Consider the following 70,645-nt stretch of genomic DNA (forward strand, 5'->3'; position numbering starts at 1 on the left):
AAGTCTTGGATGAGTAATCTACCAATTACAACAGATTGAATTGTCTTGACCCTCGTGATGGTCAGCTACTGATCACAGCCTTGTTTCCTGTGATGAACAGCTTTATCAAGATGAGTGACAGCAACAGGGTAGTGCCACAGGTCAGGAGATTGTCAGGCAACAAAAAACCTTGCGGTCTGGGAATTTTCCTCCTATGATCTGACTGTTAATTTTCCCCTCCAGCTGCAACACATTTCTTTATAAATTAGTTTAACTTAAATTTAACTCTTTAACTCCCAAGATCTCATTAATAATTCTCTGTACTGTCTGCCATATAGTTGTCATGATGTTAGTTTGGAGAATTTGATATTGGATCAACTACTAATCCCCGAGCTAATATTTTTCTTTATTCTTGTCACTTGTCTGCTTGATATTGTGTTGATATTGTAAGGAGAAATTCTGTCTTGGTCACTTGTGGGAGTTAAAGGGTAGAGTGATTGTTCAATGCAGATGGAAGACATTACAAACAGGCTGCTGGGACTTAGGCTAACTTGTTAATAGAGGTGAAAATCACAGTAACTCTGGAAAAAAAAAATTTGGACTTTACACGACTGACCCTTGATACAGAGTTACCACCTTCTATGGTGCCACTTAGAACAAGTTTGACTGTCCTTTTCAAGAAAAAGCTGGGGAATTTTGTAAAAACTGGAGGTAGTATTCTTTGCATGCTATTTATGAATTCATCAAGGTCCATGTTTTCCCTACAGTTCCATTTGCAGAAAAAGTCCAGTTATAGTCACTAATAAAGCACATCAAGAGCTGAGGCAAAATGTAACCAAAAAAAAGAAAAAAAACTTTTTAAACTCTTCCCCATTTTTAATACAATTTATCACTTATTGGAGTTAAGCATTCCTGCCTCTGTACTATCTAATAAAATAAACTCCTGAGCAAAGCTTTTCACAAAAGAATTGACAAAAATCTATTACTTGAAACAAATACTATCTTTTAAATACTAATAATGCTGAAAAATTGAGATCATGGCTCAATAATATTGATGATGTTTGATATTTTTTCAGTATCTTTCTCTCTTTTCTTAAACAATGTCTACATTGCCTTGTCTTCATTAATGATAATCTGTAGTATTACGGTATATGATGCAAAGTACTATATAATTATACTTACTGATATCTGCTAAGTTTCTTACAAAATTAATTTTCATTTGAGTTAACAATCAACTTAAACATGACCTAGATAATAACTTCATTTTGACCATACAAATCAATACTTAATTTCACAAATGTATGTACTATGCTCTAACAACTAACTGTACCTTCATGTACAAGATCAAATCAATGTAAAGGTAACTTGTAATTTTTTTCTTCAATAACTCTTGTAAATTGATATAAGGTCATTTTTTAAATATTAAATTATATAATTTATCTATCTGATTGGATAGTTTCTATCAAATCTTACAATAAATATTCCACTCACTAACTTTTAAGGTTACTATGAAAAAGATCTCTCAGTACAGTTTGTTTCTAACTTGATTCGCAAGTTTGGATGTGAATTTTCAACAAAAATCATTGTGAGAAACCTAAACACTCTTTTTGGAGTAACAATTCTTAGTTAGAGTGCACAAAATTCTAGTGATTTCCTCCTCGTTCTTACTTAAAAAAGGGAAATTAAATGGATCAACACTTGCTCTACAACAAAACCACCACTTGAGTTACAAACACTTATTCCCCTTACAGGCTTTGGCCAAATTCAAAATTTGCATGCAAATCTCACACACACAAACTTGTGTGCATGCTTAGGATGGCATTAGAGAACAAAATTGACTATAAGAGTATTATTGACCCTCTAAGCTCTGAGAGTGACCAGCATCTAATTTTTCATACACTTAATTATTCTACTGAATCATCTATTAACCCCTTAGCTCCCGTGAGTGACCAAAACTGAATTTCTCCATACAATAGAATACAATATCAACCAGATAAGTGATGAGAATAAAGAAAAATGTCAATTTGGGGATAGTTAGTCAATTCAATAATAAATTCTCTGAATAACATTATAAGAATTGTATGGTTGACTGTAAGGAGAATTGCAAATTTGATCTGGGAGTTAAAGGGTTAAGGCATGAGAATAAAAAGACATGATTGATAACGCAGGCTTTGACTGTTAAATGAATTTTCTTTTTCAGCACCAAAGGGAATATACAGAGTTAAGTATGGGGAATATGGATATATTAAACTTAGGGTTCATACCAATAGGATATCACATTCTGCAAATACATAAATTTGTATGATTTTTTGTCAAAAAAATTGTATCAAGTTGAAAAATAACTTTTTTTCTAAACAAAATTTTGTCTCTGGGATGAAACCTTTAACGCATATTAAGTATTTTTTCACAAATATGAAGCAAATGGCTCATTCATTTAAAATTGATTACTGCTTTGAATTTTCAAAGATGCACCTATCAACAATTTAGTTGTATGCCTTCTTTACCACATTATGGTCAGCATTCCAAGCACCTGGACAAGGTCAAGTTTTAGTTCAAGTTGTTTTTCTTTCATTATAGTTTTAGGACCTTGTTAGTACTAAATAATATTACAATCTTACTTGCTTTCATGCACGAGTGTCCTCTTCCAAACAAAGTTCAACAAAAGTTGGTACAAAGTTACTCAAGTCCTATCACTTGTGAGAATACTTGAAGCTGATCAACAGGTCAAGTCTAGCGAATCACATTTCCGTTGACCACGTCATCATGAAGAACACTTTGGGTCATCTCCTTTAGAGCATTTCCAAACTCTTCTGTAATGATCTGTGGATCTGGTAGCACACTGACATCACTTTGCACTCCAATAATAACTCGGCCAGCATAGGTATAGATGGACAGCCCAATTCCAATGTTGTCTCTCTGAGGAGGCCAGAATGTTGTGTACTTGATAGGTCGACCAGCCACTGAGAGGGCATGCTGGGGACCAGGTACATTTGATAAAACACAACTTGACTTCTCAGTGATTACAGTGTTTATTCTCTTAATCATAAATTCAGGGAAAAATTCATTAGACAGCATCATCACACAGGCTGTGGCTAATGGTTCACCAGAGTATTTGCATTCATCCATACGTGCTTTGGTCTCTTGTAATTGATTCAGAACACCTTCAGTCCCAACTGCAAGCCTAAGGAAGACCAGAGAAAACATGTTTTCGAAGCTGGGTTCTTTCTTGGGGGCTGAAAGACGGACATCTACTGGAATTGATGCCTTGAAGTCTGGAGGGTTTTCCACACCCTTTCTCTGGAAGCACCTTCTGATTGCACGTGAGAGGCAAGACATCAAGACATCATTGACAGTTGTGCCTGTGGCTGCTTTGATTTGCTTGATCAATTTGAAATCAAATTCTTCATTCCAGGTAACTTTTTTGATGCCACTCAGCTTTGGCCCATGTAGAATGGATTGGTCAGGAAAGCCAAAAACTAGCCTAAGCATTGAATATGCCATTCTTAATATTGCTTTGGCCATGAGAGGTACTTGAGAAGTTGATGACGTAAACTTCTTAGTCTCCTTCTCATTTTTTGATTGATCCGGTAGCTGATTCATAAGGAACCTTGTCAAGGACACACCATCTGCAACACTGTGAGACATCCTGAAGACTGCCGCGAAATCCTTGTCACCATAATTTGTAGGAACACAGCAGAAATACCAAGGGGAAACTCCTTCTTTAAAGGGTTCATTACTCAGCTTAGAAACGATCCCTTCTAACTCCTCTCTGGAAGAGGGCACTTCACCATCCCACTTAAACACATGGTTTTCAATGCGAAAAGATCTGTCTTCCTGAAAAAAGTACTGAAAGTAGCCTGGGCGAATGCAACAACGGGCCCTCGGATAAAGTAAGGTTCCGTCCGACTTCTTAGCGTTCACCATGCGATCTAAAACAGCTTGTCGGAAATCTCGAAGAGCTTTCTCGAAGTCCGTTTTGTTCTCCGCGCAGTAAAATCCGGTAATCGCTAGACGATTCACGTCACTTTTCTGTTGCCAAAGCGCATCCAGGCCGCTCAGGTGAAGGTCGCCAGATGTCCAGTAGACGAGATATCGTTCGATCACCTTTAGACTGTAGTATACCACAATTAGTGGAACCAAGGGCAGAACGGACGTGAAGAGAAGCACGTAGGACAAGAAACAAACTATGACGAACCATAGGAATTTCAGCAAGGACAGGATTCTAGAGCCCTCCTCTCTTCGAGCTCCTAACTTGGGCGAGACGTTCTGTGCGGCAGAACTGTTTGCCACCATTTTGGTTGGGTTACCGTTCATTTTACTGCTACAGTAGCCATTCTTCACAGTTGTTGATGCATCCATTGCCGTGAGTGAACTATTCAGTAACACCACTGCGCGAAAACTCAACATTTTCTTAGCCACCTGAGGTAGATCAAAGGTTCCTGATGAAAACATAACCTGTGATTGGTCAGTTAGAATTCACGTGGTAATAATTTCGTCACGCACAAGTCACAGACATTCACGTGTGTGAGGGATGTATCCTGTTTTGGCTCTATATTTGACTCATCAAATGCTTGTATGGAGCCTATGCCAAGTCAGATTTGCATTTGATTCCAGCCTTATTTTTTTTCAATAATTTTGGCGGACCAAAACGTTTAACCGAGTCCTCTTTCGACTAAACAGGAAGTGAACTATGTTCGAAAGCCACCTTCACTGACCTTGCTTGACAAAGGACTGGGTATAAGGTTTCTATTTTGAACAAAATGGCGGACGGACTTTGCTGTCTATCTGTCGGCTAAGAAAATTAAGCATGGCTGGAGTTGAATAGAGATTAGCTCAATGAGCTTACGTGGTATTTGGGTTTTTTCAGCCCTTTTTGAGTCCGACGGTGTCCTGTTTTCTCGGTAAGTGGAATGTTTCACGTGCTACCCTCAGAAAATGTTTCACGATACATTCTCACCGTTTGTGACCGTCCGAGATACGTATGTAATGAGTTATGCTATTCGTTTTTTGTAAACCTTGCTCTTGCTTTTCAAACTTTGGTTGCTAAAAAAATGAATTAATTTCCTGGTGGGCGTGGGTCAAAGGGTACACAGAGGCATGAAACGAGAACTTTGAACTGAGGAATTGGAAGGAAGCGTGAACGGACTGTGGACTATGCAGACCGAGTGAAATATGAACTAGGGTGTTAAAAAATGTGTCTGTTGAAGAGAAATTTTCAGTTCCATACAATCCAAAGTAGTCCCGTGAGCAGTGCTAAAGAACATTTAAATACATTCACAACCTCCAAGAGTAACTAGACCAGTGTCTCGTATTTCCTTACAATGTCGCTCCTGAAACAAACATTATTGTTATATACTTAAGGACTCTCAGGAAAACAAAACTGTTTCCCTTGGGACCATACATTAAGTGTATACTGGCATGAGAAGAGATGAAATGATCCCAAACTTGAGAAGTATTGATTGTTGAACAAATTACCCCAGTCATTACCATATGTAATTTGTGGCGACCAGTATGGAGAATGTACATGCTGATGTTAGAATTTTAGGATTAAGTGGCTATCTCCCCATTTAATTGTCACTTCAGGGTGGGGCTGTTGATCTGGAATTGGGTATAGGCACTTTTTTCAAATTTCACCCTTAATGTGGGATCTTTTGCTGAGGAGGTAGAAGGGCAGGTTTATTAGAATCACCATAACAGAAATTTTTGCATTTTGTATAATCTTAAGGTGTTTTCCAACTGTTGAACGACGAGCAGTTCTACATCAGGGAGCACTTAGTTTAACACCAATCCCTGGCGATAAAGAATTATGTGAAGCTGTGCTTAAAGAGCTGGGATGTAGGAAAAAGCAGGGAACTTCCCTTGATGAGGTTGTGTCTTCTTAGTTCTGGTTATTATCACACTACACCTCATTTGATAGCTTATGTAGAGCAACAACTCAATTAGTTTGCATGAAGGTAAATTTGTGTGGCAGGCACAACCTGGAGTGTCAGACTTAGGCAGAACATAGGTGAAAATCGGTGACAGTCAGCATCAGCAGGTTATTGTTCCCCTTAATCATATTGATAGCTCTGATAAAGCAAAGTACTGTTTTCAGCCTCACTGTAGTTCTGTGCAAAAATAAAAGCTGGGATTTTGCTAAAACTCTATATAAAGTATACTATAAATTGTGCATGCATTTCTTTGGATGGAAAACCTAATTGCAAAATGAAAAAATATCTACTAATTAAACAAAGTTTTCAAATGAAGTTAAGTATTTTGAATTTTGAATGCCTCTCAGGGAGCCCAGATGTTTTAACTAATTTAATGTAGAGCATAATTACAACATTATCTCACTGCTCTCTGATTTTATTTATTTTGAGGGAGGTAAGGAAGGCATGTGCTTTTTGGAGAGGGGCTCAATGCCTTGATTTTCTGATAACAGTCGTTACAATATCATATTTTCTCAGTTTGACAAAGATGTGGATTTGTGCAACAAGCTTGAACAAAAACCTGCACATGAAGTCAGATTGAAGAGTGGTTTATTATGGCCAGTTGTTATAATTGAAAAGGTAAGGCAGCATTAACAACATCATCAACCTTGTTTTTTCAAAAACCATTTGGCAAATCATTAAGCACAGTTAAGTATAGTTTGATGACGATTTTTGCTCTTCCAACTTCATGTTCACAGTTTATGCTGAGTATTGTTTTGCATTCTTTTTTATTTTAGTTTGGTTTGGTATTCGTGTGTCTGCCTTTGGTAGAAACTGATCTTTCACATGGAAAACCTCCCCTTGTTAAACTGTAAGTCAATTCTGTGTACTTAACCCCTTAACTCCCAGATCAAATTTGTACTTCTCCTTTTGAAGAACAGCAGGTTTTAAATCATTTTATTCTGTGATTTAGTTATACTTTTGTACTTTTAATTGATTTTATCTCTTATCTCTTGTATTTTTATTTGTTATATTATCTCATAGTTATGCCATAGTTTTTAACATCCATATTGTACATAATTTTAGAGGGCCACTGGTTTGTTAGTATTTTTATACTATTTGAGTGCTACCCTCTTGAAATTAAGTCTTTACTTACTTACTATCTTTAAGTTAAATCATGAGAATAAATGACAGTTATGTGCAGTTCCTTACCTTGTTGGACACAGTATTATAATTTAAACAGAGGTTCTTGCACTTCTTATATATATTGATGGTGGTACATTACTAATTGGCTGGAATCAAAATATTATCAATGCCACTGATGAATTCTCCTTTCTTCCACTTAACTTTTGCTACAAGTTTTCCTCCACACCCCTCTCAGGCCAGTAAAAATTATTTTTGACAAAATTTACCCTCATTAGTATTAATAAACTGAAGGTAATTGATGTCAGAGACAACACCTGACTATTTTTCCTAAAATCAGTATTAAGCATATACCACACAGGCAAATATTGCTTAGCTTAGTGCTCAGTGTTGATTGGCTGGTTCAAAGGTGAGCAGCCAAAGAGGCAAGATCACACAAACATCCCTGATTTGATTTCTGACTCTTTTCTTTTGTATATTAACAGAAAGAAAGTAAGATTGTTTTTTGGTTTCTGTGTAGTATACACCAAAACAATTATTCACCTCAGTTCAGTGTTGGTCAAAGTGGTGGATATTTACCTCCACTTTGTTCAGGAATTGTTAACAATCCTTGCTGATTGTTTTTGTGTATGGTTATTTGTATTTTTCTTGTAATTGCCATTATTGCAACTATTACTGGTAATAATGTGATTTCAAGTGCAATTTGGTGCTAATGGGCACAAGGAAAATTTTTCAAAGACAACAAAACTACATGAACCTGTGGTGCAAGTGCAATTTGTAGTCTTTGAAAAATTTACACATGCTTATTAAACCAAATTGCAAGAGAAATCATGTTATAACTTGTTAACAATGTACAAGAAAAAACATCACAGAAAGTCAAGACAGACAAAATTTTGAAAGTGTGCGAGCCCTTTTTGTAATTTGCATTCATTTTACAACTTTGCACTCGTGTTACATGTGAAAGCACTTGCTTTCAGCCAACAAGAAGCTTGTAATTTTTCCGTGCACATTATAATAATTATGGTTACAAGCTATTGATATCTATTTAATATTTATTTTCATTTTCAGGCCTGGTGTGTCACTAGGATACTCCTTACTTCACTCCATGGTTGACTTTGTTGGAACTTGGACCACCAAAGAGGAGGTACTGAAACTCTGCTTTTGTTATAAAGTGATACTGCTTTTGAATTGGAAGATCTGATTGTTCATAATTCCTTTAGACTTTTCTCAAAAAGGTGATGCACTGCAAATCAATGAGAACAGTTTTGTTTTACATCAGGGTAATGCTGTTTAGGTGATAAATTTGTCTTTTCTCTTTACATGTCTTTGGGATAATATGTTAGATTTGATTATTGTAAGATGTTAGCAGTCTATCAATCACTTTGATTGCAAGGAGGCAGCATGGTGGAGTGGTGAGAGTATCAAACTTACAATCCATATTTGAAGGTCTTGGGTCTTACTCAGACTGCCAGATGGACTGATTTCATCATAGTCCTTTTCAACTCCTTGACCACACTTTTTAACAGCTGACTGGATTACCTTCAGCCATGAAGGGTTCTGGGACATTTCAGGGTTGACATAGATTATTTGAAGGTGGTTATTTAAGTAGAGTACTGAAAAACTACAGTGTAGCTGAAGAAGCAAAAGGTCATTTCCATCATTAAAATATTAATGCTGACAAATTTTTAAACATTTAGTTTCTGTGTTGTGAGCCCCAAATGATTTGTTTATGTAGAGATAATTTAATTTTTTTCAGCTACAATCTAAGATGAATGAGCTGTGCAAGTTCCTTTGTGTAGCTGCTCCTTTTGGTACTCCAGTTGACACAAATGTGGCTACAATTCAGTCACTTGTCAACTTAAAAGATGTGACTGTACCTCTTAAAAGCAAGGTTTGTAGTTTTGAAGTTAACATTGTACTTATTTAGATAATGGTAATGAAATGCCTAAATTCTTAATGGTTTTGTCACACAATTTTCACTGAATGCATATATACAATAACACAACAAGGTGTTTGTATTAAGAGGGTGGCAGTAAAGCAGAATGAAATTGTGAAATTCCTTTTTGTTGTAACTGTTAGCAACCTGCTTGGAAGCCTGTTCAGTACAAAGGGAAACAGCAACTTGTGTTTACTGTTAAAGAAGAGATCAGAGCTGTTCAGGTGTGTGATTGTTAATAGTGATGACTTCATTCAGAATTTGATAGTTAACCCTTTAACTCCCAAAAGTGATTAATATGTAACTTCTCCTTAGTATATCAGGGCGTGAAATTGCGCCTAATACAGGCGCCAATGCAACTAAATTTTTCCCTTTGGCAACCAAATCCTGAAAATTAGTTGCCAAATTGGCGACCAGAATGTTTCATCATAACCTTACCAAGAGATATCATGAATTTAAAAGATTTGCAAAGATAAATCCGCGGCAAACTTCCTCATTAAGTTTGTTTCCAAAACGCAGCATGTGCATCTTGATCGATAACTAGACGCCATCTTGAATTTAGGTGAGCTTGAGAGTTGTATATCATCCCTCCTAGTGTCCATTTTGTAGCACGTTAAAGATCTTTCCCCTACCTTGGAGGGTTTCTCTAGAATGCTGACAGCATAAAAAAAGGTTTTGTTTGTCTTTGAAAATGGCGACCAACTTTTTTTGAATTGGCTACCACTTTGAAGAATTTAGGAGCCAAGTGGCTATCCGAAAAAAAAATTAATTTCATGCCCTCTATATCCATACATTATCCTGCAAAATGGTAAAGAGAATACTCAAACTTATCTGGTAGAAGTTTTTATCTAGATCTAACACCAAATTCTTGTCACCAATCTAAAAGGAAATGTGTACAGGATGAGGGGAGAATTAACAGTCAGATCTTGAGAGTAAAAGGCTTAAACTTAAGAGTATGTTTCCATAACCAACCATCTTAACTTTGAGCAGTATTTGAAGTTTTATTCAGTAAGGGTGAAGTTCAATCTTTACCAAAAAGTTCTCTGTGGTCACAATTTTCCAAATTTTGAAATTTGAAAATTCCAACTAAGCTAAAGATATCACATAAACAGGCTTGGCTAATTAACCTCTTGGACTCCATATTTTTATTCTCTAAGCCTCAAGTTATGGAGAGTTTCATTGTCATACAATGAATATAGAAAATTCAGAATGAAATATTGATATTGGGCTGTGTAGATATGAAAGTTTAGCAGTAGTCCTGGGTAGTTTGAATGAGATTTCAAGAAATTGTGGCTCATAGGAGGATTTACTTAGTTGAAAGAGAGCCATAAAGGATACTTGCCCACTTAGGAAGTAAACTTACTCTAGGGAACTAAATGTTTGATCTATCCTTATCAAGAAGTTTTCCACTCTGAAGCTATAGTAACTAGATGCTGGCAATCAAATTGCAAGTTAAAAAAGCTTTTTTTTAACTGTATTTTTTTTTTCATGTCAGCATGTGAAAAAAGAGGTACAAAATGAGAGGCAACTGTTTGGGATCATTTTATGCAGGGTAAGTAAAAAGTTTGTGGTTATTCATCATGGATATTTTGCCATTAAGGAAGAGACTACAACATTAGGTAGTAACTCATTACTACTATAAGACTTGAGTAAATAAATAGTTTGTGTTCCAGACATATACACATCCATGACTGGATGATATAAAGACTTTTCAACAATAATAGCATACTTTTTATTAAGCTATCTTACTTAAACTTTTACCAGGTGATCATAACTATACAAGTTACACAACTATTACTCATGAATGATAGGGAAAATTTACAGTATTGATAATGCAGACAACATTTGATTGTTTTGGTAAAAACAATATTTATTTAGTATGTCTCTTAATAAAACTGAGAATTCAACCTTCAAATGACCATGTGGCCAGCAACCAATTACCCTTAAATTGATTAACAGTAAAAAGACCCCTTTTCCTTCTGTTGGGCAAATTATGTTAAGACCCATACTAAGACCATTGTCTGATGACTCTTTTTGCCAGGCTGACTTGGAGGGTATCCCAGAAATCACACTGAACATCACCTCCTCCACCCTGGATTTTCTTGTGGTCCACCCCTGTGTGCTTGAAGGAGATACTCATGTCCAGATCCCCTCCTTTCAACCATCCCAGATGCTCAAAGGGCCTGAGTTGGTAGGTAGGAAAGTAAGATTCAGGCCTCCAACAGAATCATTCCCTCTGTGTCACTATTCTGCCAAGACTCCACATGGCTTGCCAGTCCAAGGGATATACCAGATGCAGGTAAAGTGTGCTTCCTTGCATAGTATAGGATTTCCATCAGAGGAGACGAGTGAAAGGGGTTACGAATGATTGTTATGTATGGCTCATTGCCTACTGTACCTCCCTCTTAAATGCCCGTTGCTTTTTTGCTCATTTCTAGCAAAGAATGAACCTTTATCACTGGCCTTTTTTACATACATAATGAGGTAACCTGTTAAAAAGGCAACAACCACTAGATTTTTGTAGGACTATGATATGCCATTTAAGAGTTTCAATTGGCTCAGCTATCATGGTGCATGAGCTGTTAAACTATGCTGGAAGGAGAGAAATTTTTATATAGTCCTAAGTTTGTTTTTGTTGTTGATGTTACAACAATAAGATTTGTCAATTCTTCATATTTTTCCCATGATTAACACCATTTATAAGTAATCTGACTTATGTTGGATGTGAGCTGTGGATAGGCCATGCATGTTCGATGCAGTATATGTATCAGAGAGTTATTGTAGTATTTTTTAATAGTAAAGTGAAATTGGCAAACAAAGATATAAGAATTCAACAGAAATCCTGCCTTGATCTTACGTTAGGGAGATGCAAACTCTGTGCAGGTTTCAGTCCAGTTAAGACTCAGCAACAAAGTCAAGAATTCATTTGAATATTGTGAAGTTCATCTTCCCTTCTTTCACAGGTTAGTTACTTTGTGCCTCTGTTCTGCTCCATGATGGAACTTTAATGAGTTATCTAGTTGCATGAGGCACCAAACGGCACTTTTATTAACTCATTTTGGTCTGGAATTTTTATTTTTCTGATCCAAAAAAAAAAAAGGTTAAGACTCAATGCACTGCTTGGAACTTGAGATTAAGACTTAAAAAGGTCTCTTTTTTTATCATACAAGAACTTTTGTAAGGCTTGACATGGACGAGAGGACGATGAAATATTGTAAGGGTTTTCAGATGGACGCCATATACTTAAGATTCTCGGAATGTCCCTTCCCCCTCCCCCCCCCCCCAAAAAAAAAAGAAAAAAAAAAAGAAAGTTATTGGTACCGCACTAGGCTGTTCATATCATTTAATGTAAGTGCCTTTTACGTTTTTCAGGGGTCCCGTTGTAAGAGTGGATTCTGCTGGTCCATCAACTGGCAACATTTTGCTGTCTCCTGATAAAAGACGCCTTGTTTGGGATGTAGGTCAGTGCATCAATAATTTTCGTATTTACTTATTTGTTGGGTTTTATTCGCAAGGTATTGCAGAGACTATACCACCAGAGATTTTACCAAAAAAGAAAAGTGCTCATATTCGAAGGGGAAAACACTGTATACGAGGCTGACTCGCACGAAAATTCATGCCAGATCCCCACGGAACCCACGCACGCACGCTTCGCCCGCCAGTTTTAATTTCACGAGCTCTACCGCTGGTGGGGTAGCGCTAATGAGAGCTTGCTTGCAGACCCAAGTGTTTTGACCCAGAACACAACGCAGTGACTCTATTCGGGGCTCGAACGCGAACATTGCTATACGGTTTCCAGCATCTTATACATTGTATTTGTAGGTCAGAAGTTTCCGTCCAAATCCCTTGAAGTTTCCCTGAGTGCCACTATATTTTTCGGTGAGAAGAGGCAACAACAGGTAACGGCAGACGGTCTGCAGCCTACCTTTGTAGAGGATCCTTTCTGTACTGGAATCAACTCTTATGCGCAGGTGAGTAACAATTTTTTTTAAGGTACACGAAAACGACAATACCTTACAAGCTTTCTTGGAAGAGATGAGGTATTGGGAAAAGTAAAGACCAGATATAAGACTGATAGAAAAGCCTGCGCCAACTACGTCACCAGTGAGGCCAATCACGCACCAATCACGATGTGGTCATTCGCGTTTTCCCCTTTTACTTGGGTGTTTTTCCGAGGTCTATTTTGGTACACATGTCATGAAGGTTCTTTTGGAGATTCAATGAAGACGCCTCCATTTATCATTAAAGTCCTCTCATTAACGATCGTGTTCATCCTATTCGGTGTCTGACGCTATTCAAAAACATTATGGGCTTGAGATTTCTGTCGGGCTAACAGCTGATGAGGGCGAAGCACGAATCAATTGTCACCCAAAGAAATTGAGAGCGAATGATCCAATTGTTTTAAAATGAATCTTCTAGTCATTCGAAACTCAACAAGACGGGTACGTTTTTATTTTATTCTGTTTACGAGCGCACTCAGTTGGGCGATACCCTTAACTTGCAATCTATGACGGAATAGATAGCGAATAGTGTAGTTAACCCTTTAACCCCTAAGAGTGACTAACATCTAATTTCTCCTTACAAAATCACTACTGAATCACACATTAATGTCATGAGAGTAAAGGAAATGATCACCAACTAAAGAAACTCTCAATGATTAGACAAATTCTCCTCATCAGCACCTTAGTAAATGTACAGAGAACAGTATGGAGAATATGAACTCTGATGTTAGGGTGTAAAGGGTTAATCAGGTTGTAGCATTTGTGACGGAACATCATAAAATTTCTACCTAAAGTCGATAGCCATTCTTTTTTTTTTTTTTTTTTTTTTTTCCAAACAGGTCTATTTCAAGATACAAGACTTCACTTTCTCAGGATGTGCCATAGATACCAGGTCACTAGCAGTTTATCCCGTAGGGAAATTCAAATTGAATATCTGTAAGTATCAGTGTTGCTCTCTTAGTGACACTCTGACCTGTTGACATGTTCTCAGGATAGAGAACAAAATTTCTATCTTTAAAAATCTCCTATTTCCGTGGCAGTGGAATTTGTGAAAGCGGCACGCTCGTGACGAGACGAATAAAACATCTTTCTCAAGTTTATCTGTGAGCCTCGGGGACTCGACCCAGTTTTCCTGGCTCACCCCTGAACTCAATCAACATGAGTCGCGCATTAATTTCCTCGTTGGGTACGTTTCTTTCTTTCTTTCTTTTTTTTTTTTTTCGTAGCATACGAGTTCTTATCGGCAGACTACAAGATATGGAACACCAATGGTGAAGCCTTGTTCGCATTCCCTCCTCCAAAAGCAGAGTCACTGTGATGAGAACGCGCAAGGCATTTTGAACAAAGATTTTGTATAAATAATAATTTATTTCATACTTCTACATTCTGTGTAAACTTTCGACTTACAATTATGTGACTGGTCAGAGGCTTTTTAAGGTACAACATAAAACTGTAACACGACGACAATCGAAACTACTAAAAAGATTTCGGGTCGTTTCATTCATATTTGCCAGTACATCAAACAACTTTCACACGAAGTTTCGCGTTTGGAAAAGTCATTGTCATTTAGAGTTAGTATGAACGAACAACACTGATGATAACAACAACAAAAACATCGACAATAGCAGTAATGATAATTATAGAAACAACAATACTAATAATTGACTCGACTGTAAGAGGAAAACGGAAGCCAAATGTTGGTCCTCTACATTACATTAAAGAATTGTGAAATTAATATAAAATAAAGATATTGCTTGTAAGACCTCTTAGTACCGTCTGTTTAGCTTGCAGTCTACTGTTTGGATTTCACCTTACGGTCCTTCTACTACACTCCTTCACAGCCGTTCCTAGACTCGTCACGCAACTTTCCTCCCAAAGAAGGGAAGGAACGTTGCGTGACTGAAAAGAGTACAAGAACTGCTGTGAAGGAGAATACTCTTATACAGGCGCGGCCGCCTAGTACACAATCAGCAGCTACTTATGGAAAAAAGTTATTGAAACTCCTGAAATGGTAGGGAAAGTTAGAAAGAGAACACCCTAGCTGTACTTTGAACGAATTCTTACGATTTGAGAACTGAATCTTGCTATTAGTTAAGATATTGTGTAAAAAAAAAGTATCAAAATATGCGAAGAAATTTGTCTACATGAAACGATGTAGCTTTTTTACGATAGTCAGTCGTTCACTTGTTAATTTTTTTCTTAAGCTAGAGTTCGTTGAATTTCTTGGCTCCAGTGATACCTTCTTCCAGAAACTTGTAGTAAATATGCGACAGTAGATCATCAAATCCTGATGGAAGTCTGAGGAAAAACAAATGAAAATCAAGGACTTCTAGTTCTTGGTACAACCTCCTCTTTCAATGTGGCTTAATACAGGATTACGCTTCTTTACGTCGTGATTAGATCATCCATGAAAAAGGGTGCAATATTATGTAATTTGGACGAAAATTACCCTTGTGAGTTTCTCAGGAGTCAAGTAATGAATTCAACAAAAAAGCCCGTTATCTTACATTTCTTCGCCTGATTGCCTCTCCATTAAATCATTTGCGTTCATTTTTGACACAACCGTTCCGTTTGGAAGAGAGACCACTGACATCACGGGAAACCTGCAAAGAAAATTTCGTGAGAAACCGTCGTGTATGTCTGGTATAATAATGTCTACTTCGAACGCGCGTGAGACCCTCCATAAACATTTCCCAATAAACAATAACAATAACTTCATACTTACCTTAAGAGAGGTGTAAACAAAGAGACTTACCCCCCCTCCCCCTCCAACCCTCCCATATTGGTCTTGTTTTCGCGAGGTCATTTCTCGTTCTCGAGCAGAGATATATCTCAGTGATATTAAAAAATTGGTTCATGTTTAACGTGCGTATATAGAGTTATGGAGTCACGCGGGAAGTTTGGAGAGCACGAGAGAGACTTGATAGTTGCTCTCGGCGGCACCACGAGAAACTCTAGCTTCAGCGACAACAACAACAACAACAACAGAAAAGGAAGCTAAGAAATAATTATTGCAAGTTCACTGAGTTCAGGGCACAGAAGTCTGATTGCAGGCGCGCGTTCTGATATGAAGGTAATGCCAAAGGTTTCGATTTTTATTAAAAAACTTAGTTATCACCACGTGCTTCCACATAAGATCAAGAGAGCAAGTTCTGCTAAAACGTATCTCAAATAGCACTACAGTGCACCATCTTGCCAGATGGCGTTTCTAAAATTTATATATATATATATTTTTTTTTTTACCAAAACAGAAAAAAAACAACACCGACACACAAAAGGTCGGTCAGAAGAGGGGAAACAAAACATGTAATGGGAATGGCTTGGAAAATGTTTGTGGGTTACAAGAAGGAGCGAAGCTTTAGTAAGATATGCAGTTTGTTAGTTTTATCTCCTCTTGCTAATTTATAGATGCACTATACAGCTGTATCTTAGGTATAAAGTGTCCTCACACAAACCTTTTCGGTTTCAGTGAGGTGGGCAATGACGGGAAGCAAACGAGTTCATTTCCAAAGTAAGTATTACGCCCTGGGGAGTATATTAAATTATTTGAGAAAGCTTTTCGTTCTGTGGTGAACGGAAAAGTCCTAATACATAACAACGGGCATAATCCGATTCCTATGAACTCAAAATGTTTTTTAAAACTCTTAGATTGACCAATGAATGTATTGAGTAACAGTTTCAGCCTACTTGTAAATATCTAGATGTGCCTGGGCTGCTTTAGTCACCTCCAAGTTGGTCCCATTTGCTGCTATATCCTGTGAATACGATGAGTGAAGAATCTTAGAACTTCCTTATAGAAATATTCAAATTAAAAAAAAAAAACAAAAAACAAGTGAAGAAGTTTATACATTACGCAGAAGCAGAAGGAAGGCTTCCTTTTGCTTTAAGGAAGAAAAAGCAAAAAACAGCCAATGAACTGATGGAACGACGAAACTGCGAACAGACAAGCGAGCAGCAGTACATATTCTAGAAACAATATGCCTTTTTAGTTACAAACCTTTAGCTCTGCAACAAGTGTCCAGCTGCTGATAAATTTCTTCTTCAACATGTGGACCACGGGCGGGCTCTCCAACGGACCTTCTCGGAGAGTCCGCCCCGAACCTGTGAATTCAAGGCAAATCAATCTTCTAAGGTCGCGCTTTAATTGATAAACGTGAACCAATTCACACAAATCACTGCACTCTTTCCAACATTGAATAACTCTTGTCAAATCTCGCTAACTTTCGTTGTTTATCGTCGACTAGCATTAACTCTCGTCGACAAAAAAAAAGGGTGATTGGTATAACAAGCGACCTGACGTTCTATTTTCTTCTCGCATAACATGAAGCACACTCCGTTGAGCCTGGGGGAGGGGGGCGAGGGGATACGGGAGGGGGGGGGGTGGGAGGGAACTGCGTAACCAAACCAAACAAATCACAACGGCCAGTCGGAAAGACGGACACTGATACAAGCGATCATAAGACAACGCACGTTAAGAACCTCTGTCTTAAGGTATTTAACTGAGTAACTACAAAAAAGTCTTAGTGAAACATTGGATAGGATTAAAGATTATACCTCAGCATGATTGGTCGTCTAAGGCTCCCCAGAGCAGAATATGATGAACCAATTTTTTTTCTTCTTTGGCCCTATTGAGTGCATCTTCAAAGGACACGTAGGGAACCTGAAATGTAGATCAAGGAGATCAGCTTTGAATTTTGGAAGCCGAGTGGTCCGTTAGAGCCTCCTTTTACCTTTAATCACTTCAACAAAGCCATGAGCTAGTAAGTGCACTTTTCGATAGAGCGTCACATAACTAAAACCATAGTAATCATAAAAGTCGCCAATTTGCACGAAGGGTATTCATCTCAAAAATCCAATGAAAACTCGACGTAAAAACAAACAATTTGCCAGATGCGCAGGATAACGCGAGTTTTCAAGTTGCGATTGGTTTTAGTTTTAAATCTGATTGGTCGAGAAAGTGGCGCGAGTTTTCTGAGTAGAAGATCATTTGGGATTGCTTTGGTTTTGGATTACCTCGCTGTGCGATTGATTCAGAAAACTCGCGCCACTTTCTCAACCAGTCAGATTCAAAGCTAAACTGACCAATCACGACTTGATAACTCGCGTTTTTCCGCGCATCAGTCAAATGGTTTTGTTATTACTTCTCGCCTTATCATTTGAATGCTCTTGAAGCATTTTTCTGAAAATGTATGGTGTTGCATTTATCCATTTGCTTATTTACTTAGTTATTCAGTTAATAGTTTGTCAATTTTAATGACCCAGCAACTAAACCTTGACAGTTGAGTTTATACATGCAGTTTACCTCTTTAAAAGAATAGAACGCATCTTCAAGCGCTTTGTAAGCCTTGTCAAATGAAATCTCTTTGTCCCACTTGATAGTCTTGCTGGTGGATTCTACTTCTTCATCAGTTTTTTGTTGACCAGGCAGAATCGAAGGCATGACACTGTTAAGCTCCATTTGGGGTAGAAACCCTGAGGAAAAAAAACATTTATACTTAGAAGTTGTGAATCTGTATTAGGAGATAGCATAAATATTTCAATTGAGAGCGGGAAAACCACAACTGCCAATCAGGCTGAAGAAAAAAAAATAACATAGGAATCAATGAACCCTCACAGTGAAAACAAGCAAACTGTCTAAATAAGGTGTGGGAAAAGGTAAGGTATCAAATCGTAATTTGTTTTGAGTGGTCTTACATCTCAAAAATTAAGAGGATCATGCAACTTTTGTTATGTAAAACTTATCGTGATCTTGAATTATTCCTGATTGTCACAGTAAATTGAAACGGAAGGAGAAGCGTATCTAGAGTAATACTTGCTAACCTTTCATTTTTTCAATAAGTTTTAGGACTATGAAAAGTTCTACTAACCAATGTCTACTTCCATGTCTCCAGGCCCCCCACTGCTCTCATAACTTGTGTCTACATTGCGAAAGAAATACAGTAAAAACCCGCGTTTAAGAACCTCAGGTTTTTTCAAGTTAGCCTCTAAAGGTTTTATATAAATGGTGTTTACTGGGAAATTAGGCTACCTGGGTTCTTAATCAAGTTCTTAATTTTTGATTTTGCTTTTTTTGTAGACAAAACAACTTTTATTGGTGGGTGTAGTTGTGATACTCCGCTATATGCCAGCCTCATAGTGTCCTTCTTATATGGTTAACTTATACACACAGTCGGATGTGTTGCACAGCTATGGATGTATTGACAGAACAGTATCGTGGTCTTACGACACTGCCGTTGTTCTAGCTAGTTTTTGAAACCTTTTTTGTAACGCATGCGGTATACAGTATCAAATTTGAAAAACTCTAAATTCTAAAACAAAGAACCTGTATTTAGATTTTAGCCAAGAATGGTTCTTATAATTATAAGATAGGTGCTTAGCTGGGAAATTTCAGCCCAACAGGTTCTCAAATTTTAGGTTCTTATACGCGAGTTTTTTTCTGTATTACGAGGAAACAAGCTCTGTCAACTGACTGAAATACCCTTCCCTCGGCCAGTTCCTGATGTATTTCTCATAAGTAAATAATAAATAGACTGCACTTTCTATTAATTCACCGGCGTAATCACCCATGCACTTGGGATGTTGGGAAAACAAGAGAAAAGTTTGTACATCACTAGCCATAGGTTTACAAACTTTTCCAGTTTTTGATTGATCAGAGCGCTCGTAATTTCTCCGTTATTGTATGGGTGGTTTTGGTTATTCAAGTGCTGCGTAAGAAAAGTGAAAACTCGGAGTGGTGTTCAATAACAACGTACGTTAAGTGAAATGTACCTAAATAACTAGGGATCTGTTATATGTTTGGCCTCTAAATATATCTTATTAGACGTTTTGGTGTGTAGTATCGCTAAGTATTTTTACGAGTTGTGCCGTATTTTACAATACAAACAACAAGTTAAGATACTTAGCGATACTACACACCAAAACGTCTAATAGGTTATCTAGCACCCCATTGCTATTTTTTTTCCGCTAAGTCTTTCTGCTCATTTCTTATAAGGCGGGAAAAGCAAGGCGGACAGAGAAGCGTAGCGCGTGCAGCCGACTGGTTAAACAGGTTTTTTTACAGTACAAAATAACCAACCGTCCAAATAACCGTACAATATCGCGGGATATTTGTGCTCTATTCGCGCGTTATTTGTACTCTACTTTGTGCAGTTGGATTCGATTGTTTGTGTATTGAGCATTTCAGTTCTACCTGTGTCCCCTTCCGCTACAGTGGAGACAAGCCATTCCATATCTAAAATGGACAAGAGAAAGCACATTTTTAAAGTCATACAATTCTTGTAGGAAAGAACTAAACAAGTTAAAACATGGAAACAATTCACTTGAACTATAATAGTTATAGTAATAAGCTACATCGATTTCAGAATAAAAAAAACCTGATGTTTTGATGTGTAAACTATATTAATAGTAATAATAGTTCCCTAACCAAATTAAAGGCCTTGGGCATTTCACTTGGTGAATATATTTTGTATATTTATTTCACTATCTTATAGTCAATGAGTAAATAAATCACTGCAGTGAGACTGCGTTTCCGTCGCTCCTGGTTTTTTGCATGGTTTGGCTCCAGTTCTCGATCATATTGTTAGCTCTCAAAAACGGGCTGTAAATGAAGTAACAATTTAAGAGGCTAGGAAGAGTCGAACCTCGGACGACCATGCAAAGAATCCTAGCTCTGTCGCCGACTGAAGTAATGCGTCACAGATACCAGTTTGGCACTCAGATGTTTAGGGCAAGTCAAATTCAAGTGGATTCTTGGAGTCCCGTATTCAAAAGAAATTTCTCTTTTGTTGCGCAGCACTAGTGTGCTAATCTTCTACACTATTGGATTGTCAACTTAAAGGTGTCAATTACGTTATTAGGGGTGAAAACATGAGCGCTCTACAATGTACCCTAGTTTCTTTAATAATACTCACCCACGTTCAAACTTTTATTATTAGGCACAGCCAAGTGAAAAGACTCTACATGAGTCCCATCTTTTTTTATCACAATATTACCCAAGAACTGAGCAGGAGTGAACCAAAATGGCAATAAAGGAGGTTCATTCAGCTGAAACTCTGCATGTATCCTGGCAAAAGGAAAGTCAAAATGCCCTTCAAGCACTAAGTGACGAACGTGAACCATTACAAGTTCGCCCCAACCACCTTTGCAAGTCAGTCGTCCCCTTACGTAAAACGAGTTTTCCCCCACCTTTACCAGTTCGCCTTCAAATCATCCAACTTGGTCTAAGAGATTAAAAACTACACTATCTAGAAAAAACCATTCAATGTATTCGATTACTCAGACTAAGGTGTCTTCCAAATTGCAATAAAACTTATGAATTAAGAGACATCCTTGAGACTCTTCTTAGCGACCGGTTAATACGAAGTTTCCTTCTAATCCATTGATGAGTTATCACATGCTGAACTTCTGGCCTCTTAAAAGTATCTGCAGCCATTGTATTACAAATATCATTGGCTACTTGATTAAATGAACTATTTCAAGCCACATTTTTCTTACTCTCATTCTGCTTCTGATGATCACTCAATGGAAAATTGGCGTATTTCAGTTAGTAGTTTGTGGTTCAAAATCTCTTGTTGCTAAATCTAGCTCTGCTGAGCAAGAGTATACTATTGGTTTAAAACCTCTTTATAGTCTAATTCAGTGGTGCTTTGCAAGATCAGCTCTTGCAGTTGCATAGGGCTATTGAGTATAAAAAATTGCTTTCTGTTAAAGTTAATAATGAATCATAATGGCTTTTAGAGGTTGTTTACTTGACATGCAACCCAGCTGGACAATTGGATTTCTCATATAAACATATTAAAACACAAAAAAGTGAAAACCTGAAAACAATGTCCAAGTAGTCCTTGCTCTCTGCTCGGACACAGGCAACTGTTCCTTGTGGACCAAACCTGGTCAGCAAAAATGGCCGTGGATGGAACATACTCAACAGTTTGTACAATATGGCTAGTCTCCCTTTTACAGGGGTGGGGTAGTGTCTATTGCTGGTCAAACCTGGACCTGCGCATTTAAATTCATTTATGACTATGAGCATTGGACAGCAGGGTAATGAAGTTACAATTTAAAAAATACCAGCAACAATTTGTGACAGCATTGGGGCGGGATTAAGGGAAGAGGAAAGAGGGATGGACAATAGAAGGCAGAGTGCCTAGCTAATGTATGATCATTCTAAGTTGCCATTAATTTGGAGATCCAGAAATAATGCAGTTTTACAGAAATCACCGCAAGAAAAAAATTGCTTTTTTAGGTAAGCAATCTTAAACAATGAAGGAAAAAGGGGTAAAGCCTCAAAAAAAAATTGATTACGTCCATTAAACAGTAGTTAAAATAAATCTTGTTACTTAAAATGGAAGGATTTTCCTTCATCTACCTCCATCACCTTTTTGAGATAAATACCACATTTATCAATTTATCAATTTTGTATATAAAAGTTAAAATAAAAATTGGCACACTGTACCATCTTTATCAATCCTGGACTCTACAATGTGCCATGGTTGGCCTAATGGTGGTTCAAGGACTGGGTAAGGTAGAAATGCTCTAAATTCATCTACTGAGTATGTTGCCATGGGAACTGAAGAGGTGTTCCATGACTTCAGTCCCTGCATTTGAATTTCATTTCCCTAGGAAAAAAAAACCACACAAGTTTATAACTTACAACTTCAACAGACCACTTTGTTGTAATTTACAGGGGCAAAGTCAGATCCCTTGATTCAACAAATAAAGATAAGCACAATCTCTTTTTAACTAGACTATGAGAAGTCCCTCCTGTTCTCCCAATTCTGTCATGCAATTTAAATAGAAAAATCCGCGAACAAAAAAACTGATGTTAGCACACTGCATGGAACTCTGGGTGAGGCACATGTTTGGTGCTGACATCAATTTTTTGTGTGTCTCAATCCCTGAGTTCTGTGCAGCCTGCTAACATCAATTTTTTTAAAATTTTTTTCCTTGATTGACAGACTTCACTGAAAAAGAAGGGACTGCTTGTTGTCTAACTTTCAAGTTTCAGTATAATTCAATTTAAACATACAAGTACGCCAATATATGACTTAGTTGGAAATTCAAAAGGTCAAAAGTATTACCCAAAGTAAATTTTGTATAAATCTGTTCATGTGTAACAGATATTTCTAAATGGTTTTATTAAAATATTAAGCAAATTCAAAATGAAAAAAAATCTTATTTACTAGACTCAGTAACTACAGTATGTAGTAAATTTTTTACATGAATATGGTAGATTTTGTTATTCTTGTCCAAGATGCATGGCTTACTTAACTCACATCAAAATTAATACTCACATCAAACCCTGAAGAATGATCATCAGAATACTTGGTCATTGATGTGAGCACCAGCGAAGTAAAATTACTTATTACGATCAACTGTTCTATTGCAGCCATGTGAGTCACATCTGGTGCAGAAGTATCACTACTGCTGTCAGCTACTTTCATTTGATGAGGTCCTTCAGCAGCTGGTGCCTGAGTTAAAAACATCAGATGTTACCTTTTGACCCCTTGGAGTGACTCAATGGATAATTCTGTTCTGCTTTCGGCATTTGGGTTAGTTATATATATATGGATGTATTTCATTTTGGTTTTTTAATAATTAATTAAGTTAAGGTCTCAGGAGTGTCTTGTGATTCAACAACATTAACATTCCAGGCCATGCAGTGAGATCACTTATAGGCCCAAAAATATATTAAAAGGCACGTATAATTTAAGCTTCTTGGTTCACCTAGTAGTTGCTGAAGAAATAGCCTTTAGAGCAGAGCTGTTAAAAGTTGATGATGTAGCTTATCTTTTTGCGACTAGCATTAAATTTCTTGCCAATTCCTCCTCAAACTCCAACACAAGATTAAGACAAACATTACTCCAGCTGAAGTATATCAAACTCTTTGAAAGCATACTTTTTAACCCTCGACCCAACCTAACTCAAATTTTTTGATGCAAAAACTAAATTACATCTTCAGCCAATTCTGGCATATCAAGGAGACCATCCATTAGTTTTCATCACAGGATTCAAAATAAATGTTGTTCCTTAAATTTTCATCCACAACACCACGTCTTACACTCAGGTTTTACATCTCACCACTTTGCTTGTGAATTCAAGCTGAATTTTTGTTAAGCCAAAATGATTCAAAAGAATAGCAACAGTTGCAACCAATATTGTAATAAAAGCATTTAGTGTCAAACACTTCATTCTGTTGTTGAGAGTTCAAGGATTGTTAGGGTTTTCCTCAGCTTATTTTGCCGCATCTTTCCTTTTTATACTCATTTTTTTTGTTCTTTTAGATACAACCAGCATTGCTGCAGTGTCACTCTACACAACTGAGCTGATATAGCGAAAAAAAAATTGTTTACAACATTCAAGGAACTACGGATTTTTTTCCGCTATAGTAACTGTCATAGTTGTTAAGGTATAATTAATATTCTCGTAACATTTGTGAGGCTTGTTTGTTAAGCACTAACCACGTTTATTTCAAACTTCAAAGTTCAAGGTCTTTTAAGGATTTACTATGTTTTTCCATTTGACCCTTAAATGCTTAGGATCTGAAAAGCACAGTGAAATCCAGAGGGGTAAGGAGAGTTTTTCATGCAGCACTTTCCTCATTCTAATGTTCAATTAGTGCACGCCAATGACTCATCAACATCCTTAGTCAGCGAGATCCCTAACACCTACACATAACAACGATTGAGCTTTAACCGCATGCGGCTTTTACTAGTAGACTTAGAGTGAGGATAAGAGGTAGGAAAAGCAACAGAGAAGTTGACGATGAAGCTGTGAAGGCCGAAGAAGTAATGATCAAATATTTTTAAACTGCAGAGCCTGTTAAACCTTCAGCTAAGCATGATTTTCTTTTCAGTCCCCTCTCGTGTTCCCACACAAGATTGAGATCGTTCTGCGTGTATCCACAAATGAATTTCTACGAGTTTCAAAAAAAAAAATTAAAAAAATAACAACGCGATTACTTACTTTTCGACGCAAAATTCTGTTCGCAATTCGGATAAATTCCGACAAATCCAGAACCCCATCCAAGTTTTCATCGAATGTCACAAACAGGCTAAGCACTTCTTCATCAACGACATCAAATCTTACGCCGGCTTCACTGTTACCCTCTGTGTAAGAAAATTGGCGTTGAATTCGCATTATGACGAAGCGATCAACAAAAACAGCAACTATTGCCACCAAAAGTGTCGTGAAGGCAATCGTCATCTTCTTCGTTTTGTGACCGGAAGTGAAATCTTTAGAGCGATTTTCCACTGCAGCCGTGGCTGTGTATTCGCGGTTTTCGATCAACATCGCGTTCTTTCGAGTACAAGCACCATTGCTGCAACTTAATGCAACAGCAGGGAAGTAGTGGAAGGACCACACCGGTTTCAAATTTCAAGGAACTACATGTTTAGTGTACTTTAAAACGCTGCACTAGCCTCGCTTAAGTCCGGTGTTGCTTTCGAACTAACAGCGCGCTCTTTTTGTTCTAATGATAATACACCCCTTTTGATTGGCTAGGTTTTACACTCTAGCCAATCACAATTATCTTTAAAACAAAGGTTAATCTTGAGTCAATGATAGTTAGTAAACATGGCGGCCATTATCTCTGAAGCGGAAGTGGCCGCAGCCATCGAACAGGCGTTTGCTGAAAGAATCGATGAAATGGAGGAGTCAATCGTGGACGAGACAACGAATGAACAGAAAGTTCCAACCATGCAGTGTTCTTTTGAACCGAAAAATAAGTATGTAAGCGGTGTCGAAAACATGAATGAATACGTTCTCTCGTACTTCGAGTCTTTGAATCATATGAGTCGGAGAATCATCACTGAACAACGCGAAGTGATGGCCGAGCAAGGCAACAAATGGGATAACTTAAGTCCCGACGAACAGGATAAACTCATAGATGAACGAATGGTCAGTCCCAAAGTGAAAAAACACTATTATTTAGATGATTCTTTTTCAACGAGAAAGCCAGATTGGTTTCCAGTGTTGAGATTGGCCCATGGCATTTCAGGGTCTGAAGAGCCGGGCAATTTTAACCCGAGAGATAGCATAACATCTGTCACGGTGAGCTTTTGTGTTTCATTTTCAAGGTTTGTTTTATAGTGAACATTTCCACATGGTTAAGTGCTTCCAGGAAACAAGCCTTCGCTAAAAGCTTTATTTTGCGAAAGGGTGACGAATATACCTCAAAAATTCCTCTTTATTTTAATCCCTTCAACCGTCACACTTTCAGTTCGATCATGAAGCGTGATTCATTTACTAAAGTAAGCTTGGGCGTGGTTGTTGTAAACGTTTTGAAAAAGTATGTCAAAATGATTTCGTTACACACGACGTAGATTTGTCGGCTTGAAAAGTATTTTGCTCACAATCACATGTACGTAGTTTGTTCACCAATATTACTTTTAAGTTCAGCTATCTGTAGAAACTTTTTCATGTTAGCAGAAGGCTCGTCGAGTTTTGTTCATAATTATTCGCGAATCGTGGAATGACGTAAGTTAATTTGATTATATTTCGCATGTTTTGAAGAGTGCATTTCAAACATTGTTTGAGATGTCATGAGGGTTACAATTAATAAAGAAATTAAACGTTGTATCGGCCGAAGATCGTCGATGTTTTATTGTGTAATTTTCACAAAATTTAACATAAAGTTTTGCGACTAAAATTTTTAGAGCCACCAACAGGAATTCTAGAATGGTCTAGGGAGGTTGAACTTTTTGAAGACTGGCAAGCATTAATTCACATACTTTGTGAATGTGAAATAAGACTGAGTGAAATACTTGATTGTGAACTTAGCTCTCCAGCTAGTTGTGAGCACAAAAATCTGTTAGTACACGCAACTGCAGGTTCTAAACTTGGGTGCCTGACAGGGTTGAAATGTGTTTTAACATGCATGTTACAGCAGCTGGCGATAAAATCTTTATCAGGTAAAGTTGAGAGAATAAGAAAGATGCCATTGGTTTCAGTCACTGAATAGGAAAAGTTGTTACCCCTTTATATCATGAGTGCAATACAAAAAAAAGATCTGAGCCCCCTCCCCCCACCCCACACTCCCTTTTATATGAGGAGTCAAATCCCAGACTTGTGGATTACCAACCCTCTTGGCCCAAAACCCAAACTCAATTTCCTATAATCCTATTACACCAACAGTACTTTCACCTTTTACACAAACAGACTTATCCAGTTATTTTTTTGTAACAGTTCAGTTTGTTTAGCTTTAATGTATGTATTTTGATTATTTTTAATCTTAATTATTGCTAATATACATGTGATGTATACCTACTCATTTAAACAAGTACCTATGTTGCATTCTACTAACATTTTGAAAAGTCAAGTGGTTAGTTTATGCAATGGAATCATTGTGTCTTGTGTGACTGAGCACCTTATGTGATTTTTATACCATTTTTATTTGGTTTTGTTATTTTAATAGGAAATCCATTCCAAAGATCAATTTTCATCTCCATGGTCCTGGGAAACACGAGTGAGTGTTGATAATGCATTTTTTTTGCAGTCTGTGGTTTGGAATTTTTTTATGGAGTGTGTTGGTTGTTGTGATTCCATACCCTAACAAACATTTTCATTATCAATGTTTTAATCCTTTCACCTCACTAAATTTTTTTTCATTTTTATCAAGTGACATTGTGCTATTCTAAAAAAGTGAATATTGCAGTGTGATATAAAAAAATGACTTATGAAATGCATCGCTGTGGACTGGGAAGGCTGGGGAGGGGCTGGTGTAAGCAAAGGTAATGGTGCATTTAAAAACTATTTACAACATCCAAGATGGTGACACCTCACATACTGATGTGTATTTTGCAATAAGTATTTACATTTGGACAATTTCAAGTCCAATAACCATTACAATTTCCTTAAATGTAATTGATGCATTAGCTTCTTTATATTTCACTAACCATTCTGTACAGTTGTAAGTGGACAGTGTAATTGGACAGTTGGCTGTAATTGGACACCTGTAATCGGACAAGCAGTCAATCATACTAAGTCAAAACAGCTAAATCCACCAATCACAGAATTGAATAGAATCATAGCTACATCCACTTATTCTAAAAAAAAACTGGAGAATTTCCAAAATGGAGGAATTTATTTGTTTTTTCAGAAATTGTAACGGTTATTATCAATTGGTAAAAGGACTTCCTGTTGTCCAATTCTGTCTGTAATCATATTCGTGATTGACAAATCAGACTTCTTTCTAGCAGTCATCCAATTTTGGTAATCACTTGTATGATTACAGACTGAATTAGACTCTACTCAGTCCTATTACCATTATTTTTCATTATAATATGACAAAACCATGTTGAAACATAAGGAATTGATCAAAGAGGCTGCAAATGCATCAGAGTTACATACAACTTTAGGGCTGTTCTTTCAAAAGCATGTAATGAGGAGGATGGTTCATAGCTTCCAAAAGTCATGGGCCATAAATAAGCCCTTAAACTTGCATTCTGCATCACACATTAATCACTGTTATCACTAATTTCATCAGCTGTACCAGGAGAAATTGTTGCTAAATTTTTTACAACGATTTCTCTTTCCAATTATCTTTAGAGCCAACAAGATCTTCATTTACTGGAGGAGGGAGAACTTGAAGAGCAACTAAAACGTGCACTAGAAGCTGATCTAGAAACACTAAATACTGTAATTGTACCAGTTGAGGTTAAAACAGAGAAACAACATGACTCTGACACAGACTCCAAAGACACAAGCATCAGCAGGAGTTTGCCTGGTTCAGAGCCTCTGTCACGAAAAGAGTTTCTTCTTGAGGGTCAGAAGTTTAGCCCTAGTAATAGTACCCAAGGCAGCAAAGGGAGCCTTGCATCCACACCTCCTAAAGGAAGCAAGGCAAGTCTAATATCAGAAACACCACCTAAAGGAAGTAAAGGCAGTCTTGCATCAGACATACCTCCTGGATTAAATAAGAGAAATTTGCTGTCTGACACACCTTCAAAAGGAAGCAAGACAAGTCTTGCGTCAGAGACAAATTCAAAGGAAAATAGAGGGAATCCTTTGTCAGATACACTACCCAAAGAAAATCATTCAAGTGTAGCTAAAGAGACACCACAGAAGAAAGATGCAAGTAAACTAAATCTTGAGTCTGAGATGCCACAGTCATCAGCTGTCAGCAAATCTTCATCCCCAAAAGAGCAGAATGATTCCAAAGAAGCTGCTCCAGCTGAAACAAAAGTAAGTACTGAACCTAATCCATGTGTCTTTTGCTAAGTACATCTCCTTATGAATGTCAAGCAAAGTTCAATTGTTATTGTTAACAGGAAAGAATTATTTAATTTTGAAAATCGACAGCTACCACCACCCAAAAATCACCCAGCAGCTTTTAGTATGAAAACTATACAGATTGGAACCTTTCTGTTGTTATTGTTGCAGCCTGATATTTTTGTTGTTTAAAATGACTGAAAGTTCTCTAGGGAACAAAAATGTACTTTTCTATTAAAGCAGTGGTTGAGGAGGAGGGAAATGTAAGTTTGTTTTCAAATTTAACTAACTACTAGTGGCACATAGAGACCCCACGGGGTTGATGATTGTTTCGGTGTTGAATGAGTCCCGGAAAAACATTTGGAGTTACCACTTGATTGTTATTAACTGTATCCTCATTTTTGTGATAGCATATGTGCATATTGTACTGCAAAAAATAATTTAACATAATAATTTCACTTCATTTTTATTTCTTACAGGAAGTGGATATTGGTACTGCTTCCAATTCAAATGACTTGTTGGCTTTTCTTGTTAATTGGTAGCTCAGAAAGCTTTTCAACACATGGTGATGTCTTAACAGTTATGTGGCATACATTTCATGAAAAAAAAAAAATTCAATCTAAAAAAAATTTTTCCAAATGCCTGCAGTGTTTGTCAGCATAAAAAATATATTCTAAATGTTGCTGATTAGGTGCAAGTTAACATTTAGTTTTAATGACTGTTTAGTATTATTGACCCTGTTTATTCTTCTGTTGTGGTTTTGTGGTGAAGTTCTAGAATGAAAGATGAAATTAATTTTGCATGCATTTTTAATATGCTACAATTGTGATAGTATATAGATAGGTAATGTTTTGAACCTAAGAGAAACAGTTTATCATCTAGTTATATTGTCATGGTTGAAGTTCCTGAGACAGTTGTTGTCGTTATTAGTGACTGACATTTTGACAGCCCTGGCAGAAGTCAACATCTCACTTGACTCAGATGAAGACTTCCACTCAGGTGTTCAAAATGTCAGTCATTTGTAATACTTTACCCTTGACCGAGACTAAATTTTTCCTTACAACATCAATACAGTATCAGGCAGGCAAGTGACAAGAATAAATAAAAATGTCAATTAGGTTAATATTAGTTAATCCAATACCAGAACCATTATCCAAACTAACATCACGTTTTGTTTAAGACCAAAAAATTAGCAGATTTTTTTACATTGTTCATATGGGCCACATCCACATCGAGGAAATTTTAAACAGATTTATCGAATTATATTTTTGTAAATACTTTTTTTACACCTCCCATGCATTTACCATGGATTTCCAAATTATAGACCATGTACAAGGTGACAGGTTCAAAGGAACACCACGTTCAAGATGCTAAATAGTGTTCTTTGGTGAAGACTCGAGTCCCCAAAAGTTATGCCACTTTGGGCCATGCATTTACATATAGGCCAAATATGGGAGTTTCTCACTCTGTCATCACCCATCAGCATGCCCTAAGGTAAGGTGAAGAACCCAAGAGGTTGATCTAAGTTCACAAGGAAAAAAGCCGTTGTGGTTGCTTTAATCTGTCTTCTTTTTGTGTTAGTTATCTTTTATTCACTGTAATCCTCTTGTTGGAGGCTTCTTATGAAGGAAGAAATAATTAATTGAAAAGAATGTGTGCACTTATTGAAGGAGTTATTAAAAAACGATCCTTTTGATTAATTTTATTTTTCACACAGTGACTGAATTATGTAGTAATTCTTTAATTTGAATTTTGGCTGACCAAGTTGTTGGACTGTCTGGTTTGACAATGAAACATAAATATGCTGTACCCTTTGGTAATCAAGGAAGCCGCGAAAAGAGCAGGATAATTGTCCCTCCGAATCCATCCCAAGAAAATACTCTCGCATGTCGTAGCATGCTTAAGGTTGTTCTTTGAAACATTATGTAAAACATTTTATTAAAAAAAAACTTTTAAACATTTAAAAGTTACCATAAGTGGTGATAGTCTTCATTTCATCAATTGATTTCAAAAAATTACAAATAATCTCAATAGAAAATATAAACCATTCGAATCTATGTTATTATAAGAATAAGTTACACATGTACATTGATTTTTGCAGCGTATGGTCTGCAATAGAAACTTGTTGGTTTTGATGGATAGTCAATTTGCTCAATTTTTTTCCTCAATCATAAATTAATTTTTAAAGTTTGAGAGGTTTCTCAACTTTCATAGCTATGTACAAGAGATTTAGTGTTAACAACTGGGTTGAAAACGTGGCTAATTTACGTTTTCAACTCAGTTGTTAACACTTAATTACCTGCTATACTCTCCCACCGACGCAGCACCACAGTTTCTTTAGAAACTTACCCCTTTATTCATATGTACAAGAGAGACAGATTAAAATAGAAATGGCGCAATATGTAAAAATAAATTATAAACAGCCTAAGTTTGAAAAAAATTCCTCTACTGCTCAGTTCCTAGGGAAAAGTTGAAAGAAGAAGAACTTTAAAACGTCTGCTGTTGGTACAAAAAATGGTGGAAGCAAATGCAATAAATTATATTCCTAAACACTTAAAGCCAGGTTTGTAAGCTTTCGGTTCTTAAGGAAGAATTGTGGCGTGACTTATGTGTAGCTTGTCACGCAATCCGTCCTTTTTCAATAAAACAGTCGTTTATCGCGTGTTTGCAGCTACGCTCGTCTCCAACTTTTGCCACTCTGATAGCAAGGTATCATTTCAAAGTTTATCGGGATCGAGTACCTAAGCTGCTACACAAAAGTGACTCCAAATTAAAAGTTCTGTCTAAGAAAAGCTAAACCCATTAAACAAATTGTAAAAACACTTGGATAGACCGCTGACCCAGATGAGACTTCGTGATCATGATCACAGCTGCCTCTCTGTGTCCCGTTCACTCCTTTGTCCACCCCGCTTGTTTCAGTGGTTTTCTCTACGGCTAAGTTCTCTTTCTCGCATCTCATCCATTTCAGTGCTATACTCTTGGGATAATCAGCCTCAACTTGAATCCTCCAATCATCGAGTCTGAAGTATTTTGATCCTTTGAAGAAGTACGTTTTGCCATTCCTCCATTTCATAACAGAATTGCAATTTGCCGGCACTCCTCCCCAAACACTGATGCTCCTTGGGTAACCAGAATCGATCGTGCGGCCGTTGTAGCGCCAATACTTGTCACCTTTAAAGAAGTACGTTCTCTTGTTTCTTCCCCAAGTAAAGACAGCGTCCATGTCTTTTAGAGTCATTGGTAGTCCAAATTTTGTGATAGCACGTTCTTTGTATTCAATTCTGTATGTATCACGGCCGCTGTCGTAGTAATAACGCCAATACCTTAAGAGGAGAAAACAGAATTAGCAAAAAAAGCCAGCAAAGTTAGCCGAATCTTTATACTTTAACCGATCAAAACGCGCGGAGAAAAGTTAGTATTTCCTCACACGAAAGTATTTGATGGAAGATGCTTATGGCATGACATCAAATATAGTCATTCAGTTGTATCTCCACAGGAAATTGAAGAAGAAGGTATAAGAAACAGGAATTGGTCACCCACTAAGGAAATTTGTACGCTGAAAAACTCATGTTGCCGCAACTTAAAACACTAATGGTCAATAAAACGCACTTTTTTAACTCTTGGAATGCAGTATCCTTCTTACACGACAAGTTTGAAAAAAATATTCGTCGCCTATTAAAAGAAAAACTGCGAAAAAGACCACAGAATGCCAGGAACTGTGTAGAAGTTTTATGATGAAATGTTAATAGAGCTGAATTAATGACAGACACTTACTTGGATCCGCTGAAGAAAACAAGCCTATTACCACCAAAGGTGTAGGCAGCGTCTATCCTGTTAGGAAGTTCCTTCCACAAGTCCTTAACCCTGTGAGGTCCACTCTCCAAGCCTGCACCAGGAACATCTTTGATGATCCAGTATTGAGTACCCTTTATCGCGTACGTGCGCTTGTCAGGGCCCATAAAGAACGTGTCATAGGTAGGAATGGAACAAACATCATTTTCTTCAGGGAGCGGAGGTTCAGTGGTTGTTAGTGCTGGCGTCGCAGCTGGGCCATTTGTGGGTCCTGGTTTATTGATGGGTTTTCCTGAGAAAATAAATGAAGAATCTCCAGTCAAAAAAACGCTGCGAAGCATGGCTAGCGTTTGAAACATATTGTTTTGCGCCATAGCTAAGGAGCTGATTTGTTGACGAAAGAATGACGTTCTTGCATGAGACACTCGTTGCTCTATAGCTCTCACCATCGTTGTTTGATTTTGCCCTTACTTTACAAAAGCTTACTCCTTGAAACAAATTTTCAGTTGAATATCGAAAGAAATGTTTGTATAAAGATTATTTTGCTAACTTAGTTGCGTAATTAATTTGAAAAAAACTCGATCGTGTTACTCCCTTAACCATAGTTGCATGAAACTAAACCATCAGAAATTTTATACTTTGAGCTGTCACAAGCTCCTCGTCATATTTTTTGGCTGAGCAACAATGAATGGAATTGCGCTTTAAAAGAGCTTGTTTGGCCACTTACCGTAAAGCTGTTGTATTCCCAGGATATCGTCATTAGTGAGCTTTACATCAGGAACATAACCCTTGTACCAAGGGTACATGATAGATTCTCGCACATTAGAATGCTCCAGACCTAAAGAATGTCCAAACTCGTGAATAGCCACCCAGTCCAAATTGATGCCGTCAGATGTCCCTGTGGTAAATCTTTCCGCATCGTCAAAATGTGCGTCACCCGAAAGTCCTGTAAAACACAGATAAATATAGACAATTTTAATTATATAAGGCTAGGAGAGAAACTTCAGACGAGTAAAAGATTTTGCGCTCATCTACAAATGTTTCATCCAAATGCATTGGAGTAATATAACCTCTTGCGTGTGCGTCTCTTTTGACTTGTTCTCGCGGTTTTACAACATCCTTTCCAACTTGGTTGCCAGAGACACAAACAAAACAAAGAAAACAATTGAAAGACTGTTTTCCTTTCTTGTTCTCCTCTCTACATTTCCATTCACAATGTCCGATCGTTACTTATTCCCGTTCCAAAGCTCCCTCTGAAACTTTTCTAAACTTTCCATTTCATCTTTCACCATATTTCCATTCTTCTCCTTTTCCTTTCCGCGTTTCCTTTTCACTTCTCATTTCTTAATCTGTGTTTTTTTAGTTTGTTAATTATTTCCGATTCATTATTTTAGAGCAATTTCGACTTAGTGTCCAAAGTAAGCCGGTAGTGCTGGGATTTTGCTTTAATTCGCAATATGATCTGTCCTTGAAACTCGCGCCAGCCTCTCATCAAATCAGATTCAAGACTAAAACCAATCACGACTTTGGCCAATTGCGTTTTCCCGCGCTTCGAGTTGTTTTCTTGATTAAAATCCGAATTTTCATTGGCCGAGTCCTCGTTGTTATACTTTTCCCTTGTTCTGATTGGCCTTTGTGGTTACTTTGGTTTTGGTTTATGACACTTGTCAATCGAAATGCAAACAAATGGTTTTTTTATCCGTTTGTTTGTATACTAACCCAAGTTGTTGTGTGGGTAAAACGCGTGCGCCAGTGTTCCGCCCTGTCCATCAAAGGGATACGCGTCTTCGTGATACCCGTTTACAAAACTGATATGAATGTCAACGTCTTTATCGTTGGCGTATGGATTCTCCGTGACTCTTATATTTGAAGCAGCACTCCACATATCAAAGGATTTCTTGAATATTTGACGCTGTTTCTCTTGGCTGGGAATGTCTCTTGTGAAAGATTTAATCTTGTATGTCAGATCCTGTTAAATTAAAGGAGAACATGATTTTCCTATCAGAGCAAATCGACTACAAACGAAATTTGTAGAAGACGTATAATACAAGCAAGAGTTTGTTTAAAGAACAATTAAAATGATATAGATTAATAGTATAACTGAGAAACTAATGATTCTTCAGCTCTTTTGAAATTCAATTTTGTCTGATTCTCCCAATTAGTCAAAGTAAGTGTACAATTTGCGCATTTCTTTTTCAAATTTTATCGCTTGAAATCCTGTTAAATTTTAAACATCTCACTTTATGTGAAAATCTTTGTTAGGTTTTTTCAGTTTGTATATTTTTTTAATCTAGTAAATTTTTTGCTGTCTTTCCGATATGTATGTATGTAGTTGTGCTTTTCTTAAATTTAACGGAAGTTTCGTACGTCATACAACATGAAAAATAATAGACTTGAGTACGATCTTTCTCTTTCTTTCATATGCTGAACAAGAACGTTGCGATCGGCATCCTTTCTAGCGTCTGATTATTCACACAGAACCGGAAAACTTGACTTACCCTTTTTTTCCAATATGTTCCTTGTAAAGTGTATCTTTTCTTTCGTCGCGTGTTATCGGAGTTGTAATTCCCGTAGTCTGCCACACCACAGCGAGATTTGCCCATCTGCGCAATAGTAGCTGCATCCATCCGCCCAGTTTCTGGCAAGTTGGCATATCGTTGAAGCATTTTGATGGATTTCTCTAAATCTTGTCTTGTTCTTAACTTTCCAGTTCTTGGGTCATCGTTCATCAGGTAACCAAACTTTGTCAGATAATCCTAACGAGATTGAGAGGAGATTAAACAAATATTAAATCAATAGATCAATAATGTTGACTAACAACAAGTCTTCGATGTCGAGTTCTTTTCCCCTGCGGTCATATAACTGGAACTACAATACTTTCGCATGAAGAGTTAAATTTTCACGGACAGTGAACAAAATACATGTTTGCAGACGCAGTTTTCAACTGGTCTAGCTGTTGAAGTTTCCTCGAGTTTTAATATAAGTGTATCTAATTAGTTTCATGCGGTAGTGACTTTGCCGTCCAACGTGTGGCTTCCGGTTTTGGTTTGTTCTAATTTCCGCCGTTTTCTCGGAAAAGGAGCGCGGGCTCATTCTCCGTACAGCGCCTGGTAATCGTGCCTGGTTTCAATCAAAAGTGGCAAGAAGCCAATGGTACGATGTGAGTTAATCTTCTCAAACCAGCGCGTTCAACGACTCAGGGCGAACTGAAAGGTGCAAGTTCAAAATCCTCTACCCCTCCCCATGCAGGGCCTTTCGACTCTATTTCAGTCTTTGTAATAACGAAACTCTGCAATCGTGGCTTAAACATCAATAGTCATCAATTCCTCTTTTTGTAATGAATCTGACGTGTTTAAAAGTTCCTCTTTCGAAAATAAGAAAGCAAAGATATCGTTCGGCATCTTTTCAAAATAAATGATCAAAAGTTCCTCTAGTAAGTTTTCCGCGTAAACGCGGAACTCCTCCTGGGAAAAGACAAATCAGAGGAAATAAAGATGAAAGGGTCACGTCGCCACAGCCGACTTGGTTTTGATATACGTATATACAAATTGACGACACGCAAAACTGATCACCCATGTCTCTTCATTTTCGCCACGTCTGAACAATGTATCTTAGGCAAATTAGTTAAATCAATTAAACTTGGATAAGTGACCCTCTTGGGAGACATCACACAGCGTGGTCGGTGAAGGATGACGTAATTTGTGATATGGAGCCGGGCATGATTAAGCATTTTCTTTCTCGGATATAAGAGCTATTTCGGTCTGACGTAATTAAAAGCCTCCTTCGAGAAATTTCAGAGCGATTACTCACAGGCTGCAATTCACCCATGGATTTTGATTAAATAGCGTTTCGAAGATGGTACAACTGCTTTTTATTCGGACAAATTTATGATCAATGGTTCCCAACGATATTTAAGTTCACAGAGGAAATTTAATCGTGCTGCGCTGGCATATTGCATGACAACATCGAACTTACAACAAGTTTATGAACAAATTATATTATTACTTACAATTCCTTCTGCTACTTGCTTTGAATTAACTGGACCTCCATCCGCAACGAGATTTTGTAAACAAACGAGGAAACAGAACGTGACGATAATTTCACTGAACGCCATTTTCCGCTTCACTGCTTACAACAAATTTTTAGCACCGAAAAAATTACTCTGTGTCTTTCTGTGCAGACTTGTGGCCAAGTTGACTCGTCGTCGAAGGTTCTTTTCTTTATAAGCAAAACCACCCTTTGCGTGGTCAGATGCCAAGTGTATAACGAAGCAAAAGACCCTCGTAACACCACCACAAGATTTGTTTATAGCGCCTCTGTCACACTCTTCTAGACCTTTTTTTTCAATGCTCAGGAAAAGGAGTGCACACCACTTTGCAAAAGATCGAAAAGTGTGGATAATTTATAGGAAACTGATCGTAGTAGGTGCCCACTTCCGCCACAAACAGTGGTTTTCAATTTCACTTCCATATTTGGCAAAGTTGAGGGGATTATTCAACAAGTTGTATTGTATGTATACGTAAACCGCGTGTAAACGGAAACAGTGTAGTCTGCTGCTCTCTCGAACCCTATTGACAGATAAGAGGAAAGCTTACTTGCCAAGACTAACAACCTAGTGTTTGCCAAACATTGGATATTCCCTCCATATATGACCATCGCTGTTGGTGCTATAATATTTCAAAGTCGAGGAAAGCTGACGACAGCCGAACAGGGTTCGAACAGATTTTCAATTCATGATCAGCTTTCCTGATTTGAATATTAATTGATCTTTATCTTAGGCTGATTCGCGTCTGGCGTTTCACGCAGGTACCGACGATTTGAATCAAATTCTGTTACCATTTCCTAGCGGTTGTTTTTCACTGCTCTATGTCTGGCCAATATCGCCCATCTTATCACAAAAAAAACAAACTTGCGTGATGCTGGATTCGCTCGAAGCTTTTTGATTTTGTCACTGTTAAAACAACAGATATTGTTTAAAAAAAAAACCGAAAGGTACGGAGAAGTAATTCAAGTCTTAGTTGTGTGAATGTTATTCTTATCAGAAAAGCATCACGTTTACAAGTGTAATGGCATAATTAAATTGTTTGAAGGAACTGTTCAATAAAAATTGAAACATCGTGTCTGCTCTTTAACCTAAATTGATATTTTCTTTTATTCTCTTCAACTTGTCTACTTGATATTGTATTGACATCGTAAGGAGAAATTCTGTTTTGGTCACTCGTAGGAGTTGATGGGTTAAGGGGCGGGAGGCGGTTTCAAGACCTTTTATGTATAGCGTATTCGAGGAATATCATCTTCCGCGGCGCAATGGGTAATACAGCTGCTATATTCCTTCTTTATCTGTTTCTTATACACTAACTGACTCAATCTGTGGGTTGTCTTTTAAACTGTACGCTCGCATTTGTCTCAAATAGTCTTATTAATTACTTTTTGTTTAAAAACGTCCTTGCAGTGTTTCCTCTTATTTGGTGTGCGCAGAAATTTGTTTGTAGATAAACAAACCGCCGCAGCGAGCACATTATCACGTTTTATATCAGATAATTTTTGAGACTCCGCGCCGCCTTAATGATACCTCAGCAAACTACCTTAAGCTTTTCAACACTCCCCACCGGAACAACTCACCAATTGTTCCGAGTGGATTGACCAATCTAGGGATGAAATTGCTGTAAGCCGAATAAATGACCCTCTGCAGTTTAATTTTCTGTTGTTCAGTTATATCAAACAAGCTAATGCTATGAAATGCTTTTACAGTAAGTTAGACTGTGACATCTTTTTCGTTTCCCTTTCCGATCAGCCGTGTGTCATTGATTCAAGCAAGGTTCGATGGTTTTCATCGGTACGATAATTTTTGCACGAAATCTTTCGCGCGAATACCCATGAATGACATAATATTACCGCAAATAGGCTTGAAGCTCTCAATGGGGTGTCCATCATTTTCGGTTTTGAGTAAAAAATCTTCTCAAATTTTTTTCATTTCATTCTCTCTCATTTTTTCACCATCATTTCCTTGTCGTTATTGATTTTAATTTTTTTGCTTCAGTTTTGCTTTCTTTTATGCTGTCGTTTGTCAGTGCGTTACAACTGTCCCACAAAGTGTAGTCTCATAGTGACTTTTATCAGTCAAATTTGATCAACTTCCGGTGAGCGGAAATCCGCTCCACTGACGTCATCAATTAACGTCACGTACGCCACATGATCCCACGTATTCCTTTTCGTCCAAATTTCTGAGAAATAAAATATCTCCCAAAATTTAAATTCAATAAAATACCAAACTTTAAGAGTAAGGCAGCCTATGCCGTGAGAAAAATCTCTAGAGAGACTAGGAATCCATCAAAAAATTCCATCAGTTTTATATAAAATGTTATTTGGTTCGGTAAAAGACAAAGGGCCTCTTGGGCAGAAGGGTTTTCAGGGATGTCACGCAACGATGTGCACTTGCCAAAGCACCAAGTGAAGACGGCTGGCTAGAAACAGCTTCTGTCTATCGCGAATATATTCCTGTTTGGTGTTGCCAATATCTCGAGCTCTCCGCGTTAAAAGCTATACAGGTTTATGCTGCGTGCTGCCCCCATGAAAATGACTGACAGAGAAATGAATTTGACCTAAGTGTATCGTTCTTTCCTGTTCCAAGCGAGCACTGAGTAAAACGGAGCGAAAAAAATACACGGCTTAGGTCGGGCATATATTGATATTATACATATTAATCACTTGTTGAATTGGTTTTATCTTTGCCATTTACCGTATGATGCTGATCGCCAAAAAAACTAATACGACTGGAACCAAATTTGCAGAAATTAGGAGCTAAAACCATCATCGCTCAACTGTACAAATCGTCAGATAGCCAGACACAGTTTCATCCCTGCTCTTATACGGATGTGATTGGATTTGCTTTGTTCAACAAACAACCACTCAGCGATTCACCAAAAACAGAGAAAACTGATTAAGGTCCGTTGTGGCCAGTTGAAAAGGTTATCACGTTTCAGCCGTAATCAAAAGAGATTCAGTGGTCATAATCTTCTTTCTTGCCCTAATAAGTCATAATGGGGTTACTTGTGGTTTAGAATAATACGATTGCAGTCAAGGTGTCAAAATCCCCCGAAACGAGATTACCCGTGATTTGTGTATATCTAGAATAGAGATTCTACTGAAAAACTTTGAAGTATGAGTCAATCCAAAATGCGTCTCGTGAGTAGTATGGATTTTATGACATGCACGACTCAGCTGAATTTATGAACAGCTCAAACAGCCTTTTAAATGAGATCGGTCAGATCTCGAATGATACGGGATACAGGAAATGGGAAATACAAACACGTCTGTGTACGGTGTGTATTTCTTTTTTTTTTTTTTTTTTTTTACGGTATGTATTTCTCATTTCCCACGCTCTTCCTACGCACTCTGAAGTTTTCATGGGCCTTACAGCCTATTCCAGGCGTTCAGTCAGTTAAACGAAGCGAGATAATAAATGTCGCGATCACTAGCGGCTTAGAAAAAAGTGAGAGGGGTCTGAGTCGGTTCGACCATGCCTACTTCCTTTCTTTCGCTGGCAGAGGTTTTTCACCTTCGGTTTAAGCTGTTATCAGTTTAAGTTCTAGCTCTTAACATCTTTTATTCAGTAACGTAGCATTCACTTCGTTTTCGCTTGATTACAACACGAACACCATAAACAGAATTGCTAATTGTTTACGAAACAATTTTGAAAGCCAAGTTGTCCTGTTAGTAATAGTGAGATATATTTACTGTCTCACATTATAAACATCATACTGTGAATATTGATGAAATGTTTCAAAAACCTTATCCGTATCGAAAAACGCAACTAGCCAAGCATTCGAGGATTTTGGATTCCGGCCCGCTGAGATGTGCGCGGGTCTAACATGAACAAGTCAAACTGGCACGAGTTTAATTCAGTTGCCACACTGAAGCGAGAATGTCGTTTAGTCATGAAATCTTGCAACGCTGTAATGTAATCGTAGAATAGCCGCTTATTTCGGTATGAAACTGGCTCTCCAATGGACTCTGATTGGTGACGCATGCGTATTTTTCGTCAAAGATGGCATTATCATTGTGGGCATGAGACTAAGTAAGCAAACGCATTTGCAAACGCGATCAAAATGCAACACGAAAGCAATAAGGCATCAGGGTATGGACCTCGCGCCAGTGCGAATTTCCTGTGATTCATCATGGCAGTGCCTGCTTTGAGGGTAAACTCGTCGGAGAACAGAGTAAAACAGGACACAGCCTTAACTTCGCTCTTTATTCTTTAGGTTGAAGGGAAGGGAAGGGAAAATTTTATACCTAAGTTAACATTTCTAAAATAGATAACTAGTGTATACTCTAACCATGATTAGCTAGGTCCCACTGAATGAAACCAATCCGAAAAAATAACATTTTTGACCTTAAGTTTATGTTTGGCTAAATATATATCTGCTAAATGTGATATGCAGTTTTTATTCATATGCTGAACCACACATTGTTTTTAACATTAAATCTTTCCTTTATGAAATATATTAAAAGTACTTTAAGAGGTGTCTTACTTCGCTTTTATATATAAAAGTTATTATAAATAAATATATGTACATCGCGTCGTAGTGGGATTTCGAAATGTTTTTCGGGTAAGAGTACCGATGAAAACAAATTATCGAAAATATATATATTTCGTCCCCTGAAGAGTAAGTTACTCGGTTTATCTTTATATTATTTAATTGTTTAACTGATTGATCGATTGACCTTTACTCTAAAAAATTTGAACAATTTAAAGGCTCTGATTTAAAACAGTCGCCTGGTTTGATGTTAATGCTATTTCTTGACTATGTGGGAGGGAGGTCTGGGTCCATTCGCGTGATGAACACGATCCGACCCAAGCCTCTCGTCATTTCACCCCGCCGCCACTATCGTGTCTTTTACAATCTTGCTCCGTTTTCAGCCTAACTAAACGCCTGAATCAGGCTTCTGCTGGACCCTTTTTATCAACCAAATCTATCACTTAACGTATATTCGGTATCAGGAGATATGTTGAAATAAAACTAGCTACTAAGACAATGTATTTCGCCACGATTGCAAAAGAACAGGAAGAAGAGGAACGAGCGGAATCATGTGCATGTGCATGTGCATGAGATGAACGATACGGCGATATTTTCCCGGCCTTCAAACCCGCCGGAGAACACCCCATCCAATAAGTGGAAATAGTCTTGGGATACCCTTTCTGTATTTGAATAGAGGTGTCATTTAAGGCGTAATATTGTGTCCCCTTGAAAAAGTACGTCTTGCCATTTTTCCATTGCAGTGCAGCGTTCAAATGATTCGGAAGATCAGGTAACACGGAGTGAATATTTTTGGGGTATCCAGGGTCGAGACTTTTTCTTTCGCTGCTATATCTCCAAAATTTGTCGCCCTTAAAGATGTACAGCTCTCCATTTGCGCCCCACTCTAGTGCGGTGTCCATGTTATGTACTTCGTTGGGCAGGTTCAGGTCTGTTATGTTCAATGGACCTTCTACCAACGTTCGATTTTTGTAGGTCCAGTATCTACGAATTAAATCAATCATGCTATATGAACAATAACCTTCATTTGGCGTAAAGACATACACGCATTTTTATCCGTGGACATCATCTGCTCTGAGAGGCGAAAAGTTTTCGTCGGAGATGAAGATAGATAAAATAGTGTTTATGGAAATGAATAAACAAATTTGAGGGGGGGGGGGAGGGACGGATCGATTGAAGGATAAGTAAATTAATGGAAAAATGATGAAAAACTACTCACCTTGATCCCTTGAAAATAAAAGTAAGTCCGTCAAAATTTCTTGTATAGCCAGCGTCAATATCATCCTCGAGTTTTTCCCAGAATTCAGATATTTTAAGAGCTCCAGTAAATGCTCCCTGATCGCCGACCGGCCAAAAATATGCCCCCTTGAAGGCATAGGTTATCTTGTCAGCGGTCATTATCATAGCGTCAAGAGTACTGCTGCAAGGATTGGGTTTTCCTGGAGACTGTACCGGGTCAAGGTGAGGAGTGGGTGTGACTCTTTTGATATTTGGCTTACCTAAGGTTGTTACAACACATAAATGTTAATAAGTATGTGAATAAATCTCAGCCTTTGCCAGGTTTTCAATAGGTGGAGACGAGTTTAAAAGTGGGCCAGCGGAAAAAAAAAAAGAAAGCGGACCTGGCGATCGTTGTTGCCAAGGAAACAGCTGGGTAATTCATACTCCCACTCTTATTTTTCACTCGTCTCTGCTGACTGAGAGCCTTGAACACACTATGCAAACAAACAGGCTCGAGTGAAAGGGTAGGTGTGGCTAATGGTTGTTAATGAGTGAGTCTGGTCTTGGCATTGCGAGTGTGATCGAATCATCTATTTGTCTGAAAAATGTCGGCAAACGGTATGCAGCGATAGAGCGCATTTTGATTGAACGTCGCAAATCCAAAAGCTTAGTCATCGCACCTGCAGTTACACGAGGCTAAAGAAACGCCTACGATCACTTTGAGTTGCGTGTGATTCGTCGGTTGGATGGCTCGAGGTTTCTCAGTAAGTTACAAAGAAAATAAAAAACAAGCAATTTTAAATTGCTTTTTAACAAGAAAATACAAAGTTTTAGCTACTTTCCAACTCTGCGCCCAAACGGGATTGGCTTACCGTATATATGTTGAATTCCAAGAATATCATCACGGTTCAGTCTATTTCCCGACAGACTTTCTTCATAAATCGGGTACATTATGGCCCGTTTGTTGGAGGAGTGAGCGAGCCCCAAACTATGTCCGAGCTCATGGAGGGCCAGCCATCTAAGGTCTACTGCTCCATTCTGTCTGGAGACTGTAAATGTTTCTTCGTCATCAAAATGGATATCTCCAAAGTCCCCTAAAAAGTAAGGAGAGTCAGTCATCTGAAATTAAATCAGAATCGAAACTCTTTTGTCCTTATAATCCTCTTTCTGTCATACTAATATTTTATTTTTTAGTCTAATTCTTCAAGACCGAGTTACACTCGTCCAATCAGTAGTATACTGGTTGTTGCGGGAATACGAGACGACGGGTTTCAAAACGCATAGCGACGTGTTTTTACCTTTCCTGCTCGATCAAGGAAAACATCATGAGTTCCAAGTTGACAGTAGATATTATAGAGAATACTCGAATCTCAAGGAAATAGACATCAGAGTCTTGAAAGTGTGGCAAATAGTAAGTTTTCGCGTCCACGATCTCAGATTCTCAAACCTTTCTCCAAGATAAACAAAATCAGGCTGGAAAGTGAAAAAATTCAGACTAAACTTGATGGCTTAAAATGAAATTTCCGACGATTGGAGAATACTTCTAATCGATATTGTAATTTCACACTAAATTCTAAATGAATATTTTATGGTTCATTCCAATACTTTTGGCAGTCTAGAAAGAAAGTTAAAAAAAAAATGAAAAATTACCTATCTTGTTACGAACCCTGTCTGACAGGCCACAAACTTCTTTGGTAACTCACCGAAGATATTCAATCAAGCTTCGTTCACTTTAAATTTTTGAAAAATAGCTTACTGGTAAGAGCCACTTTATCAACTCACCCTTGTTATCTCCAGGAAAGTAAGCATAAGCCAGTTCGCCTCCTCTCCCGTCAAATGAATAATCATCGTCTTTCCTTTTTTCAAAAACGATTTCAATATCTGCGGGACCACTGCTCACTTTTGAGAAGGTCAGTGGAGTAACCTTTGCCCACATCTTCAAGGAAGACCTTATTGTTCTGTCCACTTGCTTTTTTGTAAGGTCTGAAGTATAGCGTGTTATCTTGTAAGTTAAATGCTGGAAAAATGTAAAACATTGTAAAACAACAAAAAAGTTAACTAAACGTTTGAACGTGTCCTTTAGTAGCATGTCGTAATAATGTGGGATATTGATCAAATGAAGCCTTTAAGTGCTACTGTGGTTCTTTCTTTATTCACTCCGAGCTTTCGCCGTTCTACGGCATCATCAGGGAGGGAACTCCCTCAATGGTGATGATGATGATGATGGCTCCTTCCTCCCTGATGATGCCGTAGAACGGCGAAAGCTCGGAGTGAATAAAGAAAGAACCACAGTAGCACTTAAAGGCTTCATTTGATCAATATCCAACAAAAAAATTACTTAGAAAAAATTATTTCAATTAATCATACAGATGTGACCAATAACGAATCAAATACCAATAAGAAAGTGTCAGGCACTTCAAATTCACCAGAGAAAACTACTAAATAACTAGACAAAACACTTTTGCACTTCTGAGTCATTCTAACACCTTGGGATCCTATTCATCCCATCTGGAACAAGAGCATTCTCCTTTATCCTCTTTCCTTTTGGCAGCAAACAGAGACAGATTTTCGGAGCCTTGAATTTCAAAAACGCACAGCGCTTTCATCTTGGTTAGCTGGTCTGCGTTCAATTTCCATTTGCAATGCAGCTACTAAACCGAGACCCTCTCCACCCTTTGCCCCTCCCCATTCCCCTCCACCCCCCCTCTCCCCCCCCCCCCCAAAAAAAATTATTTCCACTCACTCTTTTCTTCCATGAAGTTCCATGACGAACATATCTTTTCTTTCTTCGGAACTCTGCTGCTTTACCAAGATCTTGAAAACCACACCTTTGTTTTGTAACCAACTGAGTCGTGCTTGGATCTTCTGGATTTCCGGTCTCGTTCAGTCCTGTAAAACGTTGAAGATTCCTCACTGCTTGATCAAGTATCCTTTTACTCTTTACTTCTCCTGATTTCACATCGCTAGGGGACAGGTAACCATATCTCTCCAAGTAATTCTAAAAAGTGAGTTGTTGAGATTTTTGATATCATGACAAACAAATAAACAACCAAGTAGATTTACTTGCGTACAAGTTAAGAAGTATGATTAAGTGATTTTCTGTTAAACAGTCATCATATGATACGTTAAGTAAGGTTTTTTTTTTTATTTAGAGGAAAACAAAATATCCCAACCGGCAGAGATTGAGAAACGAAGTTATCACTAACTTAGAGATACATACGTAAAAAGAAAAAGTGTAGCAGATATTGAAAGAAAACTGTTGACGGCAAACTTTTCAAATGCACACAAAGTGAACGCCGGTGGATGAAGTCCATTTTAATGTGAGCATGGTGGTCCTCGGCTAGATTGATCACTCTTGGTCAGGATTGTTTTCCTTTCTTAGCTAAAAATAACAACGAATGCTGACCCGTCGTAATCTGTGATACAAAGAAACATGTATGAGCGGTTTAGTGCTCCAAATACGAAAGTGATCGAGAGGTTTCTCTGACTTTTCATATGTTAAAGCATTTTTTTACTTCTGGTTTGGTAACGGCCAAATTCATTTTAATCTAATTTGTCTAAAAATTAGACAAAATTAACCAAAGAAATGATCATCGCAGGACGACTGCAATTTTAGTACTTCCAACTGAGCCACGAAGAGTACGCCTTAGGAGCGAGGCAAACTTTAGAGCGTTCTTCTTTTCCGAAGGGGAATTTGATAAAACTTATAATGAAATAGATACCTTGTGTCCAAAATTGTCAATGATATAGGTCCCCTTTTATCCGAAACCAGATTTTAAACAAAGCCTTTCTGTTCTGGGATTCAGACACCTCGATGGTGGGATTGTTTGAGCCAAGGGCATGTGTCCCTTCCTCGGAAGACCTGATTGAGTATCACAAACCGAAAAGTCGGACTGAAAATTAAAATTATTCAAGGGAAGTGGGAAACGAGTGAGTTCAATAATTTGTACCCCCAGCTGTGAGTCAAACTGGAACGAAATTATTCGTTTAAGGACAGATTACCACTCAAGACCCTTCAAGACCCCTCAAGATTTCTGAGACAATATACTCTAAACCTTTTGCTTTCATCGAAGAAAACGCTTTCCTGTTCTGAAAGAGACACTACAAGCCAAATCGGACGTATGAAATAATCTCTGAAGAATGTGAACTATCTATGTTATATCTACATTATTTCACAGCAGTAAGGGGTTGTGTGGTTTGTAGTTATTAATAGCTTAAAAACCGCAAGCGTTAAGACACAAAATGTTGCTGTCCGTATTCTTCCTGTGTCTGATGAAGAGATATTAGTGTTGGATGTGCTCCAAAAGTCTTGTTGTTTGTTTTCTACTAAAAAGGATCCTTTCGGATGAAATATTTCAATAGTTTACACTCAAAATTAAAAAATTGTCTTCCGTGGGTTTGATATATAGATAATAGAGAATGGTTTATGGAAGTTTTATACGGAAGAATCTGTTATTTAATAGTCATATTGAAGTCTATTCTAGCCGTTACAGTCTGACGTGTCTCAATACCACAAACGTTGACCCAAGAGGGCAGTGTGGGTTAGAAAGAGCTGGGATCTTTAATCGTCGAAAATCCGAAGTCCAAAAGTCTGCAAGAATTGTACTAAGTAAATGAATAGTCGTTTTTAAGGCCAGACAGAACCTGTTGCGCGACGGACTTTTAAAGGAAAAAACTTCAATTATTACATAGCGTGAAGTTTCATATCTGGCACTTTATTCGAGTGGACCCGTTACACTTTGTACCCAACCATAATTGAATGAGAGCTTTTGTGAACATCCGGCGTTATGAAATTTTGCAATTCAAAAGCTGTTTTCTTTTAGCATCGCATATCATAATTTACTTAACTTTTGTAATGATGTTTCAAGCGGAGGTTTGTTTAACCTACGTGTTTGTTCCTGCGGCCCTCCTTGACAATGATGACTGAAAAAATATTGACGTCATAATGACATCACTTTCAGAGAATCTTTCCATTTGTTATCCAATATTTAAAGACAGGAAAAACAAAGAGGCTTTTGGTTTTTGAGTGAAATTCTTTGGCGTGAAATTTTCTCTTCCGAAGGTTTAACAGATATAAAGAATTTTCCTGGCCTTTTTTCGGAACTCGCTGAAAAGTTTTGAATTGCAAAAAGAATTCAAGTCCTTAATAACTTTTGTATAGCAGACAGACGGCCATCTGAGACAGAGCAAAAAAAATTAAGATTTACAAGGGACTAAGGATGTCAAACAACACATTCTATTGAAAGTTTCAGCGTGTTTCTGACTGTAATGCATCCTCGAGGAAAGATGAGTTATCTAAATTTTGAATTTCCTGTGGAAAACATTCGTGTTGAAATATCCTACTGAGGAATTTTTGCCTCGGGAGATAGTTTAAACAAAAAAATTTAGAAAAAAAATGATAGAAAGAACATATAAACTTTAACATATCTAAAGAAATAGGAGCATTCTGAATAGGATAATGTCAGGAACACAATTTGAGCAATAGAAATTTAAAATGTGTGGTCTATCGACAACTAAGCGCCTTAAAAACAATCACTGAAATAATAACAACCTCTGCATGGTTAGAACATTTTGCGCCCATTCATTTTGACAGAAAAAAAAAACTGTATCCTCTTGATTACAAAGATTTTCGTTCCTTAAAGAGATTTATTAAAGCTTACCACATCAAATAAAAACTCACCAGAACGTTTGGCGGTACACTTGCAGGTCTTGCTGATGTTAGAGCAACCATGATAGCGGAGAATGCCGTTAAAAGAGTCACGGATTTGGAGGAGCTCATGTTGAAAAGTGATGAACACTGGTTCTTTTGATCGGTTATTTCTCGCGAACAAGTTCCTCGCTTGACGCACACAGACCTTATCGAAGTATACAATTACAACAGAAATTCTTTCTTGAAATGCTTAGCAATGGAAGTTTATGAATGTAATCATCCCACAACAAGTGGAAAACACAAAATAATTTTCCTTCTTTTATATTTAGTAACAAAGCTGGCACCGCGCCCCAAAACCAATGATATGTCAACTGTACAGAGAGGAAATGAAAAGTGGCATTGATGATGGAAGGAAATCCGACAAGCTTTGAGTTTATTCAAACAACTCAATTCTCATTTGGAACTTAGAAAATGACCCTCCCACTATTCAGGATTACGCGCCCATTTAGGCTGATTAATCTTCGTGGGCGACGCAGGTGTTATCCATTTAAGAATTTTTCATGATTGAACCCAGCTGGATGACCAAGAACCAACACGATAAGTTCTCAGTGAATTTAGACACACGGCATGTACCACTACACGATGTAATCACTCGTTGAACCCCCAGAATACAAATACATATCAAAGGCGCCCGTATTCTTAAAGCCTGCCACAAACCTTGACAAGTTAGATAATGAGGTTAACGCCTCATTTAATACTTTTGTGTTGTAAAGGGGTGACAAGATATCAGCCCACTTTCGTACATTGTCATTTATTCGGGCTATTTTTGAAATGCCTTTCTCTTTTATTTCCGGGGAGCACAACTGTCGGACTAATGAACTGTAATATTACACGATTTGTGCGCAAAAATGCCTTGTCACTAGACAGAAACGTCGCTGTATAATCCTGACCAAAGGATGGCTCATGACAGCTAATCCCATTATTTCCAGATTCCTTTTTGTTGTTCAACTTCCCTACCTAACCATAATTACATCCTTATTGAATATTCATTTACCTGATAGGTGTAAGGAAGGTTTTGTAATTAAATTTACTTCTCGTCACATATGCAAGGATAACAATCAGATTTTCAAGACAACTGTACAAATTATTGCGCGATCATTGGTCGAGAGCCATGGGCACTTTTTATCGGTGTATTGGCGTAATAACCCACGAGGGCTGTAGGGAGAACACGGAAAAAGGTTCTTAATCACTACTAGGAGAAGAGTGATTCACAAACGTTTTAAGTTTATGATACACTTTTTATCAGTGTACCGGCGTAATAACCCTCGAGGGCTGTAGGGAGAACACGGGAAAAAGGTTCTTAATCACTACTAGGAGAAGAGTGATTCACAAACGTTTTAAGTTTATGATACACTTTTTATCAGTGTACCGGCGTAATAACCCTCGAGGGCTGTAGGGAGAACACGGAAAAAGTTTGTAAATCACTACTAGGAGAAGAGTGATTCACAAACGTTTTACGTATATGATACATTTTTTATCAGTGTACCGACGTAATTAATTATCAGTGTACCGACGTAATTAGCCACGAGGGCTGTAAGGAGAACACGGAAAAGTTTGTAAATCACTACTTGGAGAAGAGTGATTCATAAACATTTTAAGTATATGATACACTTTTTATCAGTGTACCGGCGTAACAACCCACGAGGGCTGTAGGGAGAACATGGAAAAAGTTTGTAAATCACTACTTGGAGAAGAGTGATTCATAAACATTTTAAGTATATGATACACTTTTTATCAGTGTACCGGCGTAATAACCCACGAGGGCTGTAGGGAGAACACGGAAAAGTTTGTAAATCCCTACTAGGAGAAGAGTGATTCACAAACGTTTTAATTATATGATAAACAAGCAAAATTTTTGGAATGGTGGCGTCATACACGTACATATTTATAGGAAAGAACCAATCAAAATACGTGTAGGTTTCAGCATATCATATAAACACAACTAGCTTCCATGTTGCCATGGGTCTCAGTGAACACTAACACAAAAGACGTCAAAATATGTCAAACTTTAGGTGATTAACAAGTAACTTCTTCCTATAATAACCTAAGATTACCCAGCAATCAGGTCATGAGAATATTCATACTTATCAAATCGAAGTTGTTATCTCGATCTGACACCAAATTCTCGTGACTTATTTACAAGGAAATGTGTAGCAGCTAGAGGGGAGAATTAACAATCAGATCTTGGGAGTTGAAGGGTTAAGAACATCAGTGACACACTCAGCTGCGCCCCGTGTGCTTCCTTTTTTATTCTTACCACATTTTGGCGTCATCTGTGATTTATTATTGAACAGATGCACGGCAACAAGGAATCTATTTCAGCTTAAAAAGACAATGGTAAATTGTGGTAGATTTGTACAACAATAGATGACTACTCGTTTCAGTAGTGTTCTTAGCTGCGAGGATCTCTTAATTTCATCTCTTCACCGCGGTGCAAATATATGAATTCGTATATCTAAAATCATCATTCAGATGAATGATTATTAAAAACTGGGCCAATTACTCTCTTCCGTACTTGTACAAAAACAGCCCTGGCAGGAATTCTTTTCTTAGAATCCCAATGAAGCCTGTTCACTTCATGGCAATGTCTCTCTTTTAAATAACCCCAAATACCTACGATACACAAGTAAGTGAAATAGAAAACTGGTCTATTTTTTTTATTTATAAATATTAAAAGATCTTCTGCCCTCAAAGGATTTCTAGTGTCTTTCTTGCGTTCCCTTTCGTTAACCCTGAAGGCTGGAGACTGCAATGAGCAAATCACAGTTGCAATTTCTCCCGCTAATTTTCCTTTCGTTACATGATTGTATTTGCTACACAGGGACCGCGCAGCAAGTTTTTGAGTGAGGAGGGAGGGGGGGGGGGGTTATTTTTTTTTAGCTCCGTTATTTTTATTAAATTATGTTTTTTTAAACTTATTTATTTACAGCTCCTCCCTCTGCGCGGTCCCTGTTACAATGAGATTTGGATCGCTTTTGTAATGCTGATAATGTATGTAATGATATACTTCTATGATATACTACTAAAACAAAGCCTGTTGTTGTTATTGTTAGTGTTGCACTAGTGCCATCCGGTTTTCCTTTTCATAGATCGGCCAAGTTTAACTGCCGCGAAACTTATCGCTGAGAACATTCTTTTGGTTCAGATGGTTCATAATCCTTTAACTCCCATGAGTGACCAAAACATATTTTCTCCTAACAATTTCAATGCAATATCAAGGAGGCAAGTGATAGGAATAAAGAAATACAGCTAGGAGATTCTTTATAACAATAACAAATCCTCGAAACTAACATCATAAGAACTGTGTGGCAGAAAGTTAAGAGAATTATTGATGCGATCTTGGGAGAGAGAGAATTAAGGAGTGTCTTCCATTAATTTCGAGCCTACACATGATATATTTAAAGAATTCAACTCATAAAAAGTGAAAACAGTTTAAAAGTTTCCATTGGTTAACCAAGGATTGTGATAAATCAATTTATGTGATGAAATCCCATGAAATTGACAGACCCGTCGCAATTATTTTCTATTACAAGCAACAAGAGTGCTGTAATGACACGAAATTGGGTAAGGTCGATTGAACTATTCTGTTTTCCACAACTGTTAAAAAATTTAAGAGTTTTTGTTTCACTTCTTGGATGGTAGGTGTTTCCTCAGAAAGCTACAGGTCATAGGTTAAAATAGGACCTACAGAATTGTCGAGGAGAAAATATTTGTTTGGTGGGGGAGGGGAGGGTTGCAGGCGTTGGACTTAAAATCAAACGTTTAAGCGTGAGTCAACAGGAAAAGTTCTGAAATGAAGGAAATTTGTTTAGTGACAAAGTTTTAGCGCTGTTTCTGGTGATGCGGAAAAAAGTTGATATATATTTGTTACAAGATCTATAATTTCAGTATTACGCGAATGAAATCTGAATCGTCTAGTAATCATAATACGAAACTCCCTCTGCTGTGGGCAGCAACCTGTTACCTTTGACTATTTGATCTGTGATCATAAACCTATGACCTCTAAACGAGACCATCAGTTCTTGAATGTTTCGTTTATTTCTCCCGTCTAAAATACATGCACATTAAAGAGGACATCACATTTTTCGTGTAGTTTTAGGGATCTTTTGAGGCAAAACCTCTGTCCTTTTCATCGCCAGGGTTACATTTCATCCATCTTTTGGCAATCTCTTGAGGGTATCCTTGCTCCATATATACCTTTCCCTGCTGAAGCTTTAAATACTGCCTTCCCCTGAAAACGTAGGTTCTTCTGTTGACCCACTGTACGGCAGCATTAATGTGATCGGGAATTGATTTCCAGGCGTTTTTGATACCCTTGGGATATCCCCAGTCTGTCCTCTTGTTGTCTTCGTTGTATCGCCAGTACAGGGTGTCCTTGAAAAAGTAAGTCTTCCTGTTCCTCTCCCATGTGAAAACTGCGTCCATGTTAGCGAGAGCTGAGGGAAGACCGTACCGTGAAATTTGACCAGAATTCCTTAACACTCTCTTGGAGTCATATTCCCAGAACCTAACGATAAGAATGAAAGGATTAAATTAAAGATTCTCGGGAACAAGTGATATTTATATTGCTATAAATGTTTATATTCAGCACACATTCTCGATGGATGAGGGGAAAGGGCTACTAACGGCGGTGGCCTGATGTTGCATCGACGCCGGAGCTCAGATCAACATCATCGACAGAATGTGCAAGAGATGCGACTTGTCAAGACGCTTCATGCAAAATATAAGATAAGTTCTGGTAGCAATGATAGCTATAATAGTATGTAGACTTTCCTTTTAATCTCGGTGGGAGTGGGTAAGCGGTTGAAAGAGCTAGTATCTTGGTGCCACTTGCAACATACTAGCGTGTTGCTCGAATATTTAATTGGAGAACGCTCTAAATATGGGAACCTTAAGTATGGAAACCGCACGGCCTGTGAGATAACTCTCAAATTGTTACAAAAAATGTATCTTACTCTGATCCTTTGAAGAACACCACGTTTCCTTTTTTTATTGCGGTAAGCAGCATCTAAAGGGGTCTTTATATCCCTCCAATATCTCGTTATGGTGTACGGTCCACGCCTGCGCAGCTGCCTGTCCAAGATCCAGAACTTATCTCCAACCACGAAATACGTCCACCTGTTAGTACCAACAAATACTGTGTCATAACGAACTGTGCTGCTGCAAATAACCTCAGTCGGAACTGTGGGTCGCGGGGTTGGGGGCTGGCGTCTGGTGGTAGTAACAGTGGGGGTGATTCTCGTAGTTGGTATGATTCGCCGAACAGTTGGCACTGAAAAGATTATAGATAATACCGTCAGAAAAATAGCAAATAATAAAATAGCACGCATGATAATGCTAAGTACGAAAGATTATAATTATAATAATAAAATAAAAAAATAAATGGTAGGTAGGAGTGGACATTCCACGAGGTGGTTCTTGTTGTCCACTATTTCCAGTTCGAATTGGAGTTAGAATGATTGTTTTAATGGAGGGAGGAAAAGCAGAAGACCCGGAGAAAAACCCACGAAGCAAGGGCGAGAACCAACAACAAACTCGACCCACATGTGACACCAGGTCTGAGAATCGAACCCGGGCTGGGTGGTTGGAGGCGAGCACTCTCACCACTGCGTCAAACATATTCCCCAATAATAACGATAATGATACGAATAATAATGATGGTGATAATGATAAAAACGATGATGACAATAATAATGAAAATAATAATAATCATTGACAAAAAAAAAAAAACGATAAAAATATTTTTGAGACCAACAATCATAATGACCTTGACACCTACACATGGTTTCACTGAACTGCAGAATTGATTGATAGATTACTTGCTAAGTAAATTAATCATCATACCGTGGACTCTTATAAGCCTCCTCACACAGAGATGACTTTTCAGGTGGTCATTGTCACAACAATAGAAAAAATAAGACAGCAAAGGACACAGGAAAATTACCAACAGACAACTCACTTGGATATAAAGACTGAATGCCTTGCGTATCATCATTTGTTAGTTTGATATCCTCAACATATCCTTTGTACCACGGGTACATGATGGATTCTTGTACGTTGGAATGTTCTAGACCCAGACTGTGTCCAAACTCGTGAACAGCCACCCAATCTAGGTTGATGCCATCTTTCCTTCCTGTTGTGAAATGTTCATCATCGTCAAAATGGGCATCACCAGAGAGACCTTCAATGAAAAATAAGCAAACAAAGAACTAGTTATAAACTGAATAACGTAATTAGTTTAACAGATGAGTGGGTTTCAAACCGCGCAGAGGGCGCCGAGATCGTTCGGAAAGTGGAAAAATGCAAAAAAAGTCAGATGCTGAACTAGTTAAAATCTTAAGCTTAGTCAACACAATGGTCGAATGTTCGCGCATGAGCGAACCTTGTAATGGCTACGTGTCATGCTTTGACTTGAGGCTGTTAGAACCAGGGTGCTTTAAGAAGTCAATTCACAACCTATAGGAGTCTCTGATTCAAATTATTTCAAAACCTGATAGTTTCTTTGGTAAGGCTCAAAACAAAATGGAAATCAAAGGGGAATTGGAAGAGTCCCAGATCTTCCTTTTCCTTGCTTTTGTTTCCAATTCTCTCAACAGATTTCTGCTGGCGTTTCAATTTTTCTCGCTTAGTTTGTTCGAAAAAATTTGATTCGTATATTTTCCTTTGAAATTTCGTGCCGAAAATCAGCGCATGCTTAACGTTTGACTACTGTACTTCGCAGGCGCAGCTATATACGCAAAGAAAGAAACTTGACTCTTACCTCTGTTATTGTGGGGATAAAATGCGTGCGCCAATGTACCACCTCTACGATCAAAGGCATATGGATCTCCATGCTTTTGGCGAACAAAGCTGATGAGAATGTCAGCATCTCCCCTGTATACCTCTCTAATCCTCAACGCCGAGGCAGACTGCCACAAATCGAACGCTTTCCGGAAAATTCTTCGCTGTTGGCTGAACGGTATGCCATCCTTGGTGTAGTTAAGAATCCTATAAGTTATGTCCTGTAAAAAAAAAGATAGTTGTTTTAGTATGTACCAAAATGGTGAGATAATATCTTCAGGTGCAATTCCCGCGCGAGTTGTTTGGAAGTGAATAGCAAAGCATATTCGGAGTTTCAGTAGCCAATCAGAGCGCGTCTTAAACGCTATCCATTGCTGTAGTGTATAGTAACAAGAATTATGCTTATCACAAATATATCCTTGTTACGACGAACGAGCAGCCGAGAATTAAGCGAATGTTACGATTTGATTGTGATTCGATTGGTTAGCTCAACATGTGGTATATACGGTCATATCTTACCCCTTCCGTAATTGCCCCGCGTTATGTTTCTTCAAAAGAAAACCTTTAAGCTAGGTTAAAAATTTCGTGACTGGTTAGCTATGATTTCAATTTAAATAAGCTTCTTGGAAGTGTTTATGGCAACAGATGCAAAACAAAGCAATAGTATCTCTTGAAGACAATCAAAACAAGAACAATTTTCGTAATCATCTTCGGCAATGAAGCATAAGTCTTTTTGTTGTAATTAAAAAAACTTATTTCCTGACCGTTCGCTTCCATCTGGACCCCTGTAAAGTAAATCTTCCTGCGGCATCGGAGGGTGGATCTTTTACACCACACCGGTCAGTATTGATGAGCTTTATGGTGGCTGTATCAATTCGTCCTGTGACTGGGATATTGCCAAATCTTTGAAGTTTCCTGATCGATGCTCGAAACTCAGTCGAGTTCGGATCCAATGGACCTCTGTTCTTGCCTATGACATCATCATCCAAGTAACCAAATTTCTCCATAAACAATGCCTACAAAGAATAGTTGATGGAAGAGTTTATGAGAGAGGTTGTTAGCAAAAAAGGGAGATACACGAGTCGACAAAAAAATCTTGGGGCAAATCTACAAGACGTGCGTAACAGGCTTTATTTTTTGCGTTTTTCAGGGAAATGAAGGCATGCTCGAGACGAGAGTGAGGGCAGCGGGAAAAGCGATTTACGCGCAAGAGAGGGAGCGCGAAACAACTTCTCCACCTCCTCATTGCACAACACGCTTTGAACTCGCCTTCGTTTTCCTGAATTCGCCAAAAATTGACGGCTATTCGGCAAGTTTATTTCAGGTTGTTCATGTCACATTTTTTTTGCTTCATTTGAAAGAGTGCTGTACATTACGAAAAGACTCTTCTCTCACAGATACATAACGCGAACGCGCGAGAGAGAGCGGAGTTATAGGACGTGGGTCTGACAGTGTGGGGTTTCTCGCGCGAATACACACATTTTGTCTGAATGTATTTTGGTCGTCGCGCACTCTTTGAAAAGACTCAATTTCATTTCCCAGCCAGCCCTTTCGGCTAAAAAATTATCGTTTCCCAAAATGACCCCAGCAATGATTCCTCCAGGACTGCAGTTATGTGTATTTGTCAGCTGTCGTTGTACAATGATGACCTTTCGCATGCTGTTGCAGAACAACAACAATCGTGAGGATGAACCCCGCGATGTAAATATTAAAAAAGCAGATTGATTGCACATCTGAGCTCAAAACGACGACTTTTAGTCCGAGCATTTTAAGCAATTTCATAGTTTCTTTGACAGTTTATAAATAATTTCAACTACAAATACTACTTACTCACTTCATTTTCCAGAAAGCACTTACGTAAAAAAAAAAAAAAAAATTAAAAAAAAAAAAAAAACCGACTTAGGAGATGAGCAATGTTCTCTTTTGCTCATGGATATGCTTGGTATGCCAGCCTGATGTGGCCACAACTTCCAATAAAAAGCCCCAGGTGTTGATCTTTTTCCTTTTCTTCTTAAAGAGATATATTAATTGTGCAGTGAACTGTTTTGGTAGAAAACGCTGAGAACTTCACCAACATCCAACATTGCAATCACAATATCATTGGATAAGTGTTCATACGGAAATCCTCCTATGGTGGTAAATTTCACCGAGGTAACCGTAGGACGAAGCTCCGGGTCACATATTTGAAATATTCAAGTCTATACAATGCTGGAATTATCTGCTACGTATCCTCTGCTCACTTGTGTATTTGCGTGCAACATCCATCAACCATACATTTGCTGAAGTAAAGTCTTACCGTTTGGTATGCCTGCTTGATCGCAGCGCTTCGCACGAACACCGGAGACAGCGAAAGAGTTAACAATGCCACCGTGAAGAGCTTGAAATCCATGTTCAGTCCCTACAGTTCGTATTTCGTGGGCTATGAACCGTTTAAATTATTGTCTTACAATATTCTGATGGTTCCTTGTCCAGGCAATAACAGTGTGCGTGGTTTCGAGTTTACGTTTAGTTGCGCTCTTTATGAAAGACGTAGTTGAGCAGTAGGGTGTCAATTACAAATAAGGGGTGTGCCTGTGTCATCCACGTCACTCCCAAACAGCACGAAACCCCTCTCCTGCAGAACAGGCCTTATTATTAAGATTTTTTTTTCACGCTTTTTAGGCGAGTATGGAGCTTAAGTCACATAAGGTGCAACCTGCAGAAAAGCGATTGACAAATTATTTATAATTTGTTGTTCTCCTACACTAGCTTCTGATTATGCTTTTTGCTCCTCAACACAATCTCTTCTGTTTGTTCCAAGATTCAAGTTCTACACTTCGGAATCTCCCTTTTGCTCATGCTGCTCCTATTTTTTGGAACTCTCTGCCCATTATCGATTAGAACCTGTAGTAGCCTCGCCATTTAAAAGAAACTGAAAACATTTCTTTTTAGGAAAGTTTTAAGTACTTACTATAAAGCACTTTTGAATTTTTTTTCTCGTATCAGCGCTATGTAGATCTTTGTGATATTACCATTACTACTATTATTATTATTATTATTACTGATGTTAATCATATCATTTGCTTCCGAGAGACTCGCACTTTCACATGTTTTAGTTAGATAGGACAAGCAAAAAATCAGGGTGATCGCTTGCGAGGGAATAAATGCATCCTTCAACCGACCAGGCACATTTTTTACGGAGATTAATTCTTCCATCCTCTCCCTCTCCAGAAATAAACTTGGTTCAGGACCGCCTCAAAGTACAAGATTGCAAAGTACTCTGATGAAAGTTGCTCGGTCACTCCTCTCTTGGCTGATTATTTTGTCCGATTGAGTCTCCTGCCTCTGGTGTGACTTCTGTAATTTTAGATTCCACTTAATAGATACTCTTTCAATAAAGGACGAGTATGCTTATAAAAAAAAAAACAGTTCCATCGTCTGCTTTTTTAATCATGATGATGAAATAAACTTGTTAACCATTTTTTGGTGACTCTGGATCACGAATTGCTAAGCGTGATAGTCGTTCATTTAGCTACTTGATGCATTAAATACGTCGTTGAGCCAAGAAAAATAAAGCAATCAGTTTAAAAAAAAATGCAGTTAAATGATCGCGCTTGTTTTCATTTCAGGTGATTAGCTCTCCATGATCATTTCAACGAAATTAGTGACTGATCTGTATTTTGACAACCGTATACCCACTGAGAAAAAAATCCAAGCTATTTTTTAATCAAGACATGTTTACAATCGATTCCCTCTTGAAAGATAAGCTTGGAGCCAGTGGATTACATCTCTCCGTATTGAGAAATTCCTGCTATGCTACCTAATTTTTTCACAGCCACAATTTAAAAATAATTAAGAGATATAGCAATACCCTTTTGACACCCTTATATTTTTTCCACACAACAGAAAGATGAAGGAGGGTAATACAAACACCTATTCAGGAGAGCAGGTATCAGTTACATTACAAAAATATCAATTCATGTACCCTTTTTCAGACTGATACCTTAACTCGCCCCTTTTTTGTATGCGTACCGAATTTAACGCAATTTTTACCAAGGTTGGAAAAACAACAACCTTATAACAGAGCGAAGCAGCCTTACCGTTTGACGCGTTTGCTTCATAGGAGCGCAATGCACATGATTAAGTGCAAAGATCAAAGTTAGTGTTCCAACCCCGTAGACGATTCCTTTCATTTCAGCCTCAGTGGTTTTCAAATCTAACTTCTTCTTGATTTTCGCTCTATTTGAAGTCGAAACTAAGATCGAAAGGAATTAACAAACTTTCACCAAGAGTGTGTGGACTTCGTCTCAAATGAATCCAGCCCCAGCAGAAAACTGACGCACACTCATTCTCGTCCCATGCGCCCGCGATATCAATTCCTTAGCAAGCGTTAGTCATTCAGCCAACTGCGCGCGTAATCACATGCTACGAAACCGAGTAAAAGCTAACGTGTGTAAAACTGACGTGTAGGGTCGGACGGGTTGATGTGAGCCTGTCTGGAAAAGCCATCAGACCCGGCACTCACACAGCTCTTCTCATTATCTTAAAAAGTGAATCGAAAAGTTTAGACTTCAACTTGAATAAAACAAATGAGAAAATGAGGGGCGCTACTCGATGAATCATGGGTTTCTTATTTTTGAGAAAAAGAGAAACGTTTTGCACTCGGTTCGTACTTCATGACCAAATACGAGCCAAAAATTTTCCCGTTCAGCACTCCGACTTAGTCAAAGAGTATATAGCTTGAATTTAAAAAAACGCGCTTCACCCATCACAACACTCAAGTTCTCTTTTATAAAGGCGTGACTTACGACGTGGTCCAAGTTATAAACACTCATCACTTCCGAGGTGAGAAACTAGCAGGGGTAAAAAAAATAAGAGGAGGATGTTTATATTGGCGCGAACTGAATTATACCGACGTCGACAAAATCTGGATCAGACCGGATCGGATCACGGACCGGATCACGGACCGGATTGCCAACTGGATCATGGGTCGGATCACGGATTGGATCACGGATCATGGATCGGATCACGGATTGGATCACGTATCGGATCACGGATCGGATCATGTTAGATAAAATTAGAAATTTTGCGTGACCAACCAATATTAAGTCTGCGTGACATGATTGAGCGCAGGCCCAGCCTCACGGTTCGAAAACGGACAAAGGGTTTTGAAAAATAAAGTGATCAAATTCTTTACAAAATTAATAAAGAGTTTAAAAAAAGGGGGGGGGGGCTGTGAAAAAATTAAATATATTTCAATGAAAATGAGAGATGTTGCGTATTATGTCACGGCCATTATGTCACGTCTACGTGACACAATGTTAGTGCACGCTCATTTGAAAGTTTTTTTTTTCCCTCAAAACTCCATGAATCGCTTTCACGGCTGTGCTGAGGAGTGTTGTGTAGTGCCACCATGGACGAAGGCAAGCGAGGCTAAGGAGGGGGGCATTGGGATTTTCGGTTTTTGTGCCAAAAACTTCGGTTTTTCGGTTTTGCTGTTTTTTAGAATTTGGTTTTCGGTTTTCGTCAAAAATATAAACAACATTTTTTCCGGTTTGTCTTCGATCTGAGCGGCAATTAAGCGTCTCCACTGACCTCGAACAGCCGCGAAACGGCTTATTGAGAAGAATTCTTATTGTTATCTAGAGGAATACGTGAGAAGCCAAATGCCACTGAAATAACTTCTCGTTGATGAAATGCCATTGGGATCCATAGGAGGTCATCACGTCTCGAATAGCGCCCGAGACTTTGACCTTGCAATGTGGCGCGCTTAGGTCGATCAGTTTGCGAACTATGGCTTATGACGTGCCTCACGCACCGGCAACGGAAGAAGCTCAAGGACCTTTAGAAGCAACTTTGTCGCGTTTTTCTGAACTGACTGATGAAATGATAAGTACCCCCCACTTGCCTTCGTCCATGGTGGCACTATACAACAATCCTCGGCACAGCCGTGAAAGTGACTACAAGGAGTTTCTAGGCAAAATGGAAAAACTCCTTGTGAGGCCTGCGGTCTATTATGTGACGCGGACTTTATTTTGGCTTGTCGCGCAAAATTTCTAATTTTATTTAACATGATCCGATCCATGATCCATGATCCATGATCCATGATCCGTGATCCGATCCCGGTCCGTTCCAAGTTTTGTCGACGCCGAAAAAATACCAAAGATGGACCTGAAGTGCTTATATAATAATTCTTGTTCCTTTTTCTATTCTTTATTTATCCAAAATCATAATGAGTGCTCTTCGAAATGACCAAAAAAGAAAGTATTTTTAAGACAGAGAAATCAAATATTTGCCGCTAAAGTGAAGATGGAAGGGTTGCCTGTGACAAGAAACGAGAAGGAAATTATTTCTAAATTTCTAACCTCCGGTTAAATTTGTGGTGACGCAAAAAGGAAATTAGAAGAGAGATTTATCCAAGAAATTTACCGCATACCTCTTAGTAATTTTGATCTTATTTTTGTAAGAGTATTAAGTACATAAACCACGCGAGAAGACTGCTGTTGGTTAAGATGATATCACGATTTATTGGTTGGGCCTGAGAGCGAGCAGTTTCGAGGACATGGTGTTCCACGCTTCCGAATGAGGAAGGGTAGCACCCCAGGATATACCGTGAATGCCAAAATTTTGGCAAATAAAACTACTGATTCCTCGATATTTTGTCGTGTCTTGCAAAGATTTTTGAAATACTGAAAGATGATCATGACAAGACTGGCTGGTTTCTATGCAGTTGTGCTGAGCTAGTTTCTTTGAGACTGTAGATTGTCTCTCAACGTTTTTTCCTTCTTCATTCCATGGTATGCTCTACGATTAACGATATTTTCTTCTGATTTTTCGGCAAAAAATTGAAGATAGGTGACAGTTTTAAGAGAGACGAAAACAAACAATAATGATACGTGCTCATTAATATTGTACGTGACTAAAATTTTTGTTACGTAACTTCACATGTGAGAAAGTACTATGCATTTTTCATTTAAAATCACTGTTGCCGTGGTACTTCCCGCGAAACCTCTGTCTTTCCAGTTTTAGAGCCAATTTATGATTTCCTTTTCGTCAAACTTGATTTATGATCGTAAAATTTTAATCATTCCAATTTCTTTGCCCTTTACCCTTTACTCCTAAAGAGAAGAGCACTTGAACTTGAGTTTTACCGTAACGGTTCGTCAACTAGAAAATGTCTCGTGCGACAATTATTTCGAATTCAAACACACCATTTTTTCCAGTTCAATATACAGACCACATCATTTTATTAGAATTTACGACTCCTGTAGAAGTGGAAGTCAAGTGGAATGCTCGTACTTGACGACTCAAATGACATGCATACGTGCTGTTGAAAATAATCTTGTTTAGCAAACAACTGATCATATCATAGCTTAAGGGGTCCTTATATACTGACAGATTTTACGCCGTTAGTTTACGGCTTAAAATCTTACAGTATGTACATCGACGCAGATAGTAGCGTAAAATCATACAGTCTATTAGCCTGCGTTGCAGGCGGTAGGTTAACAGTCAGTCTGTAGACTGTGTCAGTCACATGTTACGCCGTTATGTGATTACCGTCTCCATGGTCACCAAATTAATTTCCGGACTGACAAATGTCTTTAGCGCAAAGCGCTAAGAAAATAAGACTTTGAAATAAATGAGTGCTGCTTTTTCCTGTTTCTTGTCTGCTACATTTTGACCCTTCACAGTTAAAAAGAATTACTCTCCAGCGAAAGGGTATGCTTCGTTTCACCAATAAACAGAACGTGTTTCTGTAAATCAGTGTGGAGTTTCCTCTGGACCCAAGAGAGAATTCCAGTAAGAGAAATTTCGAGCAAAAACATGCTTACGAAAACAGACAAAAAGCAGACCTAACGTAGCATATGGCGACAAGATGTATAATTAGAGCACGTATCTGGTGTCTCCCATCTCAAGGTTTCGAGTGCCTCTTAATAAAAAAATAATTTTCCGTTGTCTGGCCTAATTATATTTTTCCGAATTGCACTACCGTTTGTCTCTCCTAAACGTTTTTTTTTCTGGAACCAGCGGCCGTCTCGTTTTTAAAACAAAGTTTTCTGTACCCATACTTCGGATTAGAAATAAGAACTGAACTACGCTGAAACGAAATAGAACTGAACTTTAAGATCTAGTTCACCTTTATTCCTTTCAGCAATTGTGATGTTTGTGTATACGGTAGCTCCACCTCTTCAAAGAGGGTATTGATTTCGTTTAAAGATGCAAGGGTACGGATAAATAGTCTGGCCACATCCGGTTTAAAGCGCTGAAGATTGTCTCATTGATGAAACGATTTTGTAACGCAGCATGTGCACCCTTAAACGAATATGTTATCAATGTTGCTCTATCACGTAACACAGCAACAAAATACTTCATTCGAGCAAATTCTTCTTTATTCTTTCAAGAATATATTTTTCTTTTAGATTTAATTTCCTCTGTTTGATAAGGGTAGAAAATGATTTGTTCTTAAGGCAAGCTCTAAACAAGACCCTACAACATCATCGCGTACGTGACAAACATTCCCGAAGAGGAAAAGCTCCGGTGGGTTGCAGTGAAGCATGTCCCGTTACTAATCGGGTTCTAGGATTCTTAGCCAATGATTTGAATTATTGTGGATATAATCTCGTCTTGAGAGAAATGTCGAGAGCGTTTTTGAGGTGACTTTTGATTTAGAAGGTTTAAGAGGACGAAGCTCATGTTAAATAAGCTCACATGAATGACGAAGAGATGTTACTTTTTTATATGAGAAATTTTGATTCGGAAAAAAATTCAATTCTTGTAATCTCTCGATGTTTTCTTTTCCGAATGGGTTCCTGTTCTAACAGAGAAATTTTGTAAAAGCATCTGTGCAAGTTCTCTCTGCAAAGTGGCATTGAATTAACTTTTTAAAGAAATGAACAGGCCCGCTATATTCGCCTATACGAATTAATAAAGGGAACAGTAGCTCTGGCGTCGGTTGTTAGAGGAGTGGATGACGCCATCCCCTGCATAAATTTCTATATGACGGATAGTGCCGTGAATCTTTTTTTAACAATCATCCGCTGGAAAGCGATTTTTCTGTTCAATAGCCTTTTTCTTATCCACCACGGACCTCTGAAAGCTATCCTTGCCGTCTATTCTTACAACGCTTCAACGTGACCCACTGTAGCGACCATGTGTTTTTATTGTATTTGAAGGAAATACAGACATTATCACTGCCATGTGGAAGAGTTTACCCAAGTTTAACTGAGTTTACCGAGCGCTTTAAGAATGCGCTTTTAAGTTTGAAAGAGAAACCAGAGATCTTTTTATTTTTCAACCAAAACAACCTTTGCCTTTGAAGTTTGTCATTAAAAAAAATGATTGACGAGAACCGTGTAGGCAACGAACATGGTTCCGGTGAGCCGGGAGAAAACGGTTAAGGCCAATTCCGCAAAAGCGATACAATGAATCTGAGATACCTAAAACGTTATCCCTCTTTATGCCACAAATCTCTGAGAAAGAGGACCATTTTTTCCGATTTTCTAGTAGAACAACGCGGTTTCCTTTACGAATCTGATAGGTCTGCTCCATGGTTTATCGCGGTTCATTTAAGAATACCATAAAAGGTCATGTATAGAACATAGGAAATTTTTAGAGGGAGGATGAATTTTTATTTGAATTAAAGAAAACATTTTGGAGTCTAGACGAAGAGAATTTATAAAACATGTTAAAAACTCTAGCTTATTTTATAACTTATCCAGCAAAACATTAATTTATACTTAAGCTGGACCTCACATCCTCAGGGATGTGCTTATGTTTTCAAATGATTTCTCATTCTCAAATTATGTAGTGGTTGCTAACGTAATTTCCTTTGAGTCACATGGACTTTAACCAAAAGGGCAGCTCGACCCTCTGTTTCCCAATGTTCATCAATTATTTAGCAATATTCTATTGTATAAAGCCGACCTTTGTCGTTGTTTTCTTTAAAAGTTTAGGCCAGTTACCCGTTTGTTTGTTTGTTTGTTTGTTAATTAAAATTATGGTTACGGGAAAAGTGTATGACGATGGCGAGAAAGCGACAACATTGTCTGGCGCGACACAGGGCCATTTCCGGAATATCATATCATGGCAGATATGCCATGATATGATGTAAGATATGATATACGATATTTACGACACTCGAAATTGGGATACTTTTTACGTACTTGTGTCTCGTGCACGTGGAGATTTCGACGCCGTGTTGAGCAATTAACTCTCTGATTCCTTCTCAAGATAAGCCGTGTTCAGTGCATATCAGGGATAATTTTCTTGGTTTCCATAGGAATATTTAAGCAGTAAATCATGGGAGCACGTTTAGTTATAATTTCCTGAAGTTTTTTGACAAATGAGATAAAGGACCGAAATATGATTAACCTCGGGCGGCCCTTCAATGACCCCACACACCAAAACAAAGTCATTTCCGACAGTCATGCATTATCATACTCAAAAGTTCTCCTTGTCGCTCCTATTTCTCTTAATTTGGATATCGCGATTCAAAAAAGGTTCTTCTGAAATGTTAAAAGTATTTTAAACAGCTTTGTTAAAAATCGATCGCAAGTATCTATGAAACGATTGAAATATCTCTAAATCAGCAGTTTTGTCGTTTCAGCTGCAAAATAAGAAGGGTGTTCAGATGATAACAGCAACAACAGGAAACCGCCCGTAGGATTGCTTACGGAAACAAACTGATGATATTCTCGTGAAAATTCTGAATCCTCTCTGAAATTTGGTCGAAAATTATGATGACTGAGATTTTAAAACTGTAGATCAAAAAACGATATCATTAGCCACACGCTTGTCTTTGCTCACCTAATGGCGTAAAAAGTAACGCATGTTCAGCGAACCAGTCTCGTTAAAGCTCAATTTCCTTTACTCGATTTGTACTCTACGTCATAAGTCTTGCAAGTCTTTCAACATTCCTCTGAGGTGTGTTCAGAGAAGTTGATCCCTGACTCATTCCACGCCCCAGCGGAAAATGCGTCAAGCATCGTCACACGTCAACTGTGTTAAACTGCGTAGGATGGTAGAGGACCTTCGTTATTTAAACAGCTTCTCACAGTGGATGAACCATATTGACTGCTCTTTGACTGTATTTCACGTTGCAGCAAACATCTCGAGGTATACGATATCTAACTTTGTAATGAAGGGTCTCTTGGTTACAATTGCTGCCGTGGCAGCTTTTGCTTCGCTTTTTAACTGCGCCTACTGCGCACCCATACCTACTTCGGGTGGAAACGTGCTTGACGGGACTCCGGAGGAGAAAAAATTGGTGAGTGATATTGAGTTTCACTGAGTAATACTTCGAGATTTTTGTACTGCTACCAACAACGTGCTTCTGACCTCGAACCGGGATGGTTTAGCCTCGTTGCCACGGCCTTGTATTCAGTTAGTGAGCTATCTAAAGATCTCTTGTAGAGACGTTAGAATACGCATTAACTCTATGGTTGTTCTGCATACGTTCCCCAAACGGTTCGGTCAAACGACATGACGGTTGTGTCAGTAACCCGAAACAAGAGACTATAGTCAGGATAATTACAATCTATTATCTCTTTCTTGACACCATATGCTTTAAAGCAAAAGACAGTTGATCTTATTTATAGGCCTGAAATGTTTTAAGATTCAGGAAACGATTCTCTGGAATTGAAATGAAAGAAATTTTCCAGTGAGCTTTCTCCTTCCATATGCAAGATGTGATATGATGTTATCTCATTAACCCTTTAACTTCCAGATCAAATTTGTCATTCTCCTTACTGTCAACCATACAATTCTTATAATGTTAGGTCAGAGAATTTAGTATTGGATCAACTAATTATCCCCAAATTGACATTTTTCTTCATTCTCGTCACTTGTCTGGTTGATACTGTATTGATATTGTAGGGAGAAATTCTGTCTTGGTCACTCTTAGGAGTTAAAGCCGTAAACCAATAAACGTTTTGCAGCCGTCAAGGAGTAGATCGTGCATGATCTATTGATCCAAACAGGTAAACTGCAATTTAAAGGTTTATCCAACTCAATTTTCTCTTGCAGGCTGTTCGTTTTCTGAAAGGCTATGAATACCTGAATACAGAGACGAGACCTAACGACTCTTCAGCGTATCATGATGTCCTCTCTGAAGCAATAAGAAATGTTCAAAGGATGGGCGACCTTCCTGTCACCGGACAACTCAACGCAGAGACGATAAAACTGATGAATACATCCAGATGTGGCACTAAGGATCCCATTGAAAAGCTAAACAAAACTGAAGATGGTCGGAAAGAAATTGGAAGGTACTATATTCAAGGCACCAGATGGAACAAGAAGGTATATTGTTTATTTTGGTCAGAATGGTTAGGGATCCTTTCCTTTTATCTCATGGATCGAAGACTACAAGATTGTTTTTTTTTGGCGAGATTGCAAAATCAGAAATAGCTAAAGTAACACTTTACTCACCTGAGAGAAGCAATGATGGCTTTTTCAAGAGGTTTACTTCAGTCGAGGAAGTGTGAAATAAAAGAAAGAGTCTGTTGGTCATTTGCCAATATTCGGGACAATGGAAGTCAATTCTCCTTAGTGATCAGTTTTTTTTTCTGTTGTTGTAGCAAGAGCAATTCAGATCGAGGATCGAAAGAAGTGAACCCAAACTACAAACCTAACCAATCAGATGCAAAACCAAAACCGATCACGAATTGGGCACCCACGTTTTTTCGCGGTTTTGCAAGTTCACTTATTTTTACTTGGTGCAGTGCGCTCATTGGCACCTTGCGTTATTTTCCTCTGATCTGATTGACCGTTGTGGATCAAAGTAAAGCATTGATAAATCAAGAGTGACCTCGCATTTTCTAATTCTATTACAGCATTTGACGTACCGCTTTACCAGGTGGCGTACACATGATCTTCCTCTAGACACCCAAAGAAATATTATTCGGACAATGATCCAAAAATGGGCTGCCGTGAGCTCGTTGACCATCACTGAGGCAGACCCTGCAGTTGATGACAAAGACGTTGACATCTTGATTAGCTTTGTTAGACGTTATCATGGCGACCCTTATCCATTCGATGGTCAAGGAGGAACGCTCGCTCATGCTTATTATCCACACAACAATAAAGGTTGGTTTCTATGGAAAGAAAAACAAAGATAACAGTTACTGGTAATGATGAACAATAAAAGTCTCAATTGACTTCACAATTGAGTGCAAAATCATTCTTGTTTTGTTTTGTTTTGTCTCTTTTTAAAATATATTTGACAGCTACATATAGATTAAACCAATCTTTATTTATGAAACTTTCTTAGGGTTATCATTTTTACAGTTCCAATTGCTTTCATCATCATGACCACTTTTATTGTCATTGTTGTTATTATTGCAATTCTTGTGTTAAGATAATCTTGTTTTGTAATGGCGATTTTATCATTTGATTTAACTTAGATGATTACTCTTTCTAGGTTTGTCCGGTGATGCTCATTTTGATGACGATGAGAGGTACACCACAGGAGAACCAAGCGGCATTAACCTGGACTGGGTGGCGCTTCACGAGTTTGGACATAGTTTGGGTCTGGAGCATTCCAATGTGCGTGAAGCCGTTATGTACCCGTGGTACAAGGGGTATTTCCCAAACATCGAGCTTACTGAGGATGACATCCTGGGAATACAGCAGATTTACGGAAGTAAGTAGTTTTATATTTTTATTACCTCCTACAGTTTTCATTTTTGAACGGATGAATTCGGAAAGCGAATCGGTTTTGATCGCATTCAGAGGAGTTATTCCGCATGAAGAAGAAGAAGATGAAGAAGTGGTAAATTAAAGGAAAGATTAAATCGTAAAATAAAATTTCTAATAAGGGTATTGTGAAAAGAAGAAGCTCAAAAAAGGGGAAGACTCCCAACCAATGGTTGCTTATTTGAGCCACGCTTTACAAGTGTGCGAGGATTTTCGCATGCGAATGGCTCAATCCCTATGTTTACGCTCTCCGTGTCCTCGCGTTCAAGACATGTTTGCTATCAATTGAAAACTATGAAACCCCATCGTCAGGATGAAAAGTTAAATACGCTTTGAAGCAGTCTCAAATAAACTGACCGCACATTTACTTCTCTGTCTCAATAGAACCATCCACGCCTTCAACCACTGTCAAGCCCACAAGCAAAAAAACTCAATCTCCTACATCAAGTGATCCGAATACACCATCGACCAAACCAACGCCATCACCAACCCCAACTGATCCCGACACATCCGAGCCCGATGTGTGCTCGGTAACCAAGTATGATGCTGTTGCGGTCGAAGAAAACCACAGGGGCGATAGATTGACGCATTTTTTAATGGAAACTACTTCTGGACGCATACCGGAACACGTTTGGTTAAGCCAACTAAAGCCCAGAAAGTTAGAGACGTCTGGTCTAAAGTAGAGACCCCAGTAGACGCCGTTTATCAGGATAAATCAAAGAAAACCCTCGTTTTCTTTAAAGGAAACCAAGTGAGTTTTATTTGATGGTTGGTAGGTTTAGGATATCATGTTTGATATGGAAATATTCTCCTCTGTTAACATTTTGATCAATGGAATTATCAGAACACGAAACTTCATTATGGATATCATTAGCTTAAACGGGAAGACCAGTAGCAATAAAGAAAATTACTGGCATCGGTTTTGAAAGCCTAGTGTTCCGAAAATGAGATTGAAGAGGTCAAGAAAACTCCGTCAATTATCTGTGCAGAAAATTAATTTGGTCATAGGCTGCATAGCAGGCGTAATTTTGGCGGGCGAGCGCTCAGTATTACCTTGGTGCTGTATTTCGACTTCACCGTGATGATATGGCGTGAATTTTCCATTGTATTTTTTATAAGTAATGTTTTGTTTGTTCTCTTGTAGATTTTGGGAATACACCAAGAATAGACAGCTGCAGTCGTCTGGTGATCTTAACAAATATTTTAATTCCAAAGAAGCCGAAAACATGGACGCAATGTTCGTTTGGCAAAGAAATAGGAGAACATACGTATTCAAGGGCTCAAAATACTGGAGATTACAGTATAGGTGCAAAGAAGTTCGACTCAGGATATCCACGAAATATCAAACAAGCCTGGGATGAAAATTTCCCCAGTGACATCAGTGCTGCAGTTTCTTGGCTAAATGATAAGAGTTACATCTTTAAAGGAGACCTATATTGGAGGCTGAAGAAAGATACAACGAAAATTGATGTTGGATACCCGAAACGCATTGCTGAACAGTGGATGAAATGTAAGACAAATGTCGAAGGCTTCACGTTGGTTCTGCCAACAAACAGCCTTGATTTGAATTGAGCACTCCCTTGCAAACGACAACATTAAAGAACACTGAATCAGGAAGAAAAAAACTCTGCTGCACTATAACGTCAGTGAACTGTTATTTAGAGAATTCCTTCTAATATTAAATTGGTTCAATTTGTATATATCAAGGTTTTCTTTGTAATGAACAATGACATAGGATAAACTGTCCTTCTATGAATAGA

General features: G+C 38.1%; 7 protein-coding genes and 1 pseudogene across 7 annotated transcripts; 3 read left to right on the top strand and 5 right to left on the bottom strand.

Moving 5' to 3' along the window:
* Positions 1-834: 834 nt before the first annotated feature.
* Positions 835-4,394, bottom strand: LOC131775210 (uncharacterized). Its single transcript, XM_059091312.2, has one exon. The coding sequence runs from the start codon at positions 4,384-4,386 to the stop codon at positions 2,710-2,712; it is 1,677 nt and encodes a 558-aa protein (XP_058947295.2). The 5' UTR covers positions 4,387-4,394; the 3' UTR covers positions 835-2,709.
* A 156-nt stretch (positions 4,395-4,550) lies between these two features.
* On the top strand, positions 4,551-14,728 carry LOC131775186 (AP-5 complex subunit mu-1-like). The gene is made up of 14 exons (XM_059091277.2): positions 4,551-4,880; positions 5,705-5,846; positions 6,426-6,527; positions 6,686-6,759; positions 8,100-8,175; positions 8,788-8,922; positions 9,111-9,191; positions 10,463-10,519; positions 11,009-11,266; positions 11,830-11,930; positions 12,340-12,428; positions 12,790-12,938; positions 13,808-13,904; positions 14,195-14,728. Exons 1-14 carry the CDS (start codon positions 4,816-4,818, stop codon positions 14,284-14,286), a joined length of 1,518 nt encoding a protein of 505 aa, XP_058947260.1. The 5' UTR covers positions 4,551-4,815; the 3' UTR covers positions 14,287-14,728.
* On the bottom strand, positions 14,317-25,407 carry LOC131775185 (selenoprotein N-like). Its single transcript, XM_059091276.2, has 13 exons — positions 24,930-25,407; positions 23,258-23,434; positions 22,420-22,582; positions 21,785-21,962; positions 20,879-21,030; positions 20,158-20,199; positions 18,836-18,886; positions 18,271-18,440; positions 17,523-17,628; positions 16,966-17,069; positions 16,656-16,723; positions 15,476-15,571; positions 14,317-15,266 (listed from the first exon to the last, which is right to left on the bottom strand). Exons 1-13 carry the CDS (start codon positions 25,254-25,256, stop codon positions 15,173-15,175), a joined length of 1,728 nt encoding a protein of 575 aa, XP_058947259.2. The 5' UTR covers positions 25,257-25,407; the 3' UTR covers positions 14,317-15,172.
* Positions 25,408-25,533: 126 nt separating this feature from the next.
* Positions 25,534-30,862, top strand: LOC131775176 (uncharacterized protein C1orf198 homolog). The gene is made up of 4 exons (XM_059091265.2): positions 25,534-26,015; positions 27,379-27,429; positions 28,512-29,147; positions 29,654-30,862. Exons 1-4 carry the CDS (start codon positions 25,539-25,541, stop codon positions 29,714-29,716), a joined length of 1,227 nt encoding a protein of 408 aa, XP_058947248.2. The 5' UTR covers positions 25,534-25,538; the 3' UTR covers positions 29,717-30,862.
* A 403-nt stretch (positions 30,863-31,265) lies between these two features.
* LOC131775173 (matrix metalloproteinase-25-like) lies at positions 31,266-37,166 on the bottom strand. Its single transcript, XM_059091261.2, has 6 exons — positions 36,976-37,166; positions 35,465-35,722; positions 34,686-34,935; positions 33,694-33,912; positions 32,949-33,258; positions 31,266-32,497 (listed from the first exon to the last, which is right to left on the bottom strand). The coding sequence occupies exons 1-6, from the start codon at positions 37,078-37,080 to the stop codon at positions 31,945-31,947; spliced, it is 1,695 nt and encodes a 564-aa protein (XP_058947244.2). The 5' UTR covers positions 37,081-37,166; the 3' UTR covers positions 31,266-31,944.
* A 4,261-nt stretch (positions 37,167-41,427) lies between these two features.
* LOC131775174 (matrix metalloproteinase-24) lies at positions 41,428-48,638 on the bottom strand. The gene is made up of 6 exons (XM_059091262.2): positions 48,405-48,638; positions 45,468-45,722; positions 44,507-44,741; positions 43,597-43,818; positions 42,723-43,002; positions 41,428-42,487 (listed from the first exon to the last, which is right to left on the bottom strand). The coding sequence occupies exons 1-6, from the start codon at positions 48,501-48,503 to the stop codon at positions 41,947-41,949; spliced, it is 1,632 nt and encodes a 543-aa protein (XP_058947245.2). The 5' UTR covers positions 48,504-48,638; the 3' UTR covers positions 41,428-41,946.
* Positions 48,639-52,103: 3,465 nt separating this feature from the next.
* Positions 52,104-57,657, bottom strand: LOC131775175 (matrix metalloproteinase-16). Its single transcript, XM_066169656.1, is given in 7 exon segments — positions 52,104-52,941; positions 53,390-53,424; positions 53,426-53,706; positions 54,394-54,615; positions 55,195-55,435; positions 55,979-56,230; positions 57,511-57,657. Coding segments are annotated over 7 exon segments (1,536 nt in total). The 5' UTR covers positions 57,604-57,657; the 3' UTR covers positions 52,104-52,529.
* An 8,531-nt stretch (positions 57,658-66,188) lies between these two features.
* LOC131775209 (matrix metalloproteinase-19-like) overlaps positions 66,189-70,645 on the top strand; it is a 4,689-nt pseudogene continuing 232 nt past the window's right edge.

This window comes from Pocillopora verrucosa, chromosome 7 (assembly GCF_036669915.1).
Source record: "Pocillopora verrucosa isolate sample1 chromosome 7, ASM3666991v2, whole genome shotgun sequence".
Lineage (NCBI taxonomy): Eukaryota > Metazoa > Cnidaria > Anthozoa > Scleractinia > Pocilloporidae > Pocillopora > Pocillopora verrucosa.

Excerpts from the sequence above, each read along its gene's own strand:
- LOC131775210 (XM_059091312.2), bottom strand. The coding sequence starts at position 4,386 with ATGTTGAGTTTTCGCGCAGTGGTGTTACTGAATAGTTCACTCACGGCA.
- LOC131775186 (XM_059091277.2), top strand. The coding sequence starts at position 4,816 with ATGAGCTTACGTGGTATTTGGGTTTTTTCAGCCCTTTTTGAGTCCGAC. Across the intron at positions 6,528-6,685 it reads CAGTTGTTATAATTGAAAAG|TTTGGTTTGGTATTCGTGTG; the intron begins GTAAGGCAGCAT and ends TTTTTATTTTAG. Across the intron at positions 13,905-14,194 it reads GAAATTCAAATTGAATATCT|CATACGAGTTCTTATCGGCA; the intron begins GTAAGTATCAGT and ends TTTTTTTCGTAG.
- LOC131775176 (XM_059091265.2), top strand. The coding sequence starts at position 25,539 with ATGGCGGCCATTATCTCTGAAGCGGAAGTGGCCGCAGCCATCGAACAG. Across the intron at positions 26,016-27,378 it reads ATAGCATAACATCTGTCACG|GAAATCCATTCCAAAGATCA; the intron begins GTGAGCTTTTGT and ends TTATTTTAATAG. Across the intron at positions 27,430-28,511 it reads CATGGTCCTGGGAAACACGA|AGCCAACAAGATCTTCATTT; the intron begins GTGAGTGTTGAT and ends AATTATCTTTAG.
- LOC131775173 (XM_059091261.2), bottom strand. The coding sequence starts at position 37,080 with ATGGCGTTCAGTGAAATTATCGTCACGTTCTGTTTCCTCGTTTGTTTA. Across the intron at positions 33,259-33,693 it reads GGGAATACAACAGCTTTACG|GAAAACCCATCAATAAACCA; the intron begins GTAAGTGGCCAA and ends TTATTTTCTCAG. Across the intron at positions 32,498-32,948 it reads GTTTTCTTCAGCGGATCCAA|GTATTGGCGTTATTACTACG; the intron begins GTAAGTGTCTGT and ends TCTCCTCTTAAG.
- LOC131775174 (XM_059091262.2), bottom strand. The coding sequence starts at position 48,503 with ATGAGCTCCTCCAAATCCGTGACTCTTTTAACGGCATTCTCCGCTATC. Across the intron at positions 45,723-48,404 it reads GTGTACCGCCAAACGTTCTG|AATTACTTGGAGAGATATGG; the intron begins GTGAGTTTTTAT and ends CTCACTTTTTAG. Across the intron at positions 43,003-43,596 it reads TGGAATTCAACATATATACG|GTAAGCCAAATATCAAAAGA; the intron begins GTAAGCCAATCC and ends TAACAACCTTAG.